The sequence below is a fragment of the Erinaceus europaeus genome, chromosome 20, assembly GCF_950295315.1.
Source record: "Erinaceus europaeus chromosome 20, mEriEur2.1, whole genome shotgun sequence".
Taxonomy (NCBI): Eukaryota; Metazoa; Chordata; class Mammalia; order Eulipotyphla; family Erinaceidae; genus Erinaceus; species Erinaceus europaeus.
The window spans coordinates 22091458-22163546 of NC_080181.1; positions in this window are offsets into that span (position 1 = coordinate 22091458).

Consider the following 72089-nt stretch of genomic DNA (forward strand, 5'->3'; position numbering starts at 1 on the left):
CCCCAGTTTACTGCAGAAGGAGACCAGGGACTCCTGAAGACTCTAAGAGCGCCTGTTGTCAGGATTGAGTGTGCCCCAGAGTAGAGAAGAGGAGCATTGCTTCTCTTGGGAAGCAGGTACACTGTTTCAGCTGTGATATTTCATTATGTGGCTACATTTGCTCTAAATCTCAAATCCCCCAAGCTTAGAAGTATGAAAATTGAACCCCATGGATTGGTCGCTGTGCCCAGTACTGCTGGCCGAGGTACTGCAAGCCCCAGGTACTCTAACTCTTGTTTTACTCACTGGCAAGGTGACAACCACAGCGATGCCTTCTCAAGGGATGGCTACAAGAATTGATAAGTCAGACTGTCTGATGTCTCCTATAGAAGAATGGCCTTTGGCTGCCTCTAACCCCCTCCCTGCCCTATATTGACAGTGTGAATGGGAGAATTCTGGATAGTGTTGTGTGTTGTTTGCTTTACGTACTCATACGTGATGAGTCAAAAACAGTATTCATTCACTCTTTGATTTTCATTGAACATAGGTAAATCTGAGTAAACTGAAAAGATTTGACAGGAAATTTAGTGTCAACACCATCCACAGTGAAAATAAGGTGGTTTTCTGTGACTTAAGCAGATGCCATTTAGAAAGTGTTCCTAGTTTTTTGTTTGTTTGTTTTTTACTGAAAAACTACTTCTGTAGCAAAATCATGCAAATCCCTTAGTAATTTCAATAATTATTTTATCATTTTACTTGGCAGATATGAAATTTATTTAAAATTAAAATACAAATAAGCCAATGATATTAACTATTATTCTCATCATCACTGCTAGAGCCTGATGCATGTAAAATTTTAGCTGGGCAGATGACCTCACCAATGTGTCCTGGAACCCCACCTCTCCAGATCCAACCTCACTAGGGAAAGAGAGAGACAGGCTGGGAGTATGGGTTGACCTACCAACACCCATGTCCAGCAGAGAAGCAATTACGGAAGCCACACCTTCCACCTTCTGCACCCATAATGATGCTGTATTCATGTTCCCAGAGGGATAAAGGATAGGAAAGCTTTCAAGGGAGGGAATGGGATACGGAACTCGGGCAGTGGGAATTGTATGGAATTGTTCCCTTTATCCTATAGTCTTGTCAATCATTATTAAATAAAATAAAATAAAACACAGCAAAAAAAAAAAAATTACCTCTCTATGCTGACTTTCATGCAGATAGAGAAGGGCAGGCTAACGGGGAGAGAAGACACAGCACTGGAGCTTCCCGCAGTGCTGTGGAGCATTCCCCCTGGGTGCCAGTGTCAGAACCTGGGGGCTGCGCACATGGCAAAGCAGGTGCCCAACTTTGTGGGCTATTTCTCCAACCTGAAATATTTTAGAGGTCTGTTCTGTTTTCCAAATTCTTGAGCTGTGTGCTGAAAATATGAGAACACTTTATTATTATTTATTTTACTTTAATGGGAGAGACATAAAGAGAAAGATACAGAGGGAAATTGAGACCAGAGCACTGCTCAGCTCTGGTTTGATGGTGCTGCTGGAGACTGAACCTCAGACCCCCAGGCATGAAAGGCTTTCGCATAACTATTGCGCTGTCTCCCCAGCCTAGGAACTTATTATTTTTAATATATATATATATTAAATAATATATATATATATATTTATAAATATAAATAAAATATAATAATAAATATATTATTATATTTATAAATATAATATATTTATAAATATAAATAAAATATAATATATATTTATATATATATAATATATATAAAATATATATATAATATATATAATAAAATATAAATATATATATATATATATATACCATTTGTATTTCAAAATATTTTTATCAGAAATAAGCTATTAAGCCAGCGTCTCCTTTTCAATAGTCTAATAAATATGTTAATAAAGGCAAAATTTCAGCACACTCTTTTGAGTTATTTGAATTTAATTCTATGTAACAAAGTGATCAATGGACAAATGGCTCTTTAGCATCAGTTTTTTCTTTAAAATGTATTAAAGGCTTAATAGTTTACAGTAAACATAGTTATTGATACATATGTAAAATTTCTCAGTTTTCTGTCAAACAACCACACCCCTAGCCTAGGTGCCCGCCCACCATCCTGTACCTGGGCTTGAAAGCTCCTCACCCAAAAATATGTGTCCTTTGCTTTGGTGCAATATATCATATCCAGCCCAGGTTCTACTCTGTGTTTCCCCTTTCTGTTTTTATTTCTCAACTTCTTTCTATGAGTGAAATCATCCCATATTCATCCTCTTCTGTCTCGTCTCACTAAACATTATTCCTTCGAACACACTCATCCAAAGAAATCTGTGTACTCCTATGCTCATAGCAGCACAATTTGTAATAAATAGTCCAAAGTTGGAAGCAACCTAGGTGTCCAACAACAGATAAGAAGCATCATTCTCCCCCCATATATATAATTTGATTTTGAGGCACATACCTTAACATGGGTTGGGTTCAGAACAGAAATTCTAGGATCAATAATTGCTTTCATACTTGGTGTTTGAAATTTCCCTTTTGAGCTTAGAACAGTCCACTTGTGTCCTTTACAGATGTATGTAATTTACAGGTTTTGTTTATAAGTTATCAGCTGGAAAAGAAGATTTCAGACTCTTAATTTGCAAGCACTTCTCCACAAATAACACAGTGCAGCTGTGGGTAGGCTTCCTCTTCAACGCCACAGATAAACATGGCTCATCTCTGTACTTTAGACATTGTTAAACTACTGGAAACATCCTGCTGTGTGACAGGAACACTTAGAGTGCCATCTGTGGAGCCACTGGGGTACTTTGAGGCAAATCTGCAAAGTCATAATCATTCTCAAGTTTCCCTTCAGTTTCCCATGTCCACAACAGAATGTCCTACACGTTAGACAATTTAGACAATACGAAACTAAAAGCAGAAACAATACAAAAGAGCATAGTGGTCAAAAACGCTGTGGGTGATGCAGGGGTTCAATGTTTCATAAATGTTTGAGTGACAGTGTCATGTATGTGAGGTTGTGTGCTCAGAGACCTGACATGCAGGCTTGAGGGAGATACTCAGAGGTAAAGCACAGGACTAGCATCCATGAGGTCTCAGGTTCAAACCCTGGTACAGCATATGCCAGAACTCAGTGGAGGTCTGGTCTCAATTTCTCTCAGAAAAAAATAAGTGCTGGGGGTCGGGCGGTGGCGCAGTGGGTTAAGCGCACGTGGCGCAAAGCGCAGGGACCGGCATCAGGATCCCGGTTCGAGCCCCCAGCTCCCCACCTGCAGGGGAGTCGCTTCACGGGCGGTGAAGTAGGTCTGCAGGTGTCTATCTTTCTCTCCCCCTCTCTGTCTTCCCCTCCTCTCTCCATTTCTCTCTGTCCTATCCAACAACAAAGCAACGTCAACAATGGCAATAATAACCACAACGAGGCTGCAACAACTAGGGCAACAAAAAGGGGGAAAAATAGCCTCCAGAAGCGGTGGATTCATGGTGCAGGCACCGAGCCCAGCAATAACCCTGGAGGAAAAAAAAATAATAAATGCTTTAAAATTTTTTAATAAATGCTTTTTAAACAAAGATATATTCACATAGGCAAAAAAATCTAGCACTTGAATTCTCATGAAAAATTTTACTAAAGAGTGAAACTCAGACAAGAAGAAATCCCAGCCAGAAAGATGGAAGAAAAATGTCAAAAAAAAAAAAAATTGTAAGTAAGCGTGAAAAAAAAAAATCTATGTAATCATTGACGTATATAAAAAAAGGACAGTACCTACTTTGAGATTACAAAAACAATGTAACTAAAATGTTAGACAGCAACATAAGAGAGAGGAGAGCCATCGGAATTAGAATTTTCTCTTTTTATAAAGATGTGGCACTTTTTTTTTTGCCCCCAGGGTTATTGCTGGGGCTCAGCACCTGCACTACGAATCCACTGCTCCTGGAGGCCATTTTCCCCATTTTTTTGCCCTTCTTGTTATCATTATTATTATTGTTGTCATTGCTGTTGTTGTTGCATAGGACAGAGAGAAACGGAGAGAGGAGAGGAAGACAGAGAGGGGGAGACAGAGAGGTAGTGTGTCTCTTTTAGCTAAGAGGTAGGACCGTTAGATTATCTGGACTGCTCGAATCTTGAATCTTGTACAGAGTGAGTGGAGGAAAGCCAAATGTTACAGGTCATGTGGCCCAGTAGTATGGATGGATCCTCAGTATTCCCCAAGTCCCTGCTGTTTTTAAAGTAAATTATATTTTTGGCATAGATTAGCCAGGCTTTTGTCTGGTTGTTGAAACTCATGGAACTGCAGTACACTATTGTCCCTCAAGATCACCAGTTTGCATTTTATAGTATGCATATTAAAAATTTGGGGGTCACTCAGTTATTTTCTGTTTATTGGTCTTCTGTCCCTCCTAGTGAAGAGTGTTGGTAATAAGTCCCCAGCACCACCATGTGCCAAAGCTCAACAGTGCTCTGGTCTCTCTCTCATTCTCTGTGTCATAAAAATGTTTTTCTTTTAATTAAAAGGGTGTCAGAACACAGAAACTTAAAAACAAATGGCTAGTGTTTTAACTGAGCTCTTAAAGATCTATTTTTATTTTCCTGAGTGTCCTCCTTCTTCATTCCTTTTAGTCATGTCCCCGACTACACTTCTGTTCTTTCATTTTTTTCAATATTTATTTAGTTATTTTGCATAGAGACAGAAGTTGAGAGGGAAGGGGTAGATAGAGAGGGGGAGAGGAGAAAGAGAGAGGGAGAGAGAGACCTGCAGCACTGCTTCACCATTTATGAAGCTTCCCCACTTACAGTGGGGACTGGGGGCTTGAACCCAAGTCCTTGCTCATTGTGATGTGTGTATTCAACCAGGTACACCACTGCCTGTCCCCTACAGTAAATTAAGCATAAGTAAATGTTACACTTTTGTGAGACTTTAATATCAATTCTTTAAGAGGCTCTCATAGAGCTTGAATTCTGAACATGGTGGAGATCGTTTGCCTTGAGCCAGTGCAGAAGACTGAGCTAAGTGGCCCAGTGAGCAGGGCTCCTTGCAGAAGCAGGAATGTGTTGAGTTCTGTGGGTGAAGGTGGGGCTTACAGAAGCCTGGTTCTTCTCCCAGTTCTTTTACTAACTGCCCTTGTGACCTTTGGCAAGTCCCTTCCTTGTTCTTCTCAGCAGTAGCAGGAAGGGGCTAAAGTAATCCTTTCCAATAGGTCTTTCCAGCTCTGCCGTTGTGTGTGCCCTGTGATTCTCATGGTGGTGAATTAGCAGAACAAAATCCAGTGTTTTGAAGAAGCCATTTTAAAACACCATATCAAATTGTCAAACCACAGCTCTGAATTGCTTAGTAATGTTCTCAAAAGAAATCCATGATATATTCCCTACCCTAAGCTTAAGCCCTGCCTATTCCTCACTGTGAACTCCTTCTGAATGTCTTCAGCATCCAAATGTTAAAGTCAAAATAGTATGAGACTTTGGGAAATGTCAAAGTTTTTTGTTCTGTAGGGCTGGATTTGGATTCTGTACTCAACTTACTTATCACTTATCCATGTGGCTTTGGGATTGGAACTTGCTTCAGCCTTTGTTTCCTCATCCATAAAAGTAAATAATATTTTGATGCAGAAGATTTGGAGTTAGGTTAAGAAATGAAATGTAGAAACAACCAATACATGCTTTAGCACATACATAAAGTGTAATTTAATTAAATGTTTTCATAAGTGTTTCCTAAAAGAGAGTCAGCTGTGAAGGGGAGTCTCTTCACAAGCAGTGAAGCAGATCTGCAGGTGTCTATCTTTCTCTCTCCCTCTCTGTCTTCCCCTCCTCTCTCGATTGCTCTCTGCTGTATCCAACAACAGTGACAGCAACAACAACAACAATAATAATAACAACGATAAACAACAAGGGCAACAAAAGGGAAAAAATAGCCTCCAGAAACAGTGGGTTCATAGTGCAGGCACTGAGCCCCACCCAGAAATAACCCTGGAGACAGAAAAAAAAAAAGGTAACTATGTACAATTGGAATGTCTGGTAGTTGGATTCCTGAATCAAAACAGAAGGAGAGGTACTGGGCAATGTCTGTGTGCAGAGGTGAAGCTGCTTGCTGCTGGTGGTGGTCACGGTGGTGGTAGGAATGGTGATGTCTTGAGCAACACAAAGAGAAAGACAGCAAATCAAATGATTACAACAAATGGCCACTATTGGGTTAAGTTGACAGTCTTACAGGAGTAAGGCAGGCCATGGTGCAGTCTTTTGGGTGCCATTACAAAGAATCACATAAAGTGCTGTGGGTCATAGAGGAAGGGCCAGCCAACTCTGCCTGTAACAGTTACAGGACGCCTTCACAGAGGTATTGTCAGGCACAAGTATTTTTTCATAGAACCACTTACTCAACATGGCACTGCTCTTTCTTTACTGTCATTTGGATCACCTTGGCAGAGTAATGAAGAGCTTTGAGCTTGACAGCACATACACCAGGCAGCTTTTGTGGTGACTTTTTACTTTCCCATAATTTGAAATTTTTAAAGAAAAGTGTAACAGGGGTTGGGCAGTAGTGCAGTGGGTTAAGCGCACATGGGGTGAAGCGCAAGGACCGGCATAAGGATCCCAGCTCGAGCCCCCGGCTCCCCACCTGCAGGGAGGGTCACTTCACGGTCAGTGAAGCAGATCTGCAGGTATCTATCTTTCTCTCCCCCTCTCTGTCTCCCCTCCTGTCTCTCTCTCTCTCTGTCCTATCCAACAACAACAGCAATGACAACAATAATAATAATGACAACAAGGGTAACAACAAGGGTGACAAAATGGATTGTTTTCAACGAATTTCAACAAAATGAATTGTTGTCAGCCTTCAGGAGCAGTGGATTCATCGTGCAGGCACCTGCGAGCCCCAGCAATAACCCTAGAGGCAAAAAAAAAAAAGAAAGAAAGAAAAATGTAAACATAATAATGACAGTTGAGAAAGTAGAAAAATCCAAATACTTAACTTTCTTAGTACAATTATGATTAATTCATTTGTTGTCTGTATTTTTTTAATATGTTTTCACCTTCTGTAGTAGTTCTATATTGCTGAGGAATAAGACATACTATAATTTAGTGGTTTAAAACCATAACCACTTGTTTAGTTCACAGAGAATTTTTCCATTCTCTAAGGCTCTGTAGACATCATCTTGGAAACCATCCTAGCTATGGGACTGCATTGTGACCCGATTGATCCGAGTGGGCCCAGTGTGTCTTGAACCCTGCTAAGTTAAGAGACCCCCCAAAAGAGGAGTTTCTTGCTTGGAGGGCAGCCTTAGTATGGATCATGTGGTAGAAAGTTGGCCCTCCAACTTTCTTTCTTTTTTTTTTTTTTTTTTTGGGCCGGGAAGCTGTATTTCTTTATTCACGAACAAGGATTCATAAACTAACCCAAACCAATCACCACACAGACCTGTCCTGCCTCCTTCTCTTCACGCGGCCGCGCCAAGAACTCCGGAACTCTGTAGGGGTTCTGCCCTCCAACTTTCTAAAGAGCTGCAGACTTTAGTCAGTAAGGTGATTATAGAGCCTTAACTTGCAAGGTTAAGGCTGACTATTACATATTCCTTGTTTCAGCTTCTTTGTGCTTTGAATGCCTTTACCTTCATTTTTACCTGTAGATACCTAGGATAGAAGAAAGGAAAGACAGCAGAGTAACTTCCACCACCCTCAGGAAAGAAGTAGGAATGAACATATAATCAGTGAAGAAACCAGTGGACCCATGAATGAACAAAACAAGGGATCAGAAAGAGTCAATTCAAATGTTTCTCACCAGTTTGTTAGAATTTGATAAGAGCGAGTTCTTAAGGAAAAATAAAGGGCTTATCTATGATTATATAGAAAATGAAATTAAGTCTATTTTAAAAGCATTATAATATTATTAATAGTAGATTTTAACTTTGATGTTCTGGAATACCTTTAGATAGGTGAAAATTTGATGCATATAAATTCTGGTCATTTCAGAGAGCCCCTAAATTATAACACTCTTTCCTGTGAAATTGACCTTATTTGACTTGCCATAAAATACCATACAGATGTTTTTTTTTTATTATCTTTTATTTTATTTATTGGCTAGAAACAGCCAGAAATCTAGGGGGAAAGAGGTGATAGGGAGAGAGACAGAGAGACGTGTGCAACCCTGCCTCACCACTTGCAAAGCCTTCTCCCTGCAAGTGGAAACCAGGGACTCAAACCTGGGTCCTTGCACATTGAAATGTGTGCACTCAACCAGGTATGTCACCACCAGGCCCCCCAGATGTTATTTTATTTGATAGAAATTTGTTCAACAAGTGTTTCCTGAATAACCCTGGCCAGGCCATGCTGAGTGCTGGGAGTACAGCATGTTTTAGTGACATTTTCTTAGGAAACACATCCAGCAAGTGTTAGAGTGACCATTATTATCAAAGACAAGAAGCTGCTGTGGGGAATCGGGTGGTAGCGCAGCGGGTTAAGCGCACGTGGCTCAAAGCGCAAGGACCGGCATAAGGATCCTGGTTCGAGCCCCTGGCTCCCCACCTGCAGGGGAGTCGTTTCACAGGCAGTGAAGCAGGTCTGCAGGTGTCTGTCTTTCTCTCCCCCCTCTGTCTTCCCCTCCTCTCTCCATTTCTCTCTGTCCTATCCAACAATGAACAACGTCAATAACAACAACAATAATAACTACATCAATAAAAAAAAGCAACATGGGCAACAAAAGGGAATAAATAATTAAATAAATTTAAAAAAAAAGAAGCTGCTTTGAGGACACAGAAGGGGATCTTACTCATTCTCAGGACATCAGGGAAAATCTCCTTGAGACTCAGTTGTTTCACCTGAGTCCTTAAAAATCTGTCACGTTTGGGAGCCACGTTTCCTACAGAGGAAGGAGCACATATGATCTCCGAGTGTCCAGCCACGTTCAAAGAACTGCAAGGCATTTGGCTGGATAAGAGAGACTAGGAGGGCAGCATGTAGAGGTGGGCAGGCTCTCATTCAGAGTGTTAACGGCTGTGTTCACGGTTACTATTGTCATTCTATCTTTCATTATTTGCAAGTAAGCCATTTTTCAAGGAAGACTCTTTTTACATTCTTAGTAATGCTTTTAAGCCTATCTGCCTGCCTGCCTGCCTGCCTGCCTGCCTGCCTGCCTGCCTGCCTCTCTTAGCTACACCTATTTCTCTGTCGCTGGGCCAGACCTTGTCACCATTTCCATGTAGCACCACATTTGTATTTCTCTTACCTTGCTACATCCCACCCCTTTGTGACAATCCTGAGAACTGGATCCTGGGAAACCTCACCCTACACTCAATATGTTCTCTTGATTGGCAGCTCTCAGCTCATGTGACTTTTTTTTTTCCTCCAAGGATATTCAAATTCATTATGAAAGTAAGATTTCGTCATCCACGATATGAAGGCTTTACTCATGCAAACACCTAGAATGTGTTCTGCTAGAAAGTATAAAAAAGCTGCGCCAACCTACCCACGCCCCTTTAGTTGGCTTGCACTGTCCACTCACATGAAATGCAAAACGTGTTACTCCAGATGGCCGATGGCCGCCGTTTTCCCCCTCCTTGTTTAAGGTAACTGTAAATGAAGCAAATCAGATAACTGACTTCCACGGCAGTTTTCATTAGGCGACACAGTTGGATTCTTGTTATTATTTCTGATGCTGTTAGTTTCAAGTAATAGTCCCTGATTCTGCAATGGAGCAACCACATATGGCAGAAGCAACCTGGGCTTAGGAGCAAGCTGTAGGTCAGAGTGCTGGTGCTACTCTGATTGCTGTTCTGTGCATCTTTCTGCGTTGCACTGCTCTCTCTGACAGATGCTCTCACTGCTTCTTCCTAGTCCTGAAGTAATATCAGTTCCCTGGTACTTTTTTGGGGGCTCGTGCAGATTTGGAACCTTCTTCATCTCTGGTGCTGTGCTGGGTGTTGACTCATTTAATTTGCTTTATTGACAAATAATGATGACCAGATAATGTCCATACTTGAAGCTGCCTAATAGTTGTCAGCATGGAGTGTTCATCTCTGTCAGGACTGATGAAAAGGTCTCTGCATCTGAAGAATGCACACTTCAGTGCTGTGGAGCAAGAGAGGGCAGGAACTTTGCTTTGCTCTCTAATTTGAATCAGATTGTGGGGCCTGTGTTTTGTTAAGGTGTGAAAGATGAACGTCAGTCACTTAATCTACTTCAGATGGTGCCATGCAGATAAATTTAACTGGGGGAGATAGAGGAATTTTCAGAAGATCATTTACTTACTGTAAGTGAAAAGAAGGACATGAATAAAGCAAGAAAGGACTCTTTGGCTCTGATAGTACCCAAGTGAACGTTTAGCCAAGCTGAGCACATTTACCACAGAACTTTGTTTTTGGATTCAAAATATTGCTTTATTATTCTAGCAGTACCACAAGGCAAGGTCCCTTCTATAGCCACAAACAAACCAACTTTATTTAAGAGGTAATATCTGACTACCCCCTTTTAATGCTGAATTTTCTCTGAAACTGGCAGTTAGTCATTAGCCAAATAATAGGTGCTAACAAATACCTACTGAGAAGGAAAGTTTGTCATTGCGGGCTAGTTGTTTTATGTGTGGTGGATGTACGAAGGCGTGGAGCCTCCTCTAATGTGAGCAGGGTGGGTGGTGGACTCGGGGGAGGGGTTAATTACTGAGGCACAATCAGTTGATACCAGCTATTTTGATCGAAGCACAAGGACCAGCGTAAGGATCCCGGTTTGTGCCCCGGCTCCCCACCTGCAGGGGGGTCACTTCACAAGCGATGAAGCAGGTCTGTAGGTGTCTGTCTTTCTCTCCCCCTCTCTGTCTTCCCCTCCTCTCTCTCTCAGTTTCTCTCAGTCCTATCCTACAATAATGACAGCAATAACAGCAGTAATAACAACAAAAACAGTAAATAACAAGGGCAACAAAAGGGGGGAAAATGACCTCCAGGAGCAGTGGATTTGTGGTGCAGGCACCGAGCCCCCAGGATAACCCTGGAGGCAAACAAACAATTCACTGTTAAAATTAAAGAGGAAAATCAAAACTGAAAACAGCCAAAAATATTTCTGTCACAGTCTCACTACTCTTTTTAGGAAGGATGAAATGATATATTTTGATGTCTGCAAATTACAGTCAAGTGATTCATTGAAAGATGTGCATGTGGAGGTGGGGAGGGACAGAGAAAGAGAGAGGAGACAAACTGAAGAAACTTAAACCAATCATTTAATCTAAGGAATGTTCGTTGTACACTTTTTAAAATTTCCTATATGTCTGAAAAATTTCAAATCAAAGCCTTTTAGAATAAGTTCATAGCAGTGTGTTAAATATCCTGGGGGAACAATGCAGAATGAGTGGGGCTTAGAGAAAGAGAAGACACATCTATTCTGGGGTAGAAATGAATTCAGTGGACTCTTACCAGCAAAGATAATGCTTGAGTCAAGACATTTAACTCTCATGAAAGCCCCTGTGAGTCACACATATCACTTCATTCTATCAATGAGATAAATGAGGCAGATGGAAGTCAAGTTGCTCTAAGTCACACAGGGCAGCTATATTACACAACCCCAGAGGAAGTCATTCACAAAGCTGTGCAATTTCTGGCCACCCATTGGGTGAGAAGTGGGCCAGGCTTAGAAGAGCTGGCTATAGAACATAACTTCTATGAGAAGGTACGTGTAACTAAGGTACAAGGTATGAGGCAGTGATAAGAGGAATGAATTAATGGCTGGATCACAGAGAACCTTTGTGCAGAGCTAAGTTGTTGGCCCTTATTTCCATGATTTTTGAATGTGTTTGAAATATTTTAAGTTGAAATTGAATAGATTTAGGTGCTAAAGAGAGCAGGGAATGGGGATGGGGATCAACATTAGAACTCATGACTTGCATGCATGTCGAGGGCCTAGGTTTAATCACCAACACTGTTATATGCCAGCCAGACTTAAGTAGTGCTCAGATCTCTTTATTTTTATTAGTGATTTACAAAATTACAAAATAACAGGGGTATAATTCCATACCATTCCCACTGCAAGAGTTCTGTCTCCATTCCCTCCATTGGATACTGCAGTGATTCTCCCAAGGTCACAGATATGAATTGACTATTACTTCTGTAATTCTCTCTCTAGCTATATTTTCCACATTTTTTTCCTATGATATTTCCTGCTCTTTCATTTTAAGTCACAGCTACACCTACTACTACTTCCGAAGGTCTCCTTTTTTCCTTTCTCTCTCTGGGTACTGATGATGAAATTGAATTTCAGAGTCCTCTAGTCCTATTCCCCTAACATTTCTCCCCCTCTGGGAATATAGACCAAAGTTCTTTATGGGATGCAGAAGGTAGGAGGTCTGACTTCTTTAATTACTTCTCTGCTGGATATGGGTGTTGACAGATCGATTCATACTCTCAGCCTGTTCCTATCTTTCCATAGTGGGGTAGGGCTCTGGAGAGGTGAGGTTTTGGAACAAATTTATGAGGTTGTCTGCCCAGGGAGTTTATGATGGAATCATAGTAGTATCTGCAGCTTGCTGTCTGAAAGACAGTAAATTTTGAGGCAGGACAAAATGTTTAATAAACAGAAACCAGAAAGTAGGAATAGAACAGGTGAGAATAGGGATTTTAGGGTGGTAAGCTAGGAAGTCTATTTTAGGTACGCTCATTGGGACCTATGACTTTAGTAATTTTTTCCTGAGCTTGATAGTTAACATAGAGATAGGCTGAAAATATTGTCTACGAAAATGTAGTCAGAGTTGAGAATAGGGCTAGAAAGCAGAATAGGGTAGAGAATAACTCCCAAACTTGGAGAAAATACACAATTACAATTAACTGTTTACCCCATCAGTCTGACACAGGGTCCATATATATTCACCAACACCTGTGAAACCTCCACGTCCCTGTCAGTCTGAGCTCCTGGCCACAGCTGTAACGTTCTAGGCTGCATTCATTTCAGGACGAGTCTTCCTCAAGTGGCAAAGAAGGCTGTCCCATCCTCCCTTTGGAAAGTGGGGCAGTCCCTACCAATGCTACTTCATAGTGAAGTCACGCTTATGGTAACTCGAATTTCTTTCATATATACATAAATATTTTTAAAAGAGAGGAAGAGATCACTCCTATGCACAGGGTGGTTATAGGAGAGAGACAGTAGAAGCCAGTAGATCAAATGAGAGACTTGAAGAAATTCATACAGGAAATAATAGATGTGTAAAGCAAGGCAAGACTATTAAGGAGTGTTATTAATGAGGAAGAATTGATAGGATGCAGGATGAATAACTGCAGCTTTCCGTGCCATTGATGGAGCTAACTGGGTATGATGATTGAGAAAGACACTATTTAGGTTGAACAACTTAGAGGACATGTGGTGAGTTCACTTCTGAACATGTTTTGCACGTATGATTGATTCTTCCAATAGTCTAGCAGTAGAGATTATGTTTTACTCCAGTCATTACTCACGGTGGCAGGCAGCCTTTCTGGCACAAAGTAGATGCACAATAAGTAGTTGTGGGATGTGTTTTGTATTTGAAAAAATCACTTAGAGGATCACCAGAAGTTCAAGGTGAGAGGAAAATGTAGAGACCCCTAATAATTTGCTAAGGGATGTCTAGATTTCCTCCACAGTATTATCTTGCCCCTCCCCCTCCCCAACACTCAGGGGGGCATCCAACTCTTTGGAAGGCGCTCGAAGGATTTAGGTTAGCTAGTGATATGCTAGTTATACACATGGAATAGAAGTAAGTGAGACCCACCTTGACATTATCATCTTGCTAATATCAGTTCTCAAAACCTGTATCTTACAGACAAGAAGTGATGTCATAACAGGATTAATGAGTTGGTCGACTTAATGGACTCTTTTAGTCACAAACTTTGAACAGAACTATGTTTTCTCAAACATTCTGTGGAGGTTTGTGAAAGCCATACATCTAGTGAGGGAAATACTTCCTCTGAACCCCCATCAAAATTTGGACTTAAAAGGGACCACTTGGACCCATTAACATTTTTTTCCAGACAAAACCCAAGTCAAATTCTGGATGCGCCAAGTTTACTGAACCTTGTGGTGAGTGTAAGAGAAGGCAAAGAGACCACTGAGCTGACCCACTGACCTTGACCATCCTTAGAGGAGAAACAAAGAGCAAAAAATACTGAATGTCTGGTTCTGTTGGAATGTTTCATATTGGTTTGCTCCCCTTCCCCCGACCTCTGAGAAAAATTGGTTTGGCCCTTGCTAGTTTCATGCCCAGCTTTCTCCCCACCCCCTATGCTAAGGACGTCCAGAGTCCCAGCAGGAGTGGCGGAGGAAGAATAATAGGGAAGCACATGGTGTGGTGATTTGCCTGTTCATGAATAAAGATTAAACTGCAGCTTCTCAGCCCAGCCATGTGTCCCCGAGTCTCTGTCTCTGTCTACCGCCGCAACGCTAGCCCGGCCTACTGGAGCCTCTGAACATTAACAACAAATGGCGCCCAACATGGGGCTCGAACCCATGACCCTGAGACAGCATTATTATTATTTTTGGTTTCCAGGGTTATCGCTGGGGCTCGCTGCCTGCACTACAAGTCCACTACCCCTAGAGGCCATTTTATCCCTTTTGTTGCCCTTGTTGTTTATCGTTGTTGTTGTTGTTATCACTGTCAGTGTTGTTGGATAGGACAGAGAGAAATCAATAGAGGAGGGGAAGAGATAGAGGGGGAGAGAAAGAGAGGAGAGGAAGACAGAGGAGGAGAGAAAGATAGACACCTGCAGACCTACTTCACAGCTTGTGAGGCGACCCCCTGCAGGTGGGGAGCAATGTGCTCTTAACCCACTGTGCTACCACTCGCCCTCCCCCCTTCTAGAATTTGAATGAAGCTCTTTCTTTTGCAGAAAAATAGGGGCAAGAAATTAAAGGAATGATAAACTACTTTAAAAAATCTTTGCTAAAATGCATAGACATGCTATATCTTATTTAATTAAAGCAGTTTAATGTTATTTTCCTTATTGGTATGCAGCCACTTCAGTTTCTAGTATGCTAGCAAGCAGGGTATTAGCAAAAGATTTGGGTGGGTTGTGTATACTTTTAGTTGAATCCTCATTTTCTGTTTTTAACTTCTAGAACAGATGGAGTCTGAGAACCAAAATCATCCCACTTTTGTATGAGTATCTATAAATGAGTGGTTTATCTCAGCAATCATTTGATCTGAATGTACAGATCATTTACACTACTCTGCATGCCTGGACAGGGCTTGAAAGCTCTTCTTGGGAGTCCTATGGTAGTGCAGCAGGTTAAGTGCACGTGGTGCAAAGTGCAAGGACTGGTGTAAGGATCCCAGTTTGAGCCCCCAGCTCCCCACCTGCAGGGGAGTAGCTTCACAGGTGGTGAAGCAGGTCTGCGGGTGTCTATCTCTCCCCCTCTTTGTCTCCCTCCCGTGAAGCAGGTTGCAGATGTCTTTCTCTCCCCTTCTGTCTTTCCTTCCTCTCTCCTCTCTCTATTTCTCTCTGTCCTATCCAACAACGACGACATACGACATCAGTAACAACAACAATAACTACAACAACAACAACAAAAGGGGAAAAAAAAAGAAAACTCTTCTTGTTGAAATATAACTGTTGTGGGAGTAATATTATAAAAGTCTCTAACTATCAGTGATGACCACACAAATAGGTAGAAATATAGGAAGTGATGGTCAAGTAGAGGAGACAAAAGTAACCACCAGAACAAATCAGCTTGCTGAAATTCATGAGCTCGGTCTAGAAGAGCAAGAGCTATCCTACAGATACTCAGGAGAGGCAGCTGAAGGAATGCCTTGAGTGAACTACTACTGCTGCAAAGCATATGAACTAGAAAGTACAGAGAAGGAGGAGGCAGAAAATGGAACTCTGCAGAACAGGTGGAAAGAGGAGCAAAGATGGTGACACAGAATTATTTCATCTACGCAGCAGTCACTATACCAAAGAGACATGACAGAAAGCTATCAGGGGACCTGGATGCTGACGACTGGAGCCAGTTATTCAACAATATTGATACTAAGCGTAACTGATACTAGTTTGTTAATATCTACTAGCATCTACGTAGTTGACAAGGGAAGTCACTCTGAATCCATGGAGGGCGTTAAATAGCTTAGAACCCCTCTCTCGAGGCGAGTTGGTGACTCTAGATTATATGACAAGTGGAGGAATATTTCAGCCTGGGGCTGTTTATCATCTGAAAATCTTGAGTCTTGAAAACTGAGTTTCCGGCTGTGTAGCCTTCTAATGACTTTCTTATATCATGCTCTTCTTTACATTTATTTGTATTTATTAATAAGCAAAAGACATTGGGGGGGAGTGTTGTTCTGTAACATGCAATGCCTGTGATCAAACTTGGGGCCCCATGCTCACAGGTCAGAGGACCAAACTCTGCCCCTCCTCCTGGGCCACGGCCTGTCTGCTGCTCTTTAGGAAGAGGCTGTAGCCAGCCGAGCCCTTTTGTGACTATTTACAGTCCAGTCTCCTACAGCTAGCTTCAAGAAATCTGACGACTGGAGATAATGGAGAGTTTCCTTTTCCCCTGAAGCACCTCCTCCTCATTTCCTGAATCTTTCCTAAAACATCTTCCCTTTGGATTCCTGGGTAAGCATGGATTTGAGAGGCTTTGTTTTTTGTTAATGATTTGGTCAATTCTAAATAGAGCCTGCTTTCCATGGGCTACACAATCCGAAAGTCAAAGTCAAAGAATCACGTGGGCCCACTGGTTAACAAGCACTTGATTCTTAGACGTTTACCCTCCTCCTCCTCCTCCTCCTCCTCCTCCTCCTCCTCCTCCTCCTCCTCCGCTGTGCTCTCCTGCCCTCCTGTTCCCTCTTCCTCCTCCAGCCGGCTGCTTGCTCAGTCAGACTCAGGGATGTGTGGCCCTGGCACTCGCTCTTGCTCTCTCCCTATCAGCCCTCTCACCTTCTTTTCTTCTTTTAAAAAGTTTACAGATTTATTATTTACTAACTTCTTTAAATGGACAGAGTTTTAAGAAATCAAATGCCACACTTCTATTTCTGGAAAAATGGTTATACTATCCCAGAGTACCTTCTAAGGGCAAGTTTATGCTTGGCTTTTGGCTACAGACTCAACAACAACAACAAAAAGTGAGGAGAAATTGAATGCAGGATGTTTAGTAAAGTTTCCAGCTGAGCTGAATTCAATGGCTAGAAGAGTCCGATAGAGATCAGTAGATACAGCAATGAGTTTCTTTTCTTAACCTGGGCATGAGCTTTCAGTGTGCTAGGACTCCCTTTTCAAAGCCTACTACACATTGTGGGCAGTTGAGTTGGAATATGGGGCTTGGGGTGAGCTGTTTAGAAATATCCATGGGGTCTTAATGCTTGGAAACTGCCTTCCTGTCGCCTCTTTCCTCTCCCATGACACTGCAGATCAGCACTCCAAAGATTAGATCAAGACAGGAACTCTAAAAAATCAGCAGCTGCCCAGCACTCTCGTGGGGCCACCTCGGGTATGAACTTGGCAGAATTTCTCCAGAGCTCTAATCTCAGAATCTAATAGCGCCAACTCTGACTAGTTGGCCTCTGTTCTTTCTCCTTCCTCAGAGCTCCAGGCATCTAAAATACCAGTGAACTGAACATAGCTGTGAAACTGAAACCTCCTTATTGGAAGACTAATGGGTGTTCCAGCATCTCTCCCCATACCTCCCCAACAGCCTTTGTGCCACCATCCTCCATCTGTTCATTTGCTTTCTCACTCATGCAGCGAACACTCATGGAGAGCACGTAAAGTAAAAGGTTTAACAGTGGGATCTGTGGGAGTTTCCACTCTCTCTGGGCCTTCCTACTATTCTTAGAGTCTTCCTTGCTATGATGTTTCCTGTCTGCTTATTCTGGAAACTTCTGCTGAGACTCATGCCTTTATGTACAGTCTGAGCATCCCTGGAGGATCACGGAACCGTGTGCAAAGTTCCAAGCTATGCTCAGAGAGACAGCCCATTAAATCTCTGTCTTTATGACAAGGACATTGCAAGCTGTTCTTATCACATATGGGCCCAACCACGATGATTGGCAGCAGCAACATGAGGCTAGTCTGACACCCTTGCCTATTTCTCTGTTAGGAATTAGACCTTCGGGGGTTAGCCGGGGTGTTTTGCCCTCAAAGTGATCTTTACTATGGCAGCAGGGGAGTAGCTTTTCTGTTTTCCCGTAAGAGAAAAACTGCCTCAGAGCCTTGACCCTCCACTTGATCTCAGGGTAGACTATAGTTTTGATACATCCAGATGCAGAGTGTAAAAGCTGGTGTCTGGTTTTGTTGTTGTTGTTGTTTTAAATACTGATTTTACATAAAACCAGTGTTTATAGCACTACTTGGAGTGTTCAGTTTAGGAGATACTGAAATGAGCAGACTGATGGATTTGGCGTCAGGAGCCTAAGAGAAAGACAGGGTAAAGAGACAGGCTGTGTTATGTGATGCAGTGGCCACATGCACAGGAGTGAATGCATTGGAATGAAGAGGATGTTCAGAAAGAGGACAAGTAAGAAAGGAATGACTGCTGCGAGACGCCAGTACTTAAGGGGCAGGCTTAGCAAAGGAAAATGGGCTTCCTTCAACATACCCAAGTATGATTTCAAAATCCCTCGCTTGTGACCTGAATAACTGAGATTTCAGGATGCAGAACATTCCACCACTCCTTCCAGGGGCAACAAACTAGGTTAAGTAAATGCTATTGAGCCATTTGCCAAGCAGCTGTGTCCTTCTCCAACCCAATTTCTCACCACTATTTTAGTGGGAACTGACTTTTGCCAGGTCTCCCTTCCCTGTGCAATTATACACGGAGCTTTCCACTACCTTTCAGTCTTCAAGTCTTTCCATTTCACTCTCCCAGATCCTATTTATTTACCCAAAATCCATTCAGTACCCGCAGTGCTTCTCCTAAAACCCCCCACCCACCATGACGCCCTCTCCAGCTATTTCAGCTCACACTGACATCCCCGTCTTCCTATGCCCATGGACTTGCAGTTCCCACTCCCACTTTTCTGTCTGTGACTTGGTTCTTCCCAAGCTGGTCCACCATCTATAAGGTACACCTCCAAGAGGAAGCTAGACTCAAAGACAGGATGTCATGTAAACTACCAAAACTCAGAACTTAGCTGTGCTTGCCCCAACCTCCTATACCCAGACGACTGCATCCCCATTCCTTTTCTACAGACTGCGAGCTAACCTGTGAGCGGTGCTCCAGCTTTGGCCTATGTGGTCTGGCATCATCTGGATGGACAGCTGAGCCTCTGAGCACTGAATGCTATCATGTGGCCTCGGTGAGTTAGCACATCCCCTGAAGGAACCAGTTCCCAGAGAGCTAGTCTTCTCAAGCCAAGTTAGCAAAGTATTATTCACCCCCAAATTAGAAAATTCAGTTGTCCAATGCAAGGCAAAAAAAAAAAATGTATTGGCAAGTAGAGTGCCTTTTCTTTCAAAGAGATTGAGATAATGATTTTGCAACACAAATAAGACTCTTAATCTTGATAACTTTTGGAATCCAGAATCTGGATGTTGGGGTGGTTGGAGAAGGCAAGGCTGGGGAGCCCCAGGTAAGGGCCCTCCAGCTGGTCACTGAGAAGTCTGAGGGAGTATCTTCTTGGCTGCAGCTCAGCCCTGAGTTTCCTTTACAGTCACACTGTGTGCTTCCTGAGGACAGGTCCATAATGCTCAGGCACAGACTCCACACTTGACTTGAACTCCGGTAATTTCATAGCGTTTTGTGTTTCCCAGAGCTTGGTAGAAACTCGATGTTTTCATTTCTTATGAAAATTCCTTTTAGATTTACCTATTTTAAACCTGGCTTACTTGGTGCCATTCTTACTTTGCACAAAGTCTGCCAAATGGAGCACATGTTCAAAGAAGACGTAAAAACAATAAGCACTATTAATGGGTAGCATCAGTGTGCCAGGCAAGGCATGGGGCATTTATGATCATTATCAGTGCTGTGAGATGGGTGTCTGCCGTGACTTGAGTCACTGAACAGTGGTGGCATTCTTTTCCCACTCCAACTCTGCCACACTCATTTAAATCTTTCCTGAGTACCTACTGTGTTTATAGTGTTGAGGCAGTGATGTCAGTGAATAATTTTATTTTTTATTTCCATTTTTTTAATTTGTGACTGATAGTGGGTTACAAGACTGTAAGATTACAGAGTACAGCTCCACACCACACTCACCACCAAAGTTCTGTTTCCCCACCCACCCACCTCCCAAAGACAACCACCATAGCTCTCAGAGTCTCCGAAACAGTTTGTTTGCTTCTTTTTTTTTTTTTTGCAAGTTCATGTGCATCAGTACTCTAGATTCCACATATGAGTGAAACCATCCAATAGTTATCTTTCGTCTCCTCACTTTGCTAAGCACAGTCACCTCCATCCAGTTCCATTCATTTTGTCTCCAAGGACACAGTATTGCCTTTTTTCATTGCAGAGTTGTATTCCATGGAGTATATATCCCACAACTTCTTTATCCAGTCTTCTTTCAATGGGCATTTAGGCTGCTTCCACTATTTGGCTATTGTGAATAATATTCCTATTGTGAATAGGGGTGTACATGTCCCTTCAAATTAGTGTCTGCTTGTCCTTTGGATAAATGCCCAAGAGTGGTTATTTCTGGATCATAAGATAATTCCATTTTATTTATTCCATACAGTTTCCTCAAGGGGCTACAACAGTTTGCATTCCCACCAGCAGTGTTCATCTATCTAATTTTCAATATAGTGAACTTCTCGCAGGCAAAGGGTCATTTCACAAGGTGTTTAAAACATTGCAAATATTCTAGCAATACATCTATTCAATTATTTCTTTAGATAGGAAGAGAGAGGAGAAGAGGGAGGGAGGGGGAAAAGGAAGGAACTTTAAAAGTGGCAGCGAATATAGCAGAAAGAGTTCTTGGCACTAAACCAGTTAATAAACAAGACAGATAAGATCTCCACCATTTCTCTGTCTACATTCTGTAGTAGGATAGAAAGGGAAAAGAGGGGAGGAATAAGTCAAGCAAATGATAAAATAATTTTAAACAGAGTCATGCCCCTCCCTTGATTATACATTATCTTGCTCATTTCTATGTTTCTAGTTTAAAGATTTGGATGTCCACAGTTTCCTCCTGTTATTGAAAGTTTTGTTTTTTTTTTAATCCCTTTTCCTCCTGTCTCCTGGAGGACCCTGGGTTGGTAGTGAAGGAGAAAATATCTTTAAAAGTTTTTTTTTTTTTTGTCTTCAAGTGGTGGTTGGAGGTGGGGAAGAGGAGAAAAGAATAGTGAGAGGAGCCACTAATGACAACATTTTATTTATTTTTTATAATTTTGTTTATTATTGGATAGACACAGAGAAATTAAGAAGGGGAGAGAGAAAGGAAGAAGTACACCTAGAGCCCTGCTTCACAACTTATGAAGCTTCCTCCTGCTGGCGGGGTCCTTGTGTACTATGTTCTGTGCACTTAACCAGGTGTTCCACCACCTGGCCCCACAAGAGTTTTATATCTCATTATCCTAGACCTATCTCACCCTTTACCCCAACCTGCCACAGGTTTTTAATTGCCACCCAGTAGGTCTACTACGCATGCAATCTTAAGTCTCCGGGGGAGAGAGCCTTATTAATGACAAATATTCCACCATGAGAAAGGTGAGCACATCAGTTAATCAGTTAGCAGACATGAGTTTGTCCTTATGTCTCAGAAGACTGAGCTTAAGCCCTAGGCCAGAGGCAGGAAACTGGGAGGAAGGACTTGAGTGAGAATGATAATGGACCAAACCATTGCAGACAAGAGGTACTGGAGGAGGACCTGAGAGCTGCTGCATTTAGACAGACAGATCTGAGTCCAAACTTGGCACCACTGCTCACTACCATTTCAGCCTCAGGGAGGTATAAAACTTCTCTAAATTTCTCTGTTTGCCATCATTAAAATCATATTACTACTACCTACCTCCCCAAACTGGCATATTGATTGTTTATTCATGAAACAAACACTACTATGTGCTGTGCCCTTTCATAATTTCAATAAATCAGCTTTCTTCTCCCTTTAGAGATGGAGATGTGAAGGCCATAAGACTAGCATTTAACCCAGGATGAAGTGATTTGATCTCCCATGAGTTCAGAATATGGAAATAGTACCTACACTCTATGAAGGATTTAGAGCATATGATGGCAAGTCTGGATAATGCCACTGAACTTGGTGGTATTCGTTCACTCCACTCGGGATGCCAAGACCACCCAGAGGCCAGCCCTTTCCTTCCAAGTCTTATAGTCTAGTGGACAAAACACACTCAAAAGCAATTGAAACCATTTTATTATAGCTGTCCAGAGATGTAATTGAGGAGGAAAATCATGACTGGCTTGTTTGAAGAAGTGTTGGGCAAGAAGGGTAAAGCACTTTCCAAGTGATCAGAGTAGTCTCGAAAGAAGATACTCTGGTGGGAATCACAGCTTATTCATAGACAAGAAGAGAGAAAGATCAAGAGTTCAGCATAGCTGGAGCCTAGAGCAAGGGTGAAGAGTAGTAATGAAGGTGGCTGGAGCCAGAAATATAGTTGTCCTGCAAGGGACATGTTCCAAATCAATGAACCTGATGATGGGTGATCAGATGATGAATGAATGAAGGAATAAATGAATGATGTCTGTGACCCTTGATAGCTTGTAATGTGTTCTTAGATAGCCTTAAAAGCTGGGGGAATGGTTGTGCTTCACAAAGGAGTCTTAAAAAACTCTGCACATGACAGTCATCCAAGGGACATGCTATCTGTCAAAAGGGAACCAGTTTGTAAACGGCAGTGCTGTGGGAAGGGAGGGTTAAAGAGTTCCTCTGACTTCAGCATCCTCCAAATCAATCCACAGTCCTAAGGCAGATCATAAAGTTGCTGCTGATACTCTTTATGGTCCCTTGTTGACTTTCTGTGAGATCCTGCCCCTCTCTATTGAAAAGGTCCTAGATCTCTATCAGTAGGAGTTAGAAGTTAGAGGATGGCTGGGGGTCTACAAATTGGCGGTGTGACAGAGAAGCCATGAAATCCGGCACAGCGGTAGACTGCATGCTCTAGAGTCATCACTTCGGGGAAGCAATTCCTGACATTCCTATGCCTGGCACCTGGCTGGGGAATGCTGCCTGGGTTCCTCAAGCCCCAAGTGCTAGATGCCTCAAGGACTGGCTCTTCTTCCTGGTTCTGTAGTGATTGCTCCTAACAAGGGAAGACATCAGTTAGCGGAGTAAGAATAGTGGTGGCAGATAATTGGATCAGTAGGATCCAGAACTGGTTTATTTCACTGGACTCAGTGGATTTTCCTCACAAACTGCTGATATAGGAAAGCTTTTCACCAGATGTGTCACCTTCCTTTAGAATCCCAGATGTTGGAGGCATGAGGGTTCCTAGGTACAGGGATGCAAGAGAGGAAGAGTGGGTGCTTCCTATACTTCCAGAGGTGCTAACCTTGGTGTGTGTGTGTGTGTGTGTGTGTGTGTGTGTGTGTGTGTGTGTGTGTGTGTGTGTGTGTGTTTACACCTATTTCTCTTGTTTGTGCTGTAATGTCACGGAAGATGTGGACATGTTCAGTAGAGAGGCTTTGAGAGACAGTGCTACTAGCATTAACTCGCAGAGCTCTGCAGATGGCTGCTTAGCACCTCAGGTTAAGTCCAGACTGGGTGCTAAGTACTGGTGGCTAACAAAGACTCATTTACTGCAGCTGCCAAATGACCTTTAAAAAAAAGGGGGGGTGGTCCATTTCATGGGCTGTAGCATAGAGGATTGTAGACAGTTCTGTAAATATGGTGGTGGTGGTTGCACTAATCTGTACATGTTGCATAGAGTCGACACAAGCATACACAGAATCTGTATAAATACTGGTAGAATCTGAGTAAGATCTATACATTGTGTCCAGATTCCCAGTTTCTTTTTTCTATTTTTTTTCTGAAAGAGTTTTTTATGGAGCTTCATGCCTTCGTGATTCCACCTCTCCCAGTGAGTATATTTTGTAAGTTTTAGGGTCAGAGACACAGAGGAAGAGAAGGATCGAGATGGGATGGGGGTAGGGGAAACGACACCATTGTACCTCTACTGTAATTAAAAAATAAAGAAAGAACTTCATGGGATAGTGTGACTGGGGCACGGGTTTAAAACAATCAAAGTTTACTACATGGCTGTACAACAGTACAGAACAATATATGTTAGGTACAGCAAGATTGGCAGAAGTGAAGGTAGGCCAGGCCCATGAGTCTGAAAGTTAATTACCAGACTTCAGGTACACTTGCGCATGTCCTGAGAGGAGTGGCCATGGCGGGCCCTGGGGGAGCCAAGCCAGCAAGGTCAGTGTGAGAAGAGAAGGAGCCAGGAGGAAAAAAGTCCAGACTTCCAGCTGCCTGGAAGAATTGACTTGGTTTACATAAGTCCATGAGCCTGATGTCAGCCATATGGTACTTAAGTTCTCACAGTTTAGCCTCAACCATATATGATAATCAAGTCCCAAAGTCCTATTCACAGGTTGTGTCACAATTCCCCACTTCTTAGCATAAACCTACACAGGGTGCTCAGGGTCTGTATGAGTATAGAAGAATAAGCAAGTCTTCGGGGTTTTGAGGGTTCCCTCTGTAAGCCCTGACTTCACTCTCAGTAAGTGCGGTCATAGAAACTGGGTATCAGATCCAGGCCCTTTTAGCCTAAAGACCTTTTGGTCTGCTATCTGTGTATCACCCAGAAACAGCCTAACTCAGCCTAACTTACGGAAACTCAGATCAGAAACTAACAGAGATAGCCCAGAGTTCAGGTGGTTTCTGGGTTTTGGGATCACGGTGCACCCAGGGTTGGAGCGCTACAATCCAGGCTTCAGCTCCTTGTGTTCTTGAGAGGAGTTTGCAGATGAAAGGTTTAACTGCTTGGCATGGGTCCAAACAAGACCGGTGAGTGGCAAACTAACACCAAACATACCCTAGACCTTAAGTTAGTAAACATATTGACTTCAAAGAGGCCAGACAAATCACAAGGCATCTTCTGGAGAAAGAATAGAGTTCTGTGGAGAAAAGTAATGTTTAGCAGCTACCTGATTAGAATTATACAGTACAAAAAAATTTAAAATACATAAAGCTTTCTGTATTCTTCTGTTTATGATTGAGACCTTATAAGGGTGCATTATAAAGCTCCACAATTACTCATCTAGTGGGGTAGTAAGACATGCCAAATGCATGCTCAGAATAAACAAGCTGTAATCTAGAAATATAATCAGGGCCATTGTCAGCCTAATATTATAAAGAATATCTTTGGCGGCAAAGGCAGAGTTGTTCATGAACGTGGGTTGCTCTCTGTATGACAGATGGCATGTATAAGGCCTTTAACAGTGTCCACAGAGATAGAAACAAATTTCGACTTACCAGTTTGCCAGAATTCATTGCTAGAAAGTCTTCTGAGATAAACACCCATAAAGGGGGAAGGAGTCAAGAGTGGTAGCTTGCCAGTCTAGGCACCAAAGAACAATGGCTCATGCTTACACCAGGGAGATAGCAAATCATTAACAAGGTCTTAGCACCTTGTTAATGAAAAAAGGAGTGAGAATAGTATCCAAATTCAAAGTAGGACACAATGCTTGTCTATCTGCACCATCAGTCCTAGGGGGAACATTTGATGGTCTTTGTAAATAGGGTGTAAGGATTAGCTGTGCAACTTGGGTGCCATAGAGCAAATGACAAATTTTAATTTGCTCTATATGGTCAGTATCAGTAACTCCAGAATGCACTTGAACACTTAGAGAGGTTAAACTAAAGCACCATAGCAAAACATTAGTAAAACCTTTGGAGAGAGGACCCCAGACACTAGTAGAGACTATTTTATCCTTTCAGTTAAAATGCATAGACTCCTATATAATAGCATTTTCACAATCAACAATGGCTTCTAAGATAAGTTTGAGTGAATACATCTAGAATAAATTTGAGCAAATACATACACACATTTCCCACTATTCAAATAAGTCACATCCCCATAGAGAAACTGGAAGGTTCAGGACATAGAGACATAGTGAGGTAACCTGTTGTGGTTCATGACTAGTAAGTGGCTATCCTCCAGAGCCTTCCAATAGTCCTCAGTGCTTTGCTAGCTGGAGGGCCAGGGCCCCACTTTTTGTAATCTGGCAGAGAATTATCTCCTGCATAAATTCTTGATGGACATTGAATTGCTCAGTGAAAGCCCCTTTTACAGAGTGGGCATTTGGTTAAGGGAGGTTTTGAATATCTGTCATCTCCAGATACCTTATAATTAAATCATTCAAGATTCACCTTACAATTCATTTGCAAATGGCCTGCATGATTACATTGAAAACAAACCTTGTTTTGCATAGGCTGTATTGAGCTTGCCACACACGGCCCTGATTTACTCAGTCATAACGTGCTTTTGTCACAACACACCATGCACCACCATACATGAAACTTCTTTTGTGCAAGTGCTTCCATATTGCGACCAGGGACTTTGTGTGGCAAAGTGTACACTTTACCAGATAAAGCTATCTCCTAGCCCCTAAAACAATTTAGCTTTGATATTGTAACATTATGAGATATGCTGGTAGGCAAAGCTTGGGGGTATGTAAGATTTTTCGACTTTCAAAGAGTCTATATTATTTTTAAATTTAGATTTTTTTTTAAGGACAGGAACAAGGTAGCATATTTTTTTTTGTGTTCCATTGTTCACATTTGAGTAGGTGAAAAAAGAATTAAATTAGTGAACACATAAAAGCGTCTAGAATAGTGCATGTTAATTATTTTTATTACTTGTGAATTCTCTTTTTTTTTTTTTTGCCTCCAGGGTTATTGCTGAGGCTTGGTACTTGCACTACTAATCCACTGCTTTTAGAGGCTATTTTTTTTTCTTTTTGTTGCCCTTGTTGTTGTTGTTACTGCTATCATTTTTGTTGGATAGGACAGAGATAGGAGGGGGAGACCAAGTTGGGGAGTGACAGATAGAAACCTGCAGACCTGCTTCACTGCTTGTGAAGCAACCCCCCCACACACACAGGTGGGGAACTGGGGGCTTGAACCAGGATCATTACACTCGTCCTTGCACTTCGCGCCATGCATACTTGACCCACTGCGCTACCGCCCAGCTCTGTGAGTTCTCTTAACCTTTGTCAGATTATGATATTTTAATAATTCTTTTATGTAGTGAATTTGGCTTACATCATCATATATGTATTTCAGATGTGTTCTTTTACACCTTTTCAAAAGTAAGTTGTTACATCACACCCACCACCAAAATGCCAAAATCCCTCTCCCACCCTTGGTGGACTCTCCTCCACCCTTTGTGTCCCTGAACACTCCACCCCTCTAGTTACCTCAGTGCTGTGTTCTGAATCTGAGAGTTAGTTTTGAGCCCCTTTATTTGAGTCTCTTGGTTTCAGGACATCTTGTAGCCTATGTATTCTCTTGAACATGAAGTTGCACAGAAGGATCTGCTGCTCATGGCAAACTCTGCCACGCCAGCTTTTGCGTGAACTAAAATCTGTGTTATTGCACAAAGATTGTAGGTTTTTACTTGTTCTGTTTCATTCTGCTTTTATCTCAAACTATGTCATCTTCTCTAAGGAGTGTTAGCCTGTTATTACAAGTGGACATGGAGGAGGGCAGGAAAAGTCAGGAGCTGGATTTATGGCAATTCTAGAGGGGTGCGAGAACCCCAAATATCTCTGCCTTGAGGGTTATGGATCCTCCTAAAACACACCAATGACCCATGAATGGCCTCAACTACTCTCCACTGTGGTAAAAGGGGGAGGCCATGGGAGGTGGGAAGCTTTTAATTTAGCCCCCAAGACTGAAATTGTCAAACTGATGCTCTGTTTTTCTTTCTTATTACATATATTTTTTTTAAAAAATAAAATATAGCTATTCTGATACCTTTAGAAAAGTATATTATTCATGGAATCCAAAGTGTGCTGAGTAACCTTTACTGCTCTCTAGAATTTCATAGTGTGGGATTGCAGAGGACAGTCCTTTACCCCTCTGGGCTCTTCTCAAATTGGAAAAATAACCATAACAGTTTGGGAATACCATCAAAGGGAAGAAAGAAAGTCTAATTTTTTTTTTGTTTGTTTTCCCCCACCCCCACCCCCGGAAATCTAAATTTTAATAATGTGCACAGAAGAAATACAGTGACATGTAGATCCCTAAATTTCTGAGAGACAAAGAGATAAGGCCATACTATACGTAAAAGTATACCTTTAGGAAATGGGGGGGGGGTGGAAGTGACAGAGAGGGTAAAGGACTCTAGAGTGCTTCCTTTCAGAAAAAAAAAAAAAAGAAGAAGAAGAAGAAGGACCAGGAGTTCCTCACTTTGCTAAGTGGGAAATGATAGCCTAGTCTGGAGAATCCGTGACCTGCCCTATTCCTCCATTTTTAGTTCAAAATAGTCAATTTCTCTGGCTTTGTGCACCCAAGAATGAGTGACTGCCACCAAGTTCAAGGAAGGAAATGAGAGCAAGAGGCATTGAGGTTCTACGGGGCAAATTGACTAAGAGTAGAGTAGCCCTCTCAGGAGAGAGGAGGGAAGGTGAAGAGGTGCTCTGGCACAAAAACGAGGAGTCCTCTAGTGAGGTGCCTGTTCTGGGCAAGGACTGGGGTCTTTATAAGGAGCCCCATTATCTCTTCGGTGGAGGCTACACCCATACTCAGTCAGTTCCCGATATGGTCCTAATAGGATGGTTGCATGAAAATCTTGTCATCTGCACAATTGTGCAGCTTCATGAGTATTATCTGTTTGACTCGTTGGAGCATCTCGAGCATAGGACCTTCTGATGACAAGAGAACCAAAGAGTTCTTGGTCTTCTGCATGGGGCCCCTCTCCCTGCCTGGTGTCCCTGCCCCTCTCTGTCTCCTAGTCTGCTTACTAGAAAGGAGTATCTTGAAACTCCCAGTTTTGTATGATTGTGGTTTGTTTACAGTACCTTCAGTAGAAAACTGTTGAATTGAACGCCATTTTAGACTAAATTAATCTTCCCCCAGGTCTCTGCCTGTGAGCAGGACTTTGAATTCACTAGTTTTAGCATTCTCATAGCATGAGGGGATTCCTGGCCACCCAGAGGCAGGTGGGTATAGGAATAGGCTCTGCCTTTTCTTTGGTCACCACCTCAGATTTCCCAGTAGTTGCAAAATTAGAGACAGAGAAAACCTCTTGCACAGTGAAGGAAAATCTTGTAGTGGATCGTCTTTGCAGTGTTTACTCAGAAAGAGAATAATGAGAAATAGCAAACTTATCAAACCTTGAAATGTAACCAGAACTTGGGAATTCATGAAACTGTATTTTTCCCCCCTAAGCTAAGAACAGAAATGAGCATTTTATTTTATCCACCTATGTATTTTTAAATGCTGGAGCAAGCAGAAAACACCCTGGAGTCAATTCAAGTCCTGAACAGAAATATCATAACAAATCAGAAGCTGAGACCCTGAAGCCCTCCTGCCTCACTCCAGCTGCTCCTCCAAGCCCCTCCCCCAGCGTGACCCCACTCCCATGGTCCTCGTAAATCCCTTCAACCAAGGCAAATATTTCTCATATGCCTCAGAGTAGAATTTACTGTCTCAGTTCCCCACCGGTCGTTCCTCCATTATCAAGTCCCTGGATATTTATAGTGACTTTTTCAAGGTACAGAGCTCTCCTCCAGTGTTCTTCCCCAGGGTCACCACGCCCATGAAATGTGTGACATTCAGGCCCACCCATCTTGGCCCAGCTTGACTAGCCCTTCTGTTTGCATGCCTTTGCCTAGCGGACTACAGACTTTATGCCATGGGGCTTTCAGTCTTTCAAAAGAATGTTAAGTCCTGATAGATTCTAGAGAGAAAATAATATTTGCCTAGAATATAGGAAAAGCATGAATTTTAACAAAGAAAATAGAGCACTGCTCACTCCCCCATGTCTTGAGATAAAATCTTGAGAAGAGTTTGAAGATTGGGAGGGTAGGCTTACAAAAGCATGGCAATGACAAGATGAATAAAGTAAGGAAGAGCCACCCCTATAGCCCTGCAGTCGGGCCAGCTGAGAGTAGAGATTGTACCCCCAGATTTTCCTAGCCTGCCCTTCTTCATAAATACAGCTTTCAGCTAGATATGTTGCCTGTCTAAGTGAAAGAACTTGGAGTGTAAAGAAATCATCCAGCACAGGAGATAGTCCTAAAATTCAGGCCTTGGGGGGAGGGGGGGTCAGGTAGTGGCATAGCGGGTTAAGCGCACATGGCACGAAGCACAAGGACCGGCGTGAGGATCCCGGTTCAAGCCCCCAGCTCCCCACCTGTAGTGGGGGAGTCGCTTCATAAGCAGTAAAGTGGGTCTTCAAATGTCAATCTTTCTCTCCCCCTCTCTGTCTTCCCCTCCTCTCTCCATTTCTCTCTGTCCTATCCAACAACAATGATACCAGTAATAATAATAATAACCACAACAATGATAAAACAACAATGGAGGGGTGGATAGCCTCCAGGAGCAGTGAATTCATGGTGCAGGCGCTGAGCCCCAGCAGTAACCCCAAAGGCCAAAAAAAAAAAAAAATTCAGGTCTGGGAATCTTCTCAGGGCTGTGGTGAATGGTGTGGTGAGATGAATACCCAGCTACCTTTCCGCCATCTTTGGAGGAGTGGCCATGAGTCACTCAGGGTCCTCCATGCCCACCACTAGGTGCCACAAAACACTCACATTCTGAATGGTCTCCAGAGCTGCTGGGCAAAATAGGAACCACTGGCTTTTTGTGATTTGAAAACTCCAGACTCCCTTTTGTGATTTTAGGACATGTTTCATGGTGGTAGGAAGAGAGTAAGGACACATAGACAAGCCACTTCTATGCCTGTTCATTTTATGGGTTGTAGCATATGTGTTCATTGGAAATGTGCAGAAACCTAAAACCTGAAATGTTCAAGGAAACACATAAGTTTTATTCTGTGTCCTAAAAGAAAAACTAATGGTGCAGATCATGCTTCTGGGGCCAGCCTAGGATGGAGCAAGCGACGCCCTCCATTCCTTATCATTGCAGTCATGACACAAGACAGGAAAGGAGAACAAAGATGTCTAATGTCAGATGCCTTTGAAAGGAAAAGTGCAGTTCTATTCAGCAAGCAGCTCTTCTGAGAGCTGTGGGAAAGGTTTGGGGGTAGGGGAAAATAACACCATGAATGGATGAGCTGTGGCCACTTCGCTGAGGTCCAGCCCCTTCCCAGCATGTCAGCTTTGAGTCAAGGTGGAAAAGAGTTGGGCAAATATCCAGGTAGAACTTTGTAGGAATAAAGCCCCTCTGCTTGCCTGGAATGGCAGCAAGGAGGTTATAGAGCCGTGTGAGGGCATGGAGTTTCCTCACACCCTGGAAAAATGAGCCTTGAACCCCCGCCCCCAGCAAGTGGATCCAACCTGTGGACTGGTGATAGGAGAGCAGCCAGCCTAATGTTCTGCAAATGATGGGACTTTGCAGCAGGAAAGGGAAAACAGGCCAGATCTTGGTGCAGAAAGTACTTGGGTCTGACTGCAGGTCAGAGGAGCAAGACTGAAATGTGATTGTGTTCCCAGAAGAGGCTTGCCTCCCTCCCTCTCTGAGGCCATTCCAATGTGCTGAGGACAAGTCTCAGCAGGCAGGTGGGAGGGCTGGGCTGGGCTGCTCCCACAGTGGGAGTGGGCCCTTAAGGGGTGCTGCAAGTGATAGTGGGGATGCCAGAGACCAATTTAAAAGGCTTGTGAATTTTGCAAGAGAACCCATGGGGGTGGGCAGAGGTGAGCTTGCTTGGAGACACCCTTTCATTTGTGTGATGCCTTCGCTGTGGCGCTGAGTGTGCTGTGGGCACTGCAGATGTGCTCTCTTTGGGGTGTCTGCTTGCTTCCCCCAGGAGGACTGGACACAAGGACACCCCAGGGGTGGGAACCCTCCCCCAGCACTTTGGAACAATAGAGTGGGCTGTGCAGGAATACTCTTCTCGAGTCTTTACTCTCCACCAAGCCCCAGGCTCTCCCCTGCAGAGAGAGAACAGCTGTGCCCCAAGACAAAGGCCAGAACTGAAAGGATTCATTTACTGGTCCTTTAAAATCAGCTCCAGCTTTCAGAGTGAGAAAGCAAGAAACAGCAAATTGCCTCCTAAAAGGAAAAAGAAGCAAGAAAACTATGTGACGTGAGCAACATGGTCCACAGCTCAGCTGGTGGAAAACAGGAAATGCATGCACAAGACAGTTCACTGTGGGCGCCACATATGCCAGAGTGGTGTTCTGGGCAACCCCTCAATAACTAAAATACTTCTTTTTCAAAAGAGAAAAAAAGAAAGAGAAGGAAGAGGGGAAGGAGAAGGAGGAGATATATGACCTGAGATCCACTACTTCTTCTTCATCTTACTGGAGACTTGTACAAAATGTCCCCAGTGCTTTAAAACCTCAATTTCAAAAATCTATTTATTTGTTTACTTACTTATTTCAAATGCGATGTGAGGGAGAGAACATCAAAGAAGAGAGAAAGAGAAGCCACAGTACCACCTGAGCATATGAGGTGCCAAGAGTAGAATCTGGAGTCACAAGGGGTGCAAGCCCATAGTCTTACCTGCTCAGCTGTTTCCCCCAGCCACTGATGCCTTTTTGAATCCTGCCTATTAGAAGTCTGGAGATTGCCTGAGTGCCTCCTGGCTCAGCAAAAACCTGCAGGGGAATGAGCCAGGCAAAAAAAAAAAAAAAATCCCCATTGGCTTAAGTCAAAGCCTGCATCCCTCCTCCCAGAGAGTTGACAGCAATGTGAGCTACCCTGCCGCTTAGCCATGTGGCTGCCTGCAGTGCCATGCTAGGCAGGACCTGCTGAGTTATTGGGATCCCCCCCCCCACAATAGCTCAACTAAATGAAAAAGGACAAAATGGATAGAATGCAAAACAGTTTGTTGCGAAATTACTTGCCACCACAGGGAACTGGAGAGTGCTGTGCTCCAGAGGCAGTGTGATCAGGTCTCCTGATGTCTTGGAGTTTATTAAAGACATAGATCACAGGACTAGAGAGCTGGGGAGATTCAGCAACGCTTCTGTTACTTTCCCCACACCCCGCCTTCTTCTCTCAGTAAGATAGATAGCCCCTACAATCTCATTTTGCATAAGCAAGAAGATGAGGGAAGGGAAGACACAATGGATGAGATATCAAGCTGATTTTGTCACTCCAGTGTTCTCCTTCACTTTAAAAAATGATTGATGGAGGCTTGGCTGTGGCATGCCTGGTTAAGCATACATATTACCATGTGCTAGGACCCAAGTTCAATCCCCCAGCCCCCATTTGCAGGAGGAAAGTTTCACAAGCAGTAAAGTAGTGCTGCAACTGTCTCTCTTTCTCTCTCCTTTATCTCCTCCATCCCTTTCAATTTCTCTGTTTCTAATAAAAATAAAATATTAGTAAAAATATTTATTCATGTATGTAGTTGCATGTGAGAGAGAAAGAGAAGAAGACAGGAGACTAGAACAACTCTCAGCTTTGTCATATATAGTGCTGGGGATTGAACCTGGGCCCCAGGTTTGTGAGTCCTGTACTCAATCTCTGAGCATCTCCTGGTCCTTGTTTCTCGCCATTAATATCTGTAATCTGCAGGAACCAGAGTAAGCTTATTTGATAATTTCTCTGACCTTGGCTGAGAGATGGTTGTGTCTCTGTGCTTTTTTTTTTTTTTCCTTCAAGGAAGAGTTAATACCTCTACTTTTAAAAGTCTTCCAAAAGATTGAAGACACTGGAATACTCCCTTCCAGCTTCTATGAAGCTAACATCACTTTGATACCAAAAGCAGACAAGGACACAACCAAAAAAGAAAACTACAGGCCATTATCTCTGATGAACATAGATGCTAAAATATTGAACAAAATTCAAGCCAACTGGTTACAGCAGTATATTAAAAAGATTGTTCAAAATGACCAAGTAGGTTTTATCCCAGGCATTCAAGGTTGGTTTAGTATACGTAAATCAATCAGTGTGATCCACCACATCAATAAAAGAAAGACCAAGAACCACATGGTCATATCAATAGATGCAGAGAAAGCCATGGACAAAATACAACATCCTTTTATAATCAAAACACTACAAAAAATGGGAATAGATGGAAAATTCCTGAAGATAGTGGAGTCTATATAGAGCAAACCTACAGCCAACATCATACACAATGGTGAAAAACTGGAAGCATTTCCACTCAGATCAGGTACTAGACAGGACTGCCCACTATCATCATTATTATTCAACATAGTGTTGGAAGTTCTTGCCATAGCAATCAGGCAGGAGCAAGGAATTAAAGGCATACAGATTGGAAGAGAAGAAGTCAAACTCTCCCAATTTGCAGATGACATGACAGTATACATAGAAAAACCTAAGGAATCCAGCAAGAAGCTTTTGGAAATCATCAGGCAATACAGTAAGGTGTCAGGCTACAAAATTAACATTCAAAAGCCAGTGGAATTCCTCTATCCAAACAGTAAGTTCGAAGAAGTTGAAATCCAGAAATCAATTCCTTTTACTATAGCAACAAAAACAGTAAAATATCTAGGAATAAACCTAACCAAAGAAGTGAAAGACTTGTATACAAAATGAAAGTAGTGAGGCCTGGACATAGCTCACGCAGTGTGCCCATTTTTTTTCCTGATGATCCGGTCTTGTCCTGTCTTTTCTTCCTTTCCAAGTCACAATTACACTTAATACTGCTGCGGAATGTCCTCTCAGTGTCCTGATGGAGTTGCGGAGTTCGGAGCCCTCTGTTCATCTTCCCCCTATCATTTCTCCCCTGCTGGGAGTATGGACCAAAATTCTTTTTGGGGTGCAGAGGTGAGAGTTCCAGTTTCTGTAATTGCTTCTCTGCTGGACATGGGCGTTCTGCCTTTCTCTTTGCCTGCAACAGCTTCACAAGCTTAATTGTCTTTAATAAAAAGTCTGTTCATATGCCTCAGTATTTGCAGGTAAAGCAATAATGGGAGTTCTGGTGCCTGACTTCACATCACAAGAGAAAGAATAGGCTATAATTTCTCATATTTAAAGAAACCAAATTATCAAGAAAAGATTGACAGTCTCATAGTTACAATATTACAATATACTCCTTTTTTGTATCTCAGTGAAGAAGCAATTTGTGGATAAAAATCTATGTTGAACGTGTGTGTGTGTGTGTGTGTGTGTGTGTGTGTGTGTGTGTGTGTCCAAACACCAATACTTTCATTAGCAAAAGAAAATTAATATTAAAACAAAGGAAAATTTCAGTGGTTGATGGCTGAGTTTTTCCAATTCAGGGGAATTTTCCCAATTCAGAACCAACATTAATTGAACTCTCTCTTCCTTCTGGTTAGCATTCATCAGTTTTGAGGGAAATTAATGCTTTCTATTTCAGACGAAAGTGAGTCTTCTCTGATCCCTGGAGTGTAATAGTGAAGCTCTCATTTTAAGACTATAGGATTTGGGTAACTTTCCTGAAGGGAAATGCTACAGTTTAAGAAGCAAAAGTTAATCCTTGCAGGCCACCCTTCTCTACTGCACTCCTGGGACTGGAGCCAGCTCTAAGCTCCTGACTCCAAATCAAAAGCTTCTCTATCTATCTATCTATCTATCTATCTATCTATCTATCTATCTCCCTCCCCCTTTCCTCCATCTCTCTCTCTTTCTCTGTGTGTGGTTAATATTATTGTTGTCCTTGCTTTTTTTTATTTTTTCTTGTGAGGGTAGAGGAAGATTGTGTACACTTTGACTTTAAAAAAAAAAACACAAAACACAGCAGTAAACATAACTAGTCCCTGGATCTTAGATATAATCTCCACTACTAGCAATTAGAATTTTATTTCCCTCCCTCCCTCCATCCTTCCTTTCTTTCTTCCTCCCCTCCTGTTTCCTTTCCTTTTCTTTCAAGGACTATGAAAGTGAAAGCAGTAGGTGACCCATAAACTGTTTGCCTTGTGTCCTCTGAAAAGATTATTTTCCATTTAACCCATTTTACTCCATGGCCTTGACAGTTGCTCAGCCTCTCTCTGCCCCCAGTTTGTCCAGAAAGCAGCCCTATAGCTTCTACACCCTGGTAATCTTTTTTTTACTCCTTAAGATTTATTTACTTAACCTTCCTGAGAAAGGCTGTCTCTGAGCATAGTTATATTTCTCCAGTAACTCGAATTTCTAGTGCAGTTACCTGTCCCGTGCTCATGTGTGTCTTTCCCTCTAACCTGAGTGCTGCTATGGGGATGGCGCCTCACAGCTTCTCGCTCTGTGTCTCCCCACCGTACACAGCACCGGCACCGTGCTGATGTGTGCACTAGTGACAGACTCAGTGTCAGTCAGCTGTATCAAGAAAGGCCTTAGTCCAGCAGGACACATGAGTGAGCTAAGAGTTGCTTCTGTGTATCCCTACCTCCTCCTTCCTAGATAAGCCTTGCTAAGATTGTTGTGTTTTTGTTTTTGTTTTTTTTTTTTTGCTCTTTATAAGATGGAAATTCTTGGAATTAAAAAAAAAGTCCACATGGTCAGTACAAAGACCCATGGTTCTAAGAACTTCATAATTTTTTAATAGGAATCAGCAATTTTGATCATGGTTTATTTATTTTTTTAAAATTTGTGTTGAGACTGATTTCACATTGCTTTACAAATTATAAGATTTCAGGGATATAGTTAACAGACCCTGAGAAAACCATTTAAGGAGCAACCATCAGCTAAAGAACATACAGTTAAGGGACAAATCAAGGCATTTTCTATAACTGTTATCAGGCATGTAATTATTTGGCGACATTGGTCTTTGTGGTTGGGAAAGAGTGTAATGATTTGGTCTAAAGTCGTTTTGCCCAGTAGCTTTTTAATTTCAGCAGTCTGAGATATATCTATGAGGCAGAATACTGCCATCCCTGTACACCTTCCAGAGTGTTGTCTCCTCCATTTCCTTGCTCTCTAGGTAGATACTATAGTCTCTGTACTTTGCTTCACCAGAGGAAAAGGAGGGTAGAATAGATTCAATCCTAGAAAAGATGGAAATCATGTGAGCACAGATCTACAGGGATGCAGAGGTCACATAGGCTGCTAAGCTGAATATGGGCCCCAGATCACATCAAATTGATGGGGTTTGCAGTCAACAATATTTATATACCTTTCCCATATTTGGGAGCTACTCTCTTCCCTGTTCCAGTTTTCTGGTCCTTCTGGTAACCATGACATCACCTCCCCAGACAATAATTAGGATCCACCTGCATATCAGATTTCAGGCTCAGGCAGAAACAAACAAACAAACAAACAAAAACACTAGTATAGCCACAGGCTCTTTGGAATATAACTAAAATATGCCTACTAGCTATCTACAAAATGGAGGACCCCCCAACTCTTCACCTGCACTATTCTAGCCTTTAGGTCCATGATTGGTCAACAATTTGTTTGGCTTTGTATGTTAACTCTATTTTCAATGACCAGGTTCCAGATGCTAGCATGATGCCAGTCTGACTTCCCTGGACAGATAACCCCACCAATATGCCCTGGAGCTCTGCTTCCCCAGAGCCCTCCCCCACTAGGGAAAGAGAGAGGCAGGCTGGGAGTATGGATCGACCAGTCAATGCCCATGTTCAGCGGGGAAGCAGTTACAGAAGCCAGACCTTCCACCTTCTGCATCCCACAATGACCTTGGTTCCATACTCCCAGAGGGTTAAAGAATAGGAAAGCTATCAGGGGAGGGGATGGGATACAGAGATCTGGTGGTGGGAATTGTATGAAGTTGTACCCCTCTTATCCTATGGTTTAGTCAATGTTTCCTTTTTATAAATAAGAAATTAAATAAAAAAAGAAAAGATGGAAATCAATTCTCAAATAGTTTGGGAGGAAGAGCTAGAAATAAGGGGAAGTGATAACGTTGGGTAGATAGATAACTGAATGGAATGAATACTGTTGAGTGCTTTCATATGCCTGGTATAATGCCAAACTTTACATATGTGATTTCATTTAATTATCTCAATACTTTAGATAATGGCTTCAGTTTACAGAAGAGAAAACAGGATTCATGTTTCCATGGCAACCCATCTAGGAAGCAGAGTCCCAAGTTCACATTCTGTCCGTGCTGCCGAGCTGGGGACCCTGATTCTTCTGTTAGCTCCATCCCCAGCAGATACTCCCATAAGTTCACTAAATTAAAAAGATTTTTTTAGTTAGTTCATTTATTGAAAATGGGTCATCTCTACTCTTCACATCATAGGGTTATATCCCGTAGTGATAAACATCTTTCTATTAATAGATTACACAACTAACATTTCTTCCTATATGAGAAAGGAGTAGACTATACATATCCCAGTAAAATGATATGGCCCCACTCTCATAGATTTTTAAATGGTGGGGGAGAAACTTTTTCTTTATTGGGGGTGGTGTTAATGGTTTACAGTCAACAGTAAAATACAGTAGTTTGTACATGTGTAACATTTCTCAGTTTTCCAAATAACAATTCAGCCCCCTCTAGGTCCTCCTCTGCCTTCATGTTCCAGGACCAGAACCCTCCCCCTGACCCCAGAATCCTTTACTTTGGTGCAGTACACCAGGCTCAGACCAAGTTCTGCTTTGTGTTTTCTTATTTTTCAGCTTCTTTTTTTAATTATAAGTGATTTAATAGTGATTAACAAGATTATAATATTACAGGGGCACAATTCATGTAATTCCCACCACCAGAATGCTGTATCCCATGCCCTCCACTGGAATCTTTCCTATTCTTTATTACTCTGGGAGTATGGATTAAAGATCTCTATGGGGCATAGATGGTGGGAGGCCTGGTTTCTGTAACTGCTTCTCTGCCAAACATGGGTGTTGACAGGTCGATCCATACCCCCAGCCTGTCTCTACCTTTCCCTAGTGGGGTAGGGCTCAGGGGTGGTGGGTTTCCAGGATAATTGATGAGGTCATCTGCCCAGGAAAGGCAGGCCAGTGACACGGTAGTATTTTTCAATTTCTGTCTGTGTTGAGATCATCCCGTGTTCATCCTTCTCTTTTTGACTTATCTCACTTAACATGATTCCTTCAAGCTCCGTCCAACATTGTGGTGAAGAAAGTGAAATCACCACTTTAATAGCTGAGTAGTATTGGGGGAGACTGGTCAAAGTCCTGGTTAGAAATCACTTGACTTAGTAATAGTGCCCAGCACAGCCTATTACCTAATGACTTAAAAAAATGTTTAAGGCTTATTAGAAAGAGGCAGAGTTCAAGAGTATAGTCATTCCTCAGAAGGACTGGAAAGTCAAAAGAAGTAAAGAAAGACTCTTTTTCTGTTTTTTTCTTCTATTAACATCTGCTTCAACTTTTTCCTCTCCATGCCTTCTGCACTTTCAGTTCATATAGTGTTTGATTTATGATTGAGTCCTTACCTCAACTGTATGCCACATCTCAGTTCAAAAACCTTACATCTCACACAATGCACAGTGTCTCTAGGTCCCAATTCTAAATTCTCAGAAGGCATAATCTGACTTAGCCTGGTTTGAGTCGTGTGCTTCCTACCATTCAGTCAGTGATTATAGAGACATGTAACTTGCTGCACTGATCTCTAAAAGAGGTATGGATAGGTTCTGAACAAAGTGTAGGAACAGGGAAAGCATGATTAAAAGCAGATATGGGGGGGAGTCAGGTGGTAGTGCAGTAGGTTAAGCACAGATGGTGCGAAGCTCAAAGACTGGAGTAAGGATCCCGGTTTGAGCCCCAGCTCCCCACCTGCAGGGTGGGCGTCGCTTCACAGGCAGTGAAGCAGGTCTGCAGGTGTCTGTCTTTCTCTCCCCCTCTCTGTTTCCCCTCCTCTCTCTATTTTCTCTCTGTCCTATCCAACAACAATAACAATAATGACAACAATAATAATGACAGCAACGAAGGTAACAACAAGAACAACAAAATGGGGAAAATGGCCTCCAGGAACAATGGATTCGTAGTGCAGGCACTGAGCCTCAGCAATAATCTTGGAGACAAAAAAAAAAAAGAGGAAATTGTTGAATCTCTGATGGAGCATGAAATGCAGAGAGGCTTTCATCACCAGTGGTGGTCACTTGAAGAGCCCAGAAATCAGACGTAGCCAAGAAAAGGATCTCTATTGGTGCAGCTGCTGACATTGCAGTGACCATGGAGGGAAATTATTGGGCATATTTGCTTTAACACAACATTGTTTTTTCCTCACGGAGCCTTCAATCCCATCTCTTCCAGCCAAAATTTTACCCATTATGTAATAATGGAATCCAGGAGGTAACCTGAATGACTTATCACTAAGCAAGTGGTAAGTCAAATTCTGAACTGTGTATCTAACAAAAAGAATTAATTGGATCAGTGTGTATTCAGCTGAGAAAGTAATCAAGAAAAAAAAACCCACTTGTTTTGATTCATAATGTGAATTCTACAATCTGCTCTCTGTGAGTTGGATGCCCGGGAAAGCTGGTGAAAATATTCTAGTATAAATCTTACAAGCTGAGAAATTCAAGAATCACTTGTGTAAATTGCAGTGCAGATCTGACAGCTGAACATGTAAGAGAAGTACCTTAGTTTTTATACCAAAATAAAATGGTATTTCTTCCCTTGGGAGCCATTATTGGCTCCTCCCTACCTACTTCATCATCTAAAATTGTGTCTTATACAGAAGTACCTATTAAACCTTTATTGAATATGATCAGCCCAGTACTACTCAGTTAATCATTCTTTCATTATGTCTTTCTTTTCATATATGTCATCTTCAGAAGAAAGATTCAAAGAATTTGCTTTGGTTTGTAAATTCGGCAATCACTATTGATTTTACCTTCCCAGTACAATAGTTATACAGTAATCCTGGCCATTCCAAATTTATTACTATTTTGGCTCTCAATTGAGGAGAAATCAAATGAGGTTTTTTTTTTTTGTTTTTTTTTTTTTAGTTTTATGAACGATAACTCAGTGAGTTCCATGCAGCCACGTGTATTTTAAAATTAATTTGGGGGCACTCCAGTTGACCTTGGCAGGCACAGTCCAGCAAGTCCAGGGCTTGATAAACCAGAGCAGTGATTAACCCTGTCAGACATGAAATGGCTGATGTCAAACTCTCCCAAATTATGCCCCTGCTTGACCTACTACTAGTCTCTTTCTGAATGCACTTCATTACTGAGGAGCCATCATTCAGAGGACATAGACTGAAACCTTTAATAAATCTGTGCTCAAAATCCAGGATCATAATTAAATCTTTGATGAAAGTGAGAGAGTATGAGGGCAGAACCAAGGCAGAACCGAGAACAAAGAGAAGAGCAGGGTGGAGAAGATACTGTGTTAAGTCCGTGGCCAGGAATTCTAAGCTTTCAGCTGTCCTTTGGACCATGATTTCACTTGTATCTGGTGACAGCAAATTTATAAGGAACTTAAAGACACATCTCAATCAAGATTTAAGAAGATTCTAAGGACTCAGACCAAAGGCACTTTCAATAAAGTTGGCAATTGAAAGTGACCTTGCATTCACCCACTGCCGTGCAGTAGGATTTTTTTTTTTTGTCTCCGTGCAATAGAGGTCTAATAAATAAAATGCCAGGCCTCTTAAAATTAATAGCATAGGAAATATTTGGTGGTAGGAGGTAATAAAGACATGCATTAGGAAATGTATACCAAATAGGATGAATGACAACAATGTAAACAGACCTGATGAGAAGACAATGTGGCAAAACATAGTAGACCCATTTCAGCTTTTGTCTCTGAAACTGAAAACTCACCTCTTAAAAAAAAATCAAATTCTGGGTGGGGAAATAGCCCAATGATTATGCAAACGTATGTTCCTGCCCAGGTCTCTGAGGTCCCAGCTTCAGTCCCTAGTGCCACAAGTCAGAGCTGAGCAGTGATCTGGTCTCTCTCTGTGTGTGTGTATCTTTCTCTCTGTATCTTTTTCATGGAAATAAAACAATATATATATTTATTTAAAAATCAGATGCTCAGCCCAAGAAATCATTCATTGGACTTTCAAATATTCTGGGTTTGACCCCAGACATCACATGTGATGCTCTGGTTCTCTTTCTCAGTAATAAATAAAAAATATATATGATTACTTATTTTAAAACTCAGAGAATACCATTTGTATCTCAAGTTGGTGTGTGCGAAATGATCACTTGAGATCATTGTTAAAATGAAGACTATAGGGGGTCGGGCGGTGGCGCAGTGGGTTAAGCGCACATAGTATGAAGCGCAAGGACCGGCGTAAGGATCCCGGTTCAAACCTCCGACTCCCCACCTGTAGGGGGGTCGCTTCACAGGCGGTGAAGCAGGTCTGCAGGTCTGTCTTTCTCTCCCCCTCTCTGTCTTCCCCTCCTCTCTTGATTTTTCTCTGTCCTATCCAACAACGACAGCAATAACAGCAATAATAATAAGGGCAACAAAAGGGAACAAAAGTTAGCCTCCAGGAGCAGTGGATTCATGGTGTAGGCAACAAGCCCCAGTGATAACCCTGGAGGCAAAAAAAAAAAAAAAAAAGAAGAAGACTGTGATTTAGTAGATCTGGTATAAGACTAGAGATTCTGCATCTACCAAACTCCTGAGTGATCCACGGAGCACTAATGAAGAAATTAGAATGCTTCCATATTCCCTTCTAGCTCTAAAATTCTGGTTTCTTTATTTAAAAATTGTTTTTTTCCAAATCACTTTATAGGGGTGGGGCGATTGATTTACAGTACAATTGTTGACACGTGGGTTCAATTTCTCATTTCCCCAGGATTGGTGTCTGCAAAACACTCTCACTCCAAATTTAGGTCCTTCTTCAACATCATGCAGCAGGCCCCCCGGGTCCCTACCACCTTCTTCCTTTCCCTCATTCACCGAAGTCCTTTGCCTTGGTGCAGCACACTGCTCCCAGTCCACGTTACTCTGTTTTCCCCAGCTGGCCTTGTTACTTTTTCTTTTTATTATTTTTTTCTTTATTGGGGGAATTAATGGTTTACAGTCAGTAGTAAAATACAGTAGCTTGTACATGTATAACATTTCTCATTTTTTTTCACATAACAGTTCAGCCCCCTACTTATTTACTTTTAATGGAGAGATACATAGAGAAAGATACAAAGAAAGACCAGAGCACTGATCAACTCTGGCTTAACTGTGGCCCTGGGGATTGAACCTATAACCTCAGAACCGTAGGCATGAAAGTCTTTTGCCATAACCATTATGCTATCTCTCTAGCCAACTCCTTTTAATGTGATTTTGGTGGCATTCAGAGTCAGTGGTATAAAGGCTAAGATTTTACTAAAATTCATAGGCTTCTCCTACCTTCTCACAGCATGAGTTCCTGGGATGGTACAAACACATACTTAAATATTATAAAAATCATATATTTACACTTATTTTTAAAATTTATTTATAAAATAAAAAATATCAGGGCTGAGTGGTGGTACATCTAGTTGAGCACACATTTTACAATGCACAAGGATCCAGGTTCAAGTCCCTGGTCCCCACCAGCAGGGGGAATGCTTTGCGAGTGGTGAAGCAGGGCTGCAGGTGCTCTCGCCTCTTTCTCTCCCTTTCAATTTCTGACTATGTCTGTCCAATAAATAAAGATAATAAAAAATTTTATATAAAATAAAAAATATCGACAAGGCCATCATACAAGAGGGATACAATTCCAGACAGTCCCATCCCCTCCCTTGAAAACTTTCCTATTCTTTATCCCTCTGGAAGCATGGACCCAGGATCATTAATGGGGTAAAGAAGGTGGAAGGTCTGGCTTCTGTAATTGCTACTCTGCTGAGCATGGGTGTTGGCAGGTTGGTCCATACTCCCAGCCTGTTTCTGTCTTTCCCTAGTGGGGCAGCACTCTGGAGAAGTGGGGCTCCAGAGTACATTGCTGAGGTCATCTGCTTGGGGAAGTCAGGTTGGCATCGTGGTAGCATCTATAACTTGGTGTCTGAGAAAGCATTTAGATGTAAAGCAGAACAAATTGTTTAATAATCAGGAACCTAAAAGCAAGTAAATAACAGATAAGATTTGGGGTCTTCACTTTGGAAAAATTTAGTAGGTCTATTTTAGGTATATTCCAATGGGCCCATGACTTTACTAATTTTTGCCTGTTCCCAACAGTTAACACGCAGGTGGACCAAAGGTATTATCTGGGGAGATGGTGTCATAGTCGGTAAAAGGACTAGAAAGCTGTATCAGGGAAGAGAGTAGCTCCCAAATATGGAAAACATATATAAATATTGTTAACTGTAAACCCCATCAATTTGATCTGGGGCCTGTATTTTGTCCAGGAGCGTGTGTAACATCTGCATCCCTGTAGGTCTGAGCTCATATTCTATGACTACAGCTAGGAACATTCTAGGCTGCGACTGTTGCCTGACCCATTTTCCTCGAGTGGTAGAGTGTTTTGATCCAGCCTCCTTGGATGATGATGGGGTAGTTCCTACCACTGTTGATCCACATTGGAGGCAAGGTCCTGTAGGGGCCCTCAAAGGGGTCCATTATGTTGTTCCAGATGGAGATAACCAGTGATAGTAGAGAGAGGAATATGTTAGAGGTCTAGACCCATCATGTCTGTGTGGGGATCCCAGGATTCCCTGACTAAGGGCCCAGCTGATGGGGTGGCCTAGTAGTAATCAAAAGACTGCCCTTATTTCTTAAGTTCCACCTATGAGTGAGATCATCTGGTGTTCAAAGCAGAATCACCAGCTTCTCATGTAGAGCACTCTGGGCTTTCACTTTCTCTGTCCTATACTGACCTTTGTCTTTAGATACTTAACTCGGTCTTCCTTCCCAGTTTAATAGTGTCAGAATTTCTGTCACCATTGAAACACTAATATAATGAAGAACAAAAATTGAACAACTTGTCCTTTCCCTTACCAATTATCCAAGACTAGAGACAAGTACATAGTTTCTTTTCTTCTGTAAGAGACTTTACATCATCATTTGGAAAACAAATACAAAGAAGTTACAAAAGCTTCAGCAAACTGATTAATATTCTAGACATTTTCTCCCAGTGCTTTTTTCTGATGGACAGGTGGACAACAAACAAATAACAGCGTGTTTTATCAAAATGATAATTATGGTGAACGTATAGTTTTATGCCTACTACAACATGTTATCTTATTTAATTAAAAAAAACCTCTGAAATTGTGATTTCAATGATGACATTATTCAATCATAATAAAATTCAATAAAAAAATCAGTCATGGTAAAATAAATTATTTACAGAGCAATTGTTTGGCATTTGTTTAAATCAATTTGAATGGTTTGTTTAATTACCAGCATGGTTATCACTAGGGCTTGGTGCCAGCGTGACAAGTCTGCTGTTCCCTATGGCAATCCCCCCCTTTAATTGATAGTACAGAGAGAAACTGAGAGCAGAGGGGGAATAGAGAAAGTGGGACAACTGCAGATCTGCTTCACCACTCATGAAATCTTCCTCATGCAGGTGAGGAGCAGGGTCTTGAATCCAGGTCCTTGCACATGACAGCGTGTGTGCTCAACTGGTGCACCACCACCTGCCCCCCCTTATTTTTCTTTTTACGTCATGGTTTTGAAATTGTATTTATTTTATGAGAGAGTGAAGAGCACTGCTTGGTCATATACAGTACCAGAGAATTCTTGTTTTTTTTCCGGCTACTGTTTGTTGAATATTTACTACATGCCAGATGCTAACTGCTTTACAGACATCATCTCAATTAATCCTCACATCCCCTTTCAAAATGACTGTCTTTATCATTTCTATCGTACCGAGAAGCAACCTAAGACACAGGAAAAACAAGTGACTCACTCAGGGTCACACAGTCAGTAGCTCTACAGTTCCACTCATGACCGCTGTGTGGCATTTCCTTGTATGTAAATCCCTGGGTGCCTCTCTGACTGACTAGCATAATGTTTATAGGTTAATTTGTTTATGAAAGAGAGAGAGAGAGAGAGAGAAAACCAGAGCATCACTCTAGCACATGCATTGCCAGTGATCAAACTCAAGACCTTATGCCTGAAGCTCCAATACTTTATCCACTGCACCAGTTCCTGAGCGATGCATGTGTACTTTTTAGTGATTTGTAAAAATGATACAGGTTCATAGAAACAGTCCATTGGAGGATTTCTTACATGTAAAAGAAAAATCTCTAGTTTTCTTCTTCCTAACATAATTCCTGGAAGTATAATTCTTTTTTGTGTTTTTTTTTAATTTTTTATTTTTATTTATTTATTTCCTTTTGTTGCCCTTGTTGTTTTATTGTTGTAGTTATTATTGTTGTTGTTGATGGTGGTGGTGGTGGATAGGACAGAGAGAAATGGAGAGAGGAGGGGAAGACAGAGAGGGGGAGAGAAAGATAGACACCTGCAGACCTGCTTCACCGCCTGTGAAGCGACTCCCCTGCAGGTGGGGAGCCGGGGCTTGAACGGATCCTTCCGTCCCTGCGCTTTGTGCCACGTGCGCTTAACCCGCTGTGCTACTCCCTCTTTTTTGTGTGTTTTTATATTGAAACAGCACACAAAAAGGCAAGAACTGTGGCTTTTCGTCACTGTATCTTCAGTGCCTGGCACTGAGCCAGCTAGATCTTGATAAACGTGTAGAAAGAATAAGTGAATAATTGGGGGATGGGTGGTAGCACAGCAGATTAAGACACATGGCACAAAGCGCCATGTGTAAGTGTAAGGATCCCGGTTCGATTCCCAAATCCCAACCTGCAAGGGGGTCACTTCAGGAGCGGTGAAGCAGGTCTGCAGGTGTCTTTCCCCTACTCTGTCTTCCCTTCTTCTCTCAATTTTTCTCTGTCTTATCCAACAACGATAGCAATAACAATAATAGTAACTACAACAATGATAAGCAGCGAGGGCAACAAAAAGGGGGTAAAATAACCTCTAGGAGCAGTGGATTTGTAGTGCAGGGACTGAGCCCCAGCAATAAACTGGAGGGGAAAAATTTTTTAAAAGAAAGAATAATTGTTTTAAATAAAAAGCAGAATCTTACCATATGTATCTCTCCGAAACTATTATTTTATGTAATAAATCTCAAGAATTTTCTAGAATAAGGCATATGGAGATTTAAAAAATAACATTTTTAGAGTTTTGGTCCATACTCCCAGAAGGGAGAAGTGTTAGGAGAAAATGACCAGAGGGCTCTGAACTTCAATTCCGTCAGGACCTTGATAGAGAAGAGGAAAAAAGGAAGGACACTCAGAAGTAGTAATAGGTGTAGGTGTGACTTAGAAAGGAAGAGAATGGGGAGTCAGGCAGTGGCGCAGTGGGTTAAGCGCACATGGCACAAAGCGCAAGAACCGGCATAAGGATCCGGGTTCGAGCCCCGGCTCCCCACCTGCAGGGGAGTCGCTTCACAGGTGGTGAAGCAGGTCTGCAGGTGTCTGTCTTTCTCTCCCCCCTCTGTCTTCCCCTCTCTCCATTTCTTATTGTCTTACCTAACAACAACAATATCAATAACAACAACAACTATAACTCCATTGAAAAACAAGGGCAACAAAAGGGAAAATAAATAAATATAAAAAAAGAAAAGAATGAGAATGCTGTACTATAGAAAAAGTGGGATATGTATATAGTAAATAAATGAATATAGTTATAGAAATAATAGTCACTCCATATCTGTGACCTTGGGAGAACTATTACAGTTTCCAATGGAGGGAATGGGGACACAGAGCTCTAGTGGTAGGAACAGTGTGGAATTATACCCCTGTTATATTAGGATTTTTTAAATCACTAATAAAAATTAACTTATTCTTTGTCTCCGGGGTTATTACTGGGGCTTGGAGCCTGTACTATGAATCCACTGCTTGTGGAGGCTATTTTTCCCATTTTGTTGCCCTTGTTGTTATTGTTATTGTTGCCATTACTATTGTTGTTGGATAGAACAGAGAGAAATCAAGAGAGGAGGGGAAGGCATAAAAGGGGAGAGAAAGATAGACACCTGCAGACCTGCTTCACCGATTGTGAAGCAACCCCCCCCCCCCCGCAGGTGGGGAGCCGGGGCTCAAACTGGGATCCTTACACCAGTCCTTGTGCTTTGTGCCAAATGCGCTTAACCCGCTGCGCTACCACCCGGCCCCCCAAAATTAAAATATCTTTCGAAACAGCTGTATTACAGTACACAACAGAATCACTTCATAACTTACTGTAATTTCACACAAATAAGCGTGTAGATTTGGGGACTTGCTACTTGTGTTGCACTAGACAATCGCATGTTCTCCACAGGCTGATGGTTTTGCTTTATTATGATTTCTCTAATTAGAATTGCTGGTTCAAATGTCGATACATGTTTCCATGGTTTTGATGTATGGTACTAAAGAATTGTCTTAATCTACTGGGTTTATTCACATTTAAGCAAGCAGTGTATAGCAGTACCCCCATCCCCACATATTTGCCCCCCCATTAGATTTGCACATTTTTTACCAGTTTGGTGAGTAAAACCTATCTCATAGTTTTGATGTTCACTTTCTTTATTACTAGTGAAATTGAATGTGTTTTTTCACTTTCTCTCCTTTTTTTCTGTGAGTTTCAGGAGACCTGTTCTTAGTAAGGTTGCTGGACTGAAGGGTGTGAGTGAGCATTTGAAAGGTGCCTGACACCAAGCTCAGTTGCCTTCTGGCTGTGACTGAGGAGTGCCTTACCATGCCACATGGACTGCAAGAGACTTCCTGTGCCGTCAGACCAGATAATATAATTCTAAAGAGAAAGAAAAGGTGTTGGCCAATTTCAGACCTATGGATTTACTTGTACATTTTCTTTCCTGAAAGCCAAATGGCTGCTGCTCCTCCTCCTCCTCCTTCTGCTGCTTCTTTTTCTTCCTTTCTTCTTCTTCTTCTCCTTCTTCTTCTTCTTCTTCTTCTTCTTCTTCTTCTTCTTCTTCTTTTCTTTTCTTTCTCTCTTTCTTTCTTTCTTTTTTTCTTTGAAAGCTCCTGCTGAGGAACTCTGGATCTGAGGGACAGCCCTGGTGAAGAGGAGGGCAGGGCAGCAGCTAGAAGCTGCAAAGAGAGGGTGGAGGTATCTCCTAGAACAGTGGGAGAAGAGTGAGCACAGTTCTGTGTCCAGATTGAGTACTGGTATAGAGATAAGAGGAGAGGTTTGTGCTGGGACCTTGGGGCCTGGCCTGGGTGTTATTATGGTTTGGTTTGGTTTGGTTTGGATCTGGGAGGATTCAGAGGACAGTGTGGGTTTGAGTTGTTGTATAATCTTATATGATCTTTTTTAAAAGAATTATTAGTGATTTAATAATGATTAATAACATTGTAAGATAACAGGGGTACAATTCCACACAGATCCCACCACCAGAGTTCAGTGTCCCTCTGGCAGTATGGATCAGAATTCTTTATTTGGTGCAGAAGGTGGAAGGTCTGGCTTCTGTAATTGCTTCTCTCCTGGGTGTGGATGTTCACAGGTCAATCTATACTCTCAGCCTGTTTCTGTCTTTCCCTAGTGGGGTAGGGTTCTGGGGAGGTGAGGTTTCTGACACATTAGTGAAGCTATCTGTTCAGGGAGATAAGAATGGTGTCATGGTAGCATCTGTAACTTAGTGACTGAAAGGTGGTAAGAAAGACAGACAACTCACAGGGTGTGGTCTGACCCCCTGGTCTCCATCAAGACTCTCCAGCTCCACAGGACATAGCAGTTCAGCCTCAAGAGTACCTATCTGCTAACCAGTCTTAAGAATCTAAAGACCCAGAGATTGTCCTCAGCAAAGGCATCTTTTTGTAGGATTGCAACACACAGGGATCTTTATATACACAGTTTAAATCTGGCTATATAAATATAAATTTATATTTTATAAATGTGGAAACTCAAGTTCAAAGAGATTAATTAATAAGCCCAAAGTTACTCAGCTTGAAAAGAGCAGAACCTGAGTTGGAATTCAACTCTGCTTCTAAAGTCTCTATTATTCTCACTGGGCTAAGGGCAGATCAAGATGTGATTTTAAATCACCACTGTTGGTCTGGAGAGATAACTCACTGGGTAGTGCATGTGGCACAGGCTTGAAAGATCTGATGCTGTGGGGTCTCTGACTTCCTTTCTCTTCCTCTCTTTTATCTGAATGAAAAAGCTTTCTGGGAAGGGTAAAACTGCAGATGCATGAAATGTTGACTCCACAAATAACATAACATAACATACAGCATAGCATAACATAACACAACATATACCTTTGTAACACTTCTCCTTACTTAGCAATGTCAAACCCCCCCCTTGGTTTGTAGTTGTTGTTAGAAGTTGAAGTTGTAGTTGTTGTTAGAAGGCTCCTTGCTAATTCTTCCACTCCTCTCCCCTTCTTTAATCCACTTTCCCTCTCCTGTCTGAATTTAGGAACTGATCCTCTCCATGTTAAACCTTACTTATGAAGTGATAGGCAGCAGGATTAAGACGTAGGGGTGAGGCCCTCATCTTTCCTGAGAGTATTTTTGTTTTTTAAGGGGCCCAGAGGTTGTCCCTGCTCCCAGATCTCTTGTCCAGCTTAATTTATTTAAAAAATGTCAGAGTGCAAGGCTGGTGTCCATAGAAATACTGAAAGTGTGGGCACAAATCCCAGGCCCTCAGAGAGGAAAAGTGCCTAATTTGTGGGCCAGCTTCCAAGATTTCCCTTAATAATACTTCCTCTTGACTGTTTCTCTTTTGGGAAAAAAAAAAAAGAAGAAAAGAAAGAAAGAAAGAAAGAAAGAAGTTTCCAGAATAGTTTGGAATTTGCCTTCTGGGGTGTCAGAGCACCTATCACAAAATCACATTCCATTTAGCAAGACTTTTGGAGACAAATTATTGCTGGAAACAGTGGGGGTAGGACTTACATCTAGATTCTGGCGGTGTGCTTGCTAATCATGGTCCTTTAAAGCCTTGCAGGAGAACACTAGCTTTAAGCATTTACCAGAGCTATATTTTGGGTTTGTTTTTTGTTGTTGTTGTTGTTGTTTTTTGTCACCAAAGGATTACATGTACCAGATAAAGCATTGATTGAAAAACTTTTTTATCTGCAAAACTGAGGTTTAAAGGCCTACTATGAGGGGGCCAGGCATTTGCGTACTGGGCTTGGCGCAAATAGTACAAAGCACAAGGATCCAGTAGAGCCCAGTGCTCCCCTCCTGTGGCATGTGGGGGGCGTCACTTTACAAGGGATGAAGCAGGTCTACAGGTGTCTCTCTGTCTCTCTCCCTCTCTATCTTCTCCTCCCCTCTCAATTTCTTTCTATCCTATTCAATAAAAATGAAAAATGGCCTCCATGAGCAGTGGCTTCGTAGTGCAGGCATGGAGCCGCAGCCATAACCCTGGAGGCAAAAAAACAAAACAAACAAACAAACAAAAACTACTATGAAAATAGGAACAGAACGCCATATCTCTACATTTAAACACAGTACAGATCAAATCCAGAATGGTAGCTTAGTTATTTGCTATCCTGTTGAGTTGAGCAAACCACTGAAAGTCCCTCGTGTCCCCTATCACTCTGCCTGTGTATATACCATGTACAGTTTGATAGTACAGGAATGCTGGGTAAATTTCCCAAAATGAAAGCGCCCTCACCACCACCCACCCAATCCCCCCCACCTCTCCCAAGTTTGTAAGCCATACTACTCCTATGCTGTTTTCTTCTGGCATGCTGGAAAAAGATAGAAGGGAGGATTCTGTCTTGATTTCCCAGATAGTTTCCACTGATTTGGATCTGTTATTTACTTGGATACTTCTGCTTCCATTTTTATTTATTTATTTTTTTATTTATGAAATGGAAATATGCTCCCATTTTTAACTTGGAAGTTTTAGAAATCAAGAAGCAAGAAGGAGCATAGGTGGAGAAAGTAAGAGAATTTTTTTGTAGAGATTATCATTATTATTGATTCCCTAAGTACAAGCTCAGGATCAGTATGTGCTTTTTAAAATTTTATACAATATATATTGTAAATCAGTAGGTGATTTTTAAATTACATATATATATATATATATATATATATATATATATATATATATATATATATATTTCGGCCTTAAGAAAACTGTTGCCAATGTTTTTAGTATTCTTCTGGAATTTTGCAGTTACAGAGACAAATCTGAGTTGTGACAACATATGTCACAGGCAAAAAAGTACCATAATCTATTTCCTCCATAAATGCAAGTAAAACCAGTCCTAATTGGAGCAAATAGAAATGAAATTCCACCTCTAAAAGCTGAACCCTAACTACTTAAGAGATCAACAAGGTTGACAGATACAAAGTCAACCCATAAAAATTCAATAGCATTTGATATTTGATATAACAGCAAAATCCAACTACAAAACACAGTAAAAAAAATAATAGCATTCACCATAGCAACAGAATTTATAACGCATACTATATTTAACCAAGAATGTCTGAAACATATATTCTGTTAAGGGATAAAAAAAAAAAAAGAAAGAAAAAAAAAACCTTATTAGTTAAAGAGATAATTCATGCTCTTGGATGGAACAACTAAATTTTATAATACTGGACAATTCTTATCAAAAATGAATCAGAATTTTATCCATTATCAATAAAAATTCTGGGGGTTGGGCGGTAGTGCAGTGGGTTAAATGTAAAGTGCAATGACCAGCTTATGGATCCCAGTTGGAGTCCCTGGCTCCCCACCTGCAGGGGAGTCGCTTCACAGGCAGTGAAGCAGGTCTGCAGGTGTCTGTCTTTCTCTCTCCCTCTCTGTCTTCCCCTTCTCTCTCCATTTCTCTCTGTCTTATCCAACAGCAATAGCTATAACAACAATAACAATAAAAACAAGGGCAACAAAAATGGGAAAAATGGCCTTCAGGAGCAGAGGATTCATGGGGCAGGTACTAAGCTCTAGCAATAACCCTGGAGGAAAAAAAAAATCCAACTAAATACTTTGAGGAATATAATAAGATAATTTAAAAATGTATGTGCAGTAATGTCAGCAAGATAGCAGACTAGCAGGTCCCAATGTTTGTCTTTTTCAGGAAAAAATGACTGAACAGCTATATACCAACAGAAATTGCTCTGGAAGAGCTCTGGAATACAGTTAAGAAGCTTCAACTACCTAACAGTGCACAAAAACTGAGGATGACCCCATAGAAAAGTGTAGAAAATAGTTGTTGGTTTTTTTTGTTTGTTTGTTTCCTCCAGGGTTATTGCTAGGGCTCAGTGCCTGTACTACTAATCTACTGCTCCTAGAGGCCATTTTTCTCATTTTTCTTTCTTTCTTTTTTTTTTTCTTTTTTTTGGAGTTCAAAGCCCTCTAGTTATCATCCCTTATCATTTCTTCCCTCTGGGAGTATGAACCAATTTTTTTAAAAAAATAATTTATTCTCTTAGGGGCTGAGCAGTAGCACAGTGGGTAAAGCGCACATGGTGCAAAGTATAAGGACCGGCTCAAAGATCCCGGTTTGAGGCCCTGGCTCCTCACCTACGGGGGAGTCACTTCACAAGCAGTGAAGCGGGTCTGCAGGTTCTACATATCTCCCTCCCTCTCTGTCCTCCCCTCCTCTCTTGATTCCTCACTGTTCTACCCAACAATGACAACAGCAATAACAACAATAACAGTAATGACAACAACAAGGACAATAAAAATGGGAAAAAATGGTCTCCAGGAGCAGTGGATTGGTAGTTCATGCACTGAGCCCCAGTGATAACCCTGGAGGGGAAAAATAATAATAATAATAATTTGTTCTCTTTTAAAATTCTTACTTATTCATTATTTTATAGAGACATTGATATTTGGGAATGGAGAGGGAGATAGAGAAGGAAAGAGACAGAGAGCATCTGCAACCCTGCTTTACCCCTCATGAAGCTTTCACCCTACAGGCTTGAACCCTGGTCCTTGCATATTGTTGTTTTTTTTTCATTTTTTCCTTTATTGGGAGACCAATGTTGTACATTTGACAGTAAATATAATAGTTTTTACATGTATAACATTTCTTAGTTTTACACATAACCATACAACCCCATTTTGTTGCCAGATACGACAGAGAGAACTCGAGAGAGGAGGGGAAGATGGGATGGAGGAGAAAGAGAGACACCTGCAGACCTGCTTCACTGCTTGTGAAGCGACCCCCCCCCCCCCCCCGCAGGTGGAGAGCCAGGGCTCGAACTGGGATCCTTGAGCCAGTCCTTGTGCTTCGTGTTATGTGCACTTAGCCCACTGTGCTACCACCAGCTCCTGGAAAACAGTTGTATTTCACTTTATCCCCTAACCCAACAAAACTTGATGTTAGGAAGAATCCATTCTGCCTCCCACTCTCACTGTCTACAGCCATATCACCCTGAACACACCCGATCTCATCTGATATAGTTCTCACCAACACCAGGGACTCTGCAACCTTTGCCACCAAGGACCTCTGCTAATAGGTTTGTTCTGAGTCCAGGTCACTGTATCCCCTCTGGGGAAGGAGCCCGCCACACGGGCCACCAAAGTTCACATGACAAAGATGCCCACTTTTACCAGTTCAACTCAACATCATGTTAGAAGCCTAGTCAGATCAATTCTGACTAGAAGAGGAAATATAGGTGTCTAAATTGAATAGCAACAAGAATAAAATACTTGGAAATTAATTTAACCAAAGAGGTGGGAAACATATACACTGATAATTATATAATATGTGGATGAAGTCAACTAAAGCCTACAGAGATAAATAGAAAAATACCTGAGATCTTGGATTAGAAATCTTCATCTTGTTAAAATGTTCATATTGCCCAAAGTGATCTGAAAATTCAGTGGAATCCCTCTGAAAATACCAATGACATTTTCCAGCAGATTTAAAGAAATGATCCTAAAATTGACCTGAGACCACAAAGATGACACTGATCTGCCATTTTATGCAGCATGTGGCATCTAACCCAAAGACTCACACATGCAAGCCCTGCACTCCACCCACTGAGCCAGCACCCTGGTTGCAAGAACAACTGGCAAGGATTTCATCACCTCACTAGGTTGCAAAGGAGGCGTTGGCCCTCACCCCCAGGCTTCTAGCCTTTAGTGAGCACCTCAAGATAGGGGATTTAATTCCATGAAGATGTCTTATTTTCAGATGAGGAACAGTTTGAAGAGAAGTCAGAGGAGGAGGACAAACCTCAAACTCTGTCTTTTGTGCCCTCCCCAGCCCCCAAAGCATCCCGATGCTCTGTCAGTATGTGATGGGTAACAATGAACTTGGACGTTTTTATAATCGGATTTTCATTAAATAGGTGAGAATCTTTTTTAATTTCTTTATTGGGGGATTAATGTTTTACAGTCAACAGTAAATACAATAGTTAGTACATGCATAACGTTTCCCAGTTTTCCACATAACAATACAACCCCCACTAGGTCCTGAGCCATCATGTTCTAGGACCTGAACCCTCCCCCTCCCACCCACTCCAGAGTCTTTGACTTTGGTGCAGTGCACCAGCTCCAAAACAGGTGAGAATCTTAAACCAAGTTCATATCACGTATTAGTCCTCATTGGAAAAGCAGTTTTGAGACTGTACTGGGGCATAAAAGCTATCTGGGCCAGGGATAGTGCAGCAATAGTGCACAGGGCTTGGGACATGGGAGGTGCCAGGTTCAGTCCCCATCTCCACCAATAGCTGAGCTAGTGACATTTTGATGATTGTCCTGCAGTATTTGCCCAAAGAAGTCAAAAACTTATATCCACAAAACCGCCTGCACACTGATGTTTATAGGATCCTTATTCATAATTTTGCCAAAACTTGCAAACAACCAAAATGCCCTTCAGTAGGTGACAGGATAGACTGTGGTATGTCCAGATAATGAAATATTACTCAGGGTTAAAATAAGCTATCAGGCCAGGAATAGTAAGGAACCTTAACTTCCTTACAACCTAAGTGAAAGAAGCCAGCCTGAAAAGGCTACAGGTCACGGGCCCAGAGGTAGAGCAAAGAATAGAGGACTGGACTCACAAATTAGCAGAAGGTTCTGAGTTTGATCCCTAGCATCACATATGTATGGTACTCCCTCCCCTCTTTCATAAATAACTAAATCTTTTAAAAAATAAAGGCCATAAATTATATATTTTCAGCTATGTAACATCTAGGGGAAGCTAAGACTATGAAGACAGTAAGCACTTCTTGCTTCAAAGTTATGTTTATCCTAAAGTTAGGGGATGGAAACTGATAGCCAAAATAACTGTTCATAGAATTTTAATCTTCTGCAATTGGGACTCAGCTTGGATACCATTGAGTGATGAAGAAGAATGAATTTTATGTACTATTTGACAGTGATCATTTTTCCTAGTTACTGACCTTGAAAATGGATTTATCTCTCTTAAAGATTATTGATTACAAAGTTGTCATGGGATTGCCTTGGGCCGAGATAACAGATGGATTTTTTTAAAAAATTAGTTTTGAGTAGATGAAGGACATAATGAAATTGGCAATTGGATGAATTTAGAGGAAAAGTCAATAAATACTGAACTTTCAGTGAGTTAAGCAAGTATTACAAGGCAGCCTTTGGTTTCTTTCCTACTTTACCCTTGTCAGCACCTGCCTCTGAAATCTGCCAAACACCTGGATGTTCTGATGCTGCGTTAGTGGGGTGGCTTTCCAGGAACAGTGATAACAAATTCTGTCAAGGTGCACCGGAGTCACACTTCATAGAAAGTCATGCTGAGTCACCTTCCCTGTCAGCTGGACTGATGCCTTAGTACAGGGGTGGGGCAGGTGAGGGGTGAGGGGAGGACATGTTATAGAATACTGGTTTCTTAGAAAATCGAACAAGCTCTGTGTCTGGGACATATCTCTTTGAAGGCCTTTCATAACATGGGGCAGTTAGTGTGTCAGAGACCAGGCCCTCTGTCCTGTGGGGCCAATTCCCTCCCTAGGGAAGAAGTAGTGTCAAAGGGAAAGTGTCCTGAGAAGAGGCATTCTTGTACATGGCTTCGGTCTTTTCAGCCTCTCCTCTGCCTCCTTCATGTGGTAACCACTTTCTTTCTTTCTTTTTTTTTTATTATCGTTTTTTTAAAAAAAAATTCCACTTTTATTGCCCTTGTTGTTTATCGTCCTTGTTGTTATTGTTTCTGTCGTTGTTGTTGGATAGGACAGAGAGAAATGGAGAGAGGAGGCGAAGAGAAGACTGAGAGGGGGAGAGAAAGATAGACACCTGCAGACCTGCTTCACCGCCTGTGAAGCGACACCCCTACAGGTGGGGAGCCGGGGGTTCGAACCTGGACCCTTACGCCGGTCCCTGCGCTCTGTGCCACATGCACTTAACCTACTGCACTAACGCCCAGCTCCCAGCAACTACTTTCAAGACTTCAACAGCTTTGTGTGTGCCCTACATAACACACCTATTTTGAGCCCTCCCATCCTTGCTCTCTGTTCCATAGCCTCTCTGAAAGTGTAGGAACACAAGGAGGAGAGTTGATGAACAACTTCTCTCACCTTCCATTTTGTGGAATTATTATCTCCAAAATGCCCATGGAATCAAGGGGGTAGTGTTGTATGCTTTACATTGGGTTGTTCTAGCTCTCCCTCGCCAAGAAAATTGGATCAGTCCTGCTAGTTTCACGGGCCCGCTTGGCCCCGCCCCAAGAAACCCCGAGAGAGGGTTCCTGAGTCCGAGGGTTCCTGAGTCCGAGAGTTCCAGAGTGACAGAGTTCCTGAGTTCCTGAGTTCGAGAGTTTCAGAGTTACAGAGTAAGAGAGAGTTCCAGTGTGCCAGAGTTTCAGAGGGCTCTCAAGTACGAGAGTTCGAGAGTTCCAGAGTTGGAGGGTTCCTGAGTTCGAGAGTAAGAGAGGGTTCCTGAGTTCGAGAGTGCCAGAGTTTCAGAGGGTTCCCCAGTACGAGAGTTCCAGAGTGCCAGAGTTGGAGGGTTCCTGAGTTCTGGGGTTCCTGAGTTCCAGAGTAAGAGAGAGAGTGCTTGCGCCGCCGCAAAGAGACAGCAGAGTTCTGTTTGGTGATTAGTTTGTCTTAGTTTATGAGTCGTTGTTCCTGAATAAAGAAATACAGCTTCCCTGCCCAGCCGTTGTCTCCGCGTCTCTGTTCACCACCATGAAGCTAACCCGCCCGGCAAGAGCCTACGAATTTTAACAACAGGGTAGGGAGGGTGTTGGACCCAAGCATTATTCAATTCTCTGTTGGTTTCCCTTCTTCTCTGTCTTGCTCTTTCTATCCTCCCTTCTGATTTCTGGGATCACATTCATAGTCAGTTATTTATGCATAAGCCTCTCTCAGGCTCTGCTTTGGGGAGAACACAACCTAAGATAACGTTCCAGTGATCTAAAATAAACCTACCCATTTTTCTCAGGTCTCTAGTCAAGGTCAGATTTTTCTCTCAGAAGACTTGCATTTCAGGGAAATAGAATCATTCTCTGTCTTCACAGCTATTCAGACATATGCATTTACACATACAACATCACTTTCCTACAAATGACTATTTACTTTTTTCAGAGTTTGACTGTTAAACACTTGAAGTTGAGTTCTTACTGATTTTTAATTTCAACATACTTGCCTACAAAAATATTTAACCCACTTAGAAAACATACTGGAGGGCAGGGGTAGATAGCATAATGGTATGCAAAGAGACTCTCATGTCTGAGGCTCCAAAGTCCCAGGTTCAATTCCCTGTACCACCAGAGCTTCGCAGTGCTCTGGTAAAACACATAAATAAATAAAAATAAAAAAGAAAATATCCTGGATAGATAACCTCACAATAAGTTAATAGAGCTGGTAATAAGCCAGTGATAATTAAATTAGCATTATCAAAATACCAGGGCTTTATGATTTAGAAGGTTGAGTAGGGTGGAAGCAGTAATTTGTGAGCAGGATGAGAGAGTGGATCTCCTTAGATACTTGCCCCATTTGTAATCAGAGACCACTGTGAGCACATTTGTCATTGACTAAGAAAGGATCTGTTGTCACTTATAGTCTGTTACTAATTATTTATGAAAGCCTACGGATTTTGTGGCACTGTGCTAATTCGTGTAGGCATAGAAAGTAATGCTTTTAGTCTTAAAAGAATTTGCAGTTGAATTGGAGAAAAGAGTGTTTGACAGTAAATAAAATAAAAAACTAAGCTTCTAGGTGAAAAGCTAGTTTTCTATGAATTACAGTCAGAATGCAATTCAATAAATGCACAAGATTTTACCTTGAAAGTATAGAGAGTATAGAATTTGTCTTTTAACATTATATATTACATTTCAGATATATGTTTCTTTCTCTGGAGAACTTAGCAGATAATTTGTCTCTTTGATCAATAAGTTCTTTTTTCAGAAAAATAAATGAAGACAGCATATATTGATATTTAGTACTTGCCATTTATTGCTTTCCTGGCCATGATGAGTATTTATTGATGTCTCAAAAGATGTTTATATATAACCTATAAAAAGATCTTTTTTTTCTAATTTTTATTTATAAAAAGGAAATACTGACAAAAAACATAGGATACGAGGGGTACAACTCCACACAATTCCCACCACCAGAACTTCATATCCTATCCCCTCCCGATAGCTTTCCTATTCTTTATCCCTCTGGGAATATGGACCCAGAGTCATTATGGGGTGCAGAAGGTGGAAGGTCTGGTTTCTGTAATTGCTTCCCTACTGAAGATGGGTGTTGCCAGGTCAATCCATACTCCCAGCCTAATTAGCAGCTTAGGAGATTGTCAAGCAAGTTTATATCCAAATCCTCTCTCTGATTACTGTAATTTTAACTTGTCCTTTAAAAAAATGTTTGTTTTCTTTATTTCATATGAGATACAGGGCAATATGAGAGCCTCACTCCAGGTCATACGACACCAGGTTATCAAACTGGGAGCCTCCAGTGTGGAAGCCACTGCCCTGTCCACTTAAATAAAATAAAACAAAGGAATTAGGTATAAAGTGATGAAGACTGTTTAGACATTTTGTAGGGGGTTCAGTGTTTTCTTATCACCTTGAACTACTTCCAGTAAGTAGCTGGGATGTGATGGTGTTGGGACAAAGAGCACTAAATGCCAGTCCCTCTGCAGTTGGGGAGTAGTGGGAAGTCCCCCTGTCACCTAAAATCTTTGCACTGCTATTGCTGCATTTTATATATTTCTGAGCTGGGATAAAAGCACAAAACAAACCCAGTAGTTCTCTTACTGTACTGAATATTGTTTCTTTTTGAAGAGCAGAGAGAAGCAATTTGTGTAGACTGTGGCTTCCTGACTCCTGATCTCATTATAGAGGATACTGTCTGCATGGAATAGGAAATTGATTTAAAGTGTTCAGAGGCTGAAATCTACCATAAAATTGATGGGTGAAATGAAAAGGGTCTGAAAAGATCAGAGTAAATTTTAAAGTATTGACAGTGTGAAGGCCTTGGAGAAAAAGTCCTTTTGATCTGCTCAGGACAGTGACTGGTGCCTCCCTCCAAGTTCTTTAGTTACAGGGTCTCGTTTCCCCAGCTCATGCATTGCAGTTGGGCCTGGAAAGCACTGAGGACAGTCTCCAAGTTCAGTTTACTTTTTTTTTCTCCTGTCTCCAGGGTTATTGCTGGGGCTCAGTGCCTGCACTACGAATCCACTGCTCCTGGAGGCTATTTTTTCCCCTTTTGTTGCCCTTGTCGTTTATCGTTGTTGTTGTTATTATTATTGTTTCTATTGCTGTTGTTGTTGTTGGATAGATCAGAGAGAAATCAAGAGAGGAGGAGAAGACAGAAAAAGCGAGAGAAAAATAGACACCTGCAGACCTGCTTCACCGCCTGTGAAGCGACCCCCTTTCAGGTGGGGACCCAGAGGCTCAAATTGGGATCCTCATGCCGGTTCTTGTGCTTCACGCCATGTGTGCTTAACCCACTGTGTTACTGCCCAACCCCTGAATATAACTATTTTAAGTGAGCACTTGTGGACTGGGAGCAAAGGAGTTTTAATGTAGATCACAAGCATCTGTGATATCAATGCATTGAATTGACCTTCTCATGGTGCATCCCGTGAGTACCCATTCATTGGGGAAACTGACGATCCTTCCTAGCCAACTGAATCCACATGGATCCCAGTCACTTTCAAAGCCAGCAACAAGCAGCTCCTGACAGCTTTCAACCTGACCTGTTGACTGGCTACGGAAGAAGGGCAAATGCTAGAAGAAGAAGAAGAAGCAGGTCTTGCCTTCTTTGAGAGTTAAAAAACAAAGCCGCAAAGTCTGTGCTTAGGGGGCAGAGGATGAGTACAGCAAAAGAAAGAACTCCCCAGTTTAAGAATGTGAAGCTGTTCTGGTGTTGTGATTAATGGCAATTTGATGCTCTGTAAAGTTTTTGGACTTATTTACTTATCTGGCATGTTTTCTGGCACCTATCCTTTTTTTTTTTTTTTGACTGATTTAATAATGATCAACAAGACCATAGGATAAGAGGGATACAATTCCACACCAATCCCACTGCCAGAGTTCTGCATCCCGTCCCCTCAACTGGAAGGTTTTCTTATTGAGTAGAGACTGCCAGAAATTGAGAAGGAAGGAAGAGATAGAGAGGGATAGAGAAAGAGAGACACCTGCAGCCCTGCTTCAATACTTGCAAAGTTTTCCCCCCTGTAGATGGGGATCAGGGGCTCGAACCTGGGTCCTTGTGCATTGTAACATGTATGCTCGCTCAATCTGGTGCACCACCACCCAGCCCCAAGTACATTTATTGAGTTTTGAGTCCCACCCATAGTTGCTTTGGCAGGGCCAGGCCAGATGATTTGTGTCGGCCAGAGGTTCCCTACCTCTGCTATGAATGAAGAGCAGGACACTCGTTTCAGTTGGGTCACTTGCCAGTGGAGCAGCAGGACAAGACTTCTGTTGTCCTTTACTTTCTGTTCACAGCTTGCTATCTCCTGAACAGTGAGAATTTTTTGTTGTTATTGTTGTTCATTCCTTTGTTTTGACTGACTGCTTAAGTATCTCTTGAGACATTTTATGAATGAAGGTGTGAGAGCAGTTCTGCCAAGGTGGAAATTAGAGATTTCAGTGGAGGTGTTCAGGGTTATCTTCTCATTCACTGCTGCTGTGTGAGAAAGCATGAAACAAAGTGACGGGGAGATTATTTTTAAGCCTTATCATTTACATAAGCTATATGAATATTTGACAACCGTAAAGTTAACGTAGTGTGGTTAATTTTCCTTGTGGATACTGGAGCTTCTTTTTTTGAGGACAAAACACTGATGTCGAATAATTGATTTCCCATAGTTGTGGCTATTTGGTTATGCTATTTAGGATCTAGGAAGGTCCCAAGGTGAATAGAATGTAATTTGCAGAAGTACCAACCATGGAATTTTTTGTAATTCCCAATGTGATGCTGTCATCCCACCATATTTATATGGCATTTCTATGTGTACAGTCCTCTCTCTTGTAAATCTGATCATAATTCTGCCATAAACTGATGACTTGTTGTGGCCATAGAATTGGGAAGTAACGGTGCTAGGGTTGATTGGCACCTTTGTAGTCACAAAGGCTTAATGCCAGTGTTTTAAAACTTAACTATTGTCTTTCAAAGTTGTTGTGGGGTGTTCTGGAGGGTCTGAGAGGGTCAGTATTAGGCTACTTCTTCTCTGCTCCTTGAAGAGGACCCTCTCTCTTTGTTGTTATTTTATTTTATTTTTTATTTATAAAATGGAAACACTGACAAGACCATAGGATAAAAAGGGTGCAGTTCCCACCACCAGATCTCCATATCCCATCCCATCCCCCTGATAGCTTTCCTAGTCTTTATCCCTCTGGGAATATGGACACAAGGTCATTATGGGGTGCAGAAGGTGGAAGGTCTGGCTTCTGTAATTGCTTCCCCGCTGAACATGGGCGTTGGCAGGTTGATCCATATTTCCAGCCTGTCTCTCTCTTTCCCTAGTGGAGTGGGTCTCTGGGGAAGCGGGGCTCCAGGACACACCATGATGCCAACCTGACTCTTTGTTGCTTTTTGTATGATGGACTCCATCAAGTTTAGAGCTCACAAAGTTTATAGTACAACTCAGATACCCAAACAAAATGCAGTCCCCCTGTTTTTTTCTGTATTTTAAAAGACCATTAACAGGTCTCATGATGGCAAACAGAGAGGAGGAAGTGAAATATCAATAAATATCCAGAGGGTCTTAAGCTTATTTTACTCCAGACGTTTAGGAGTGTTATTTTAAAAGGTGCTGCTGCCTCATTCCATCCTCACAAGGCTTCTGGGTGTGAGTGTGTGTAGGGTGACTTCCCTGTCTACCTCTAGATCTGGCTCCTCAGGTAAATACTACTCACCCAGATGTTAGCCAGTGCTGGGGCAGCCTGGGCTCTGGCTTTCCAGAAAGTTCCAGCATGCTCCTGGCAAAGCTCCCTGGCCAGAATGGCCTCCTGCTCATGTTACAGCTCTTTCGAGGTCTGGCTGTGATCCTCATTTGTTACTAGTCCTAGTAGCCAACTCTGCTGTCTTTATTAAGTAAGGGACACCTCATCCCCAAGAAGGGGAGCCTCCACTGGCTAAACTGGCCGTGTCTAGCAAGTCCGACAGTACGAATTTCCCTGCAGGCCTTCACAGTCCTGTTCTCAGAAATGCTATGAGCATATTGAGTTACACATAAAGCAGGAAGGATGCTTTTTCCTCTCTCAGCAAACCAGTGATGTGACCATGTTCATAACTGATGTGAATCAAACATTGCAGAATATAAGTACAGAAAAGGGCCTCCCAGGCCATTCACACCCTTGCCTTATGGGATGAAGAACCAGAGAGAGCAAGTGGTCCATCCGTGCTTACATCCCACTTTTTGGCGAATTAGAACTTGACCAAGACCTTTGACTTCCAGGTCCGTTCTTTAGTGCCTCACACAACTCTACCCATCAATTAGAAACTCAGCCGAGTCAGCATGGCTGAGCCAGTTCCAGTCCCCCAGGCACAATAGTCACAGGCATTCTGCACTTGAACAAAGTTAATCTGTCAGAGAAAATAACTGCCATTGTTTTGGCAGGAAATAATGATTTTCCTTAAATCCTTTGAACCTCAGGAGATCGACTACATTTCACTTTGAGTGATTTACCCTTAAATCTCTAATGTGTTTGGTAGGTGTCTAAGAAGGTTGAGGAGGAAATGCATTGTGCATACAGCTCAGAAAGGTTTTCATTTTTCAGTTCTTTACTCTCTGCAGCTCCAAAATAATGCCACCTTTCGGGAGCAGGATAGAAGATTTTCATCAGAAAATATATTCAGTCATGAGAAACATTAAAAAAAAAAAGTTCATCTGTGAATACTACTGTGATATCTAAATATTGCATCTTCAGTTCTCCATCCAGTGAATTATCCAAAATAAAATGTAAAAATGATTATTTATGGAGTGAAATATCCTGGCTGAGGTGGTAGGGGGACTTTATAAAAGACACAAATAGCTGTGGTCCAGACGATGATGCAGTGGATAAAGTCCTGGACTTTGAAACATGAGGTCCTGAGTTCAATCCCTGGTAGCACATGTTCCAGAGTGAAGTCTGGTTCTTTCTCCTATCTTTCTCATTAATAAATAAATAAAATCTTTAAATATATATATATACAAATAGCTGTATAAGTGCAGAGAAAATGTTAAATGACTAATAATAAAAATTACTAAAACTTGTTTTAAATGCAGGAGAGGGAGCTGGGCAGTAGTGCAATGGGTGAAGCACATGTTAAGTGCCAGGATTGGAGTAAGGGCCCCAGTTCAAGCACCCAGCTCCCCCACCTGCCAGAGGTGGAGGTAGGTCACTTCACTTCACAATTGCTGAAGCAGGTCTGCAGGTGTCTGTCTTTCTCTTCCCCTACTCTCTCGATTTTCCTGTTATATCCAACAACAACAATAGCAATGGCAACAATAACAGTAATAACAGCAAGGGCAACAAAATGGGAGAAACAGCCTCCAGGAGCAATGGACTCATAGTGCAGGCGCTGAGCCCCATCATTTACCCTGGAGGCAAAAAAACAAATAACTAAATAAAATAAAATGCAGAAGAAAGCTCTAGATTAGACATGCTTTCCCACCCCTACCCCACCCTGCATCCTGGGGGCCAGGTGGTAACACACCTGGTTAAGCACACACATTATAGTACAAAAGGGTTCAAGCCCCACGTCCCCACCTGCAGGGGGAAAGCTTCACAAGTGGTTAAGCAGGTTTCCAAACTAAATGAAAGTCTCTAAGACTCTGTGTTTGATTCCTCAGGTGCAGCCACATCTGACTACTGGCCTAGAGAGAAAAAAGAAGAGGTGTGAGAATGAAGGATTTCAAAGTCTGGTCCTTGATGGCCTGGTGGGAAAGAAAGTAGCGAAGAAAACAAGGAATGACCAAGAGGTTGGTGAACAAAGAGTCAAAGAAGGTAAGAACTGAAGGTTGATTGGCGTTGCTCACTGAGAGGCCAGTGGTGGGATTTATGTGCTGGTGTGCTGGGGCCAGAGGACAGGAAATGTTAAGGATGAACGTGGAGACGAGAACACCAGGTACTGATGTTTCACTTTTTGTGTTTAATTTGTGGTGGCCACATAGCAGTAAATTGAGGCGATCATAACATAGTTTTATTCTGATAAATGATACCTATCTGAACATGTTGAAAAGGAGAACACGAGCATTTTTTCATGTGTTTCTCGGCCTTTTGGATCTCTTCTGTGGTGAATATTCTGTCCAAGTCTTCCCCCCATTTTTGGATGGGGTTGTTTGTTGTCTTGTTGTTGAGTCTGGCAAGCTCTTTATATATGTTGGTTATTAAACTCTTGTCTGATGTATGGCATGTAAAGATCTTCTCCCATTCTGTGAGGGGTCTCTTGGTTTGGGTAGTGGTTTCTTTTGCTGTGAAGAAGCTTTTTAATTTGATGTAGTCCCATAGGTTTATACTTGCCTTAGTCTTCCTTGTAATTGGATTCGTTACATTGAAAATGTCTTTAAAATTTATGCAGAAAAGAGTTCTGCCAATATTTTCCTCTAAGTATTTGATAGTTTGTGGTCTAACATCCAAGTCCTTGATCCACTTGGAATTTACTTTTGTATTAGGTGAAATACAGTGATTCAGTTTCATTCTTCTGCATGTTTCAACCCATTGTTTCCAACACCATTTGTTGAAGAGACTCTGCTTTCCCCATGTAATAGTCTGGGCCCCTTTGTCAAAGATTAGATGTCCATAGGTGTGGGGCCTCATTTCTGGGCTCTCAGTTCTATTCCACTGGTCAGTGTGTCTGTTCATGTTCCAGTACCAAGCAGTTTTGATGACCCTGCAATTCCCCTCCTGGGGATATATCCTAAGGAACCCAACACATTCATCCAAAAAGATCTGTGTACACATATGTTCTTGGCAGCACAATTTGTAATAGCCAAAACCTGGAAGCAACCCAGGTGTCCAACAACAGATGAGTGGCTGAGCAAGTTGTGGTCTATATACACAGTGGAATACTACTCAGCTGTAAAAAATGGTGACTTCACCGTTTTCAGCCGATCTTGGATGGACCTTGAAAAAATCATGTTGAGTGAAATAAGTCAGAAACAGAAGGATGAATATGGGATGATCTCATTCTCAGGCAGAAGTTGAAAAACAAGATTAGAAAAGAAAACACAATTAGAACCTGAACTGGAGTTGGCGTATTGCACCAAAGTAAAAGACTCTGGGGTGGGTGGCTGGGTGGGGAGAATACAGGTCCATGAAAGATGATGAATGACATAGTGGGGGCTGTATTGTTAAATGGGAATCTGGGGAATGTTATGCATGTACAAACTATTGTATTTACTGTTGACTGTAAAACATTAATTCCCCAAGAAATAAATTTAAAAAAAAAAAGTGACAGAAAAAAAAAAAAGAACAGGAAAGCTATTGGGAGGGGAGGGGATATGGAGTGCTGGTGGTGGGAATTGTGTGGAGTTGTAACCCTCTTATCCCATGGTCTTGTCAGCATTTCCATTGTATAAGTAAATTAAAAATAAATAAATAAAGTCAGTAAAAAAAAAAAAAGAAAGAAAGAAAAGGAGAACAGGGAAGCTGGGTGGTGGTTTACCAAGTTAAGCACACATCGTACAGAGCTCAAGGATTCCGGTTCGAGCCCCCAGCAGGGGGAGGGGTCACTTCACAAGCTGTGAAGCAGGTCTGCAAGTGTCTATCTTTCTCACTGCCTCTCTACCTCCCCCTCCTCTCTCAATTTCTCTCTGTCCCATCCAATAAAAAGAAGGAAAAAAAAGGCCTCTAGGGAGCAGTGGATTCTCTGAGCCCCAGTGATAACCCTGGAGGCAAAAAAAGAAAAGGAGAACAGAACAGCTTTAATGTGCAAAAAGGGAAACAAGGCAGCGTCAGCATACGGGTCATGGGAGTGTGCATCCCTGAGAGAGAGGGGTACATGAAAACCCTAACATGGGCTGAGTTTTTTCTTGTTGTTTTACCAGAGCACTGCTCAGCTCTGGCTGATGGCGATGCAGGGGATCAAACCTGGGACTTTGAAGCCTCAGGCATGGAAGCCCATTTGCATAACCATTATACTATCTACTCTCATCCTGAACTTGCTGTATTCATCAGCCAGAAAGAGACCAAAAGAATGCTCCAATATCCATGGTCCATGGAATTCCTCTTGCTGTGTCAAACTTACCAGTGATCTAACTCGGGGCTTAACAACTAGCAAGACTGTCCTGTGTCACTTCTTTGACCCAAGGGTTTGGAATTTAACGGAAAGGATGAGGCCCCTTGGTGCAATAGACAAAGGCATTCTAAAGTTAATCTGTCAGAGAAAATAACTGCCATTGTCTTGTCGGGAAATAACGATTTTCCTTAAAATCCTTTGAACCTTGGGAGATCAACTACATTTCTCTTTGAGTGCTTTACCCTTATATCTCTAATATGTTTGGTGACTACTGTAACAGGAAGAAGTGAAGGTAGAATTGGCAGATGTTGCGGTAGACTTCCATATGCAGGAGTAAGAAGAGAAGCCAGTTCTTGTACAAGTTTCATCTTCATATATAAGCAGCTCAACAATTCCTGATCAACCCATGTCACTAGTTTGGCCTCAGAATTTGTACTTCTCACAGGGTGGTCCTCCTGGGGACAACTATCCATGCATGCTAATGATGTTACTGGCTGGAATTGTTTACCAAAGCCCTTGCTCCAGATATACTATGAATGCACTACTAGCATGTTTAAGCAAAAACTACTCCTTCAAAGATTAATCAAGAATTATATTCCTGATGCTAAAAAAAAAAAAAATCATTTATCCAGCCAGGTTTGCTTGGTGCCCACTCTGTGCCAACCATTGCACTTACCTATTTAGATCAGAAAATAGAAAAGTGGCAAGATAAAACACTCGTTACAAGAGACTCATCATTTATGTTGGAGACTAGTGACTACTAAAAATGATTACAGTCAGATCATGCTTATTTGAAACTCTTTAGTTTTGTTCTCATTATTTCAAAGGCACAGCTGCAGTCTGAGGTTGATCTCATGAAAGGTAGCTCTGTTAGATGCAACATGTTTTGAGTGCAAGATATGTGCAGTGGACATGCTAAGCAGACACCAGAAGCCATTGATATCAGTAATTGTTGTGATGAAAGATAATGGGTTCAAAGCCCCTTTGAAAGTTAGATAAAATTGTTTCATGGGATTAGAAGTCTCCTGGTGGAGAGGCCCCTGAGAAGTCATCTTAACATGACTTCTCCCCTTCTAAAGGTTGAGTGTCCTCTGACTTGAAGAGAAGATGACTCAATATTGAAAAGAAGATGGGAGGAGTGGGCCTGGGGACCTGGAGCAGAGACTTGGGGACAGAGGATACAGACCTCAAGGAGGGGCGGGCAGGGAGGACAGTTAGTGCCCGCGCACACACACTTCCCGTTTCTTCCACTCATTTTTATTTCTTCATTTTACTTCTTTTTACTGTTTCATTTTACTTCTTTCATTCATTTTTACTTTCACTCCTCTTACTTCTTCTAGCAACTAAAGTCAATAGAAAAAGAATAAAAAGAGAAAAAGTTCACTTTCCTATATTGTATTTAGTGTTTTTCACCTGATATTAATGCATAAAATGAGTTGCAGTTCTCTGCCAGTTGGTGAGATAGGTAAACTGTCCGAGATGGAGATAAGATACTTCAGGTTCTTTTCACTTAATGACCAGGACTGTTTACAGTGTGAATGCTATCCTCTATATCATGGCTTGTGCTAGAGTAATTACAAGTGAAAGTATGATAATGCTTACACTTGGAAGCTCTATGCAACTTAGAAAGACCAAATATTGACAGCACACTGATAAGAGCTAGACTGTAAGCGCAAGGACTGGTATAAGGATCTCGGTTCGAGCCCCTGCCTCCCCACCTGTAGGAGAGTCGCTTCACAGGCAGTAAAGCAGGTCTTCAGGTGTCTATCTTTCTCTCCCCCTCTCTGTCTCTCCCTCCCCTCTCCATTTCTCTCTGTCCTATCCAACAATGAAGACATCAATAACAACAACAATAATAACTATAACAACAATGAAAAACAACAAGGGTGGCAAAAGGGAAAATAAATAAATAAATATAAAAAATAAAATTTTTTAAAAAAGAGGTACATGGTGTGATCACACTCCACCAGTGAGGTGGGACTGACCAAGCTGGTGTTTATATACAGGGCCAACTACCAGAGGAGCATAGATGAAGTGCCAACAGCAGAAGGAAATGCAGAAACTGGCTGACTGGGAAGGCCCAGGTTAGCAAGCCAGAGAAGTGAGTCTACACCAGGAATGACACAGAAGAGGGGAGATGCCAAGAACTGGAAATGAGAGGGAAAAAACTCAAATATTGGGAAATGAAGTCTTGAGCCACAGTTCAAAATAGAATCAGGGAAATAATTTGATTCAATGCTACAACCATGGGGCTTTTCCCACGCTTGGTTTCCTGCCTCTCCCTATTATATGACGCATGCAGAGTCAGCTCCATTGAAAAATGGTAGGATAGAGAGGTGAGAGAAAATATTCAGAAAAGATGTGCTAGCATATATTTGGAGGATAGGTAAAATTATATCCCTGAGACAAAAAAAAATGTAGGGATCAGGGAGATAATGCAACGATTATATGCAGCACTTATATACGAGGAGTTCCAGATTTGAGCCCTGGTATCACCAATAGCCCAGATCAGAGCACAGAAAATAAACAAACTCCAGCTACATTCAAGAATATGTATGAGTTTTATGTAACATATTACTTAATGCCTCTAAGGTTCAGAGGTCTCTTGATTATGAAAGATGCTTCCCTCCCAACTTGTATTTACAAGCAGAACAGCTTTTACCTTTATGAAATACCAATGGACGTTCAAACAGAGATAGAAGGATATGTGATTATTATAAAGGCTAATATCAAAGTTTTTACTATTCATATTAATCTTATTAATATCCTGTTGTTATGATTGTTGTCACCAAGACTTTATTTGTCTGTGCTTTTCCAGAGAGACAGAAATAAAAGTGAAGCAGGGAGACAAACTGGAACTCCCCCCACTGCAGGGAGAGTAGGACTGTAGTCAGGTGACTGCATGGTAGAGAAGTTCATTGCCAGTGCGCTGTCTTGGAGGTCCTGTGGGTATGTTTTTATTTTAAGAAAAACTTTCATAGCTCTAAAAAAATAAAATTGACACGTCTGATAATGACTACCACAGCTATCAGACAGTGCTTTGACCTAGACTCTCCAGTCTACACCAATTCTGTATTAATGTAGAGATAACTAATCTGTGCACATTCATTTGGCTTCCCAACATTAATATGACCCAGATATCTTTGCTCCAATATTTTGAGACATCTTTCCCTAGATGCACAGGCAATTTTCCTGCTTAAAACTTTGTTGAACATGTAAACTTCATGTGTTACTTTAGAGTTTGAACTTAGAAATCAAATAGATCAACTTCAAGTTGGAATTGGGGAAGGCTTGTGCAAGTTCCTTAACCCCAGAAAGGATCAGAGGTCCTCTGTTTATAAAGCCAGCTAAGGAAAGCAAAATTGCTCAGCACCCAATTAATGCTAGCTGTTAGCTGATTATTCTGATAGTCTAGGTCTTCATAGATCCTGTCAGCACCTTGGGAGACCCTATCATCTTTGTGGACATTCAACACCTCCCAGCTTCTTAAAATCTCTTTACAGTGACATTCATCTCCTCTCCACTTCAGCAACATAGTTTCTTTCTGGGTCTTGTTATCAACAAAGACTCCATCACAATTTTCCCTTCACTTTTTAAAGCGGCTGTATCTACCAGGGGACACTTAGCTATGGTAACAGACAAAATGCAAAATCTCAGACTCCTAGCAGGATATCAGTGTCATAAAGTTTAAAGTGGGAGTTCCTGGCCAGTGGACACTCTGTTCATTCACTGAATACAGGTTCTCTCTACCTCGTGGCACCACCATCTTCAACGTGTGACTGCGAGGGTTGACAAAGAAGGGAATGGGGTATGCGGCACCTGGACATGTCTAAGGATCAGGCCTAGAACTGAGGCAGCCCACTTCCATCCAGAGTTCACTGGCAGGGACTCAGATGTGTTGTGTTCACAAGAAAGGGAAAAGTAATCTCAGGTTTAGAAGGAAAGAGAAATATATTTGGCAAATCGCAAACAGTTTCTGCCGTTCTCTGATCTTATCTCATCTTATCCCATCTAAGCTTCAGCTTTTAGCCTCTTGAGATATCTGAGCCTTTGATCCTCCTACTTCCCTCTGATAATCATTTCCTCAGTCCAGCCTATTCTGCATCACTCCACTCCTAATGCCAGCAACTCCCTTATTCTCTTGTCATTTTCTAATACATGTTTAAAAATATAACCAGGGATCAGTGTAACCATTCTCAGTCTCAGCTCATATAACCAGGTTGCTGGCTGCCACTACAAAAGTGTGCTTACACACACACACACACACACACACACACACACGGATTTATTTCTTCAGCATCTCTTGTTTTCCACCATGTACCTACCAGGTCCTCAGTTTTGCTAAGCAAAACTTCTGTCTATTCCTAGTCGGCTTCCTTTCTATCCCCACAGCGGCTATATTAGTCTCTAATCTCACAAAACTGCTCTTAAAGATGTTTTCCCTTAAGTCAATATATAATATCACCTCAAAAAACCACAGGCCAAATGGAAGTAAACATCTCTGGCATACAGAGGATAACTTTTACATTACTTCTAAAAGATACACCAGTTTCTATAGTATAGTGGTTATCATATTTGCCTCACACTTAAAAAAAAAAGATACAACTGTTAGCAAGTATTACTAAGTACATATAAAATGCAAGTGCTATTAAACTTCTAAAAAGTACAGGCCCACCAAGTTATAGATGCTACCAGGATGCCAACCTAATTTCCATGGGCAAATAACCTCACCAACGTGTCCTGCAACCAACCCCACCTCCCCAGAACTCTGCCCCACTAGGGAAAGCTAGACACAGGCTTGGATTATGGGTCGACCTGCCAACGTCCATGTCCAACAGAGAAGCAATTACAGAAGCCAGACCTTCCACCTTCT